Below are 72,089 nucleotides of genomic sequence, written 5' to 3'. Positions count from 1 at the left end.
TTCCTTATTAGGAGCCTTGAAGTCTTTCAAAAGCATACCAATCCATTCCACAGCTTCTTGATGTGGGATGGAAGTGTACAAATCCACTACCTCAATAGTAAGGAAATTGTACATGGTGTCAAAAGGAATGTCATTAATATTGCTGAGGAAAGACCAGGAATCCTTACACAATCCCGAAATAAACTGAAGGTATTTTGCTAAAATACTATCTATAAGGCGTGAACAAGGGTGTGTCATAGAGGACCTACCATCCACAAGTGCTCTCATAGGAGCATTAAATAAATCCTTGTGGATCTTAGGGATGCCAAACATTACCGGTATTTTAGGAAAAGTGATGTCAATAAAATGATAGGTATCAATATCTATCTTGGCAGCTAAAAATAGATCCCTAAGATACCCTCTAATTCTCTGGTAGGTCCCATTTACCTCATTGATAGACACTGCAGAGTAAGCTGGAGTTATACGAGATAATTAATTCTTTTAGAAATATATATATATTTTTTTAGGGATCCTTGTATGTTAGTTAGTTTATATTTAATTGTACATATTCAGGATTCCCTTTTTAAATTTAGCATAGTTATTTACATATATAAATTTTTTTTGGCGCTTTGCCCATTTAGAGTTTTTATATTTTCATATACTTATAATATCATTAGTATATGTTTTTAGTTTTCTGCCTTTGTGATGCCTTCGTGAGTTCTTATTTGAGCTCTTGTTGTTTATTACTGTCCCATTTATGTGTTAGTTCTTTTTACAATGTTTTCTAGAAGGAAAATGGACTTACTTGGTTTTGGTAAATATATGTATAAAACTAGTTTAATAATGTAGACATGCGCTGTGTTATTGGGGTGATTCGAGCATTTATTTTATTCTGTTTTTAAGTTTGCTGTTTTAAACAAGTATGACGTTCTTTGTTATGTCATTTCCTGTTATATTTTTGTATTTAGGCGGGGTAATTCTTGCCTTCTATTTGTTACATTGTTTCTCTGATGAAGCTACAAGTGGTTTTTTGGTGAAAATGCTTGCTGTTAATTAAATAAACTGGCATTCAGGTTAAAATTGGACTATTGGTACCAAGTTTGCTGTGGCGTTTTGTTTTCTCAACAGTTTTTTTTCGATTGGTAGCAGTTCATCTTTTTTATGGCCACTGGCAGTACTGTTAGCCCAACTAGTCCTAATTTGTTCGGAACAGGTGTTCCGAATGTCGGTAACAAATAATCTAGACTTACAAACTATTTTGGCTTCTTTGTCTCAAAGGCTCGATCAGCTTCATGCGTGATTTGATGCCTTGGACCATAGCGCTGCAAATAGGATTTTACATCCATCCCGTTCCCTTGGTTGTAGTGGAACACTTACGGGTAGTTCTGATATCCAGATACCACCAGGACAACCCTTGGCTTCTAATTCTTCGTCCGATGGTTCTTCAAACGTTAATGCTGTTCAGGTCCCTAACAGCGATTTGCGAGGCATGAATTCTTTCCTTGAAGGCGCTCCTGGATCTTTATCACCTCGTTTGGACTCTGGTAACATTATTAATAGGAGTAATGGCAGTGGTGGTCATTCCTCTACCGATGCAGGTGTTCATGTTCTAAATGAAACCTCTGATTCTGGTTTGTTACCATCTTTAACCGATTGGATAAAAAACGTTGATTCTTTTTCCTTTGTCCAAACAAATTCACTGGGTATTTTTTATAACACTCAAAGGCAGGAAACAAGGTGCGTTGAAAGCATTGCAGATAAACTTAAATTTTTGGACACTAAGCTATTGAAGCTAAAGAAAATGCAACTCGAGTCTTCATATTTCGAGCAATGCTTGTCTGAGAATTTAATCCCTAAGGGATTACGGAACAACTTCTCTCCTTCTGGCTTGCTCGTCGATGCAGTTTTTTTTGGTGATTTGAAAGCCCTTTTTCAGCAGCAAGGTGCGCAATTGTTACAATTAATTGTTAAACATTATACTCAACATATCAGTGTTCTTACGAATGAGATTAATGCCTTGGACAATGAGATCAAGTTTGCTGTTTTAAACAAGTATGACGTTCTTTGTTATGTCATTTCCTGTTATATTTTTGTATTTAGGCGGGGTAATTCTTGCCTTCTATTTGTTACATTGTTTCTCTGATGAAGCTACAAGCAGTTTTGTGGTGAAAACGCTTGCTGTTAATTAAATAAACTGGCGTTCAGGTTAAAATTGGACTATTGGTACCAACTCTGATGTGGAATCTGATGTGTCTCAGTATGGTAGCATATCCTTTGGTACACTAGACACAGATTTGGTGATACAGTCCAGCCCAGATGGTGACAGTCATGTGGATGAGGCTGTAGCCTTGAATGTGAAAGAATGTGGAAGAAAACATGTCCAGCCATTCTGACAATGTGGGGACATCAGAAGGTAGACAGGATGAGACCTGTGGACAACAGATCCCCTGTAGATCTAGGTATGTAGCTGGAGTGCATGGGTGCATTTATTTTCTTTATTTATTTTACATTTGTTTCCTGGGAAAAACCAACTGGGCAGGTACCCATTTTCAGCATAGATCTTGGGAGAAAAGCTCCACATACAGACAGTCAATAACAGTGTACATAGACATAGTCACAGCATGACTAAAATTATACAATGATAAAATACAAGACAAAGGTATCATAATTTGACTGGAATTGGGACAGAACAGAAGACACATGTAAAGGATGACTAGAAAGATAGGACAATGTTACACATCATGTCTTGCAGTTAAGGTCACCTATTTTACCAGTGTTGTCTTGTTTATAAAGTCAACATTTGCAAATAGTAATATTTCAAGCTACTTTTTATTTTGTTTTATACAGGGATGGCGGTATAGTAATTCTTAGTAGGAAGTCATTACAGAAAAGGTATTAATAACAGTTTGTTAGAGAAGGGGAATGTCTAGTAGGGCAGTATAGTGGATGGTTTGATGTGCTATTTTAATACTGGCTAAAGGGGTAATGCTGTAAATGGCTTAAAAGTTACCTGGACTATTTCAGGAGCAGAACCATGTACAGTATTTGATATGTGATTTTTGAGTAGCTTTTTAAAGTGTGCAGGGCGTATTGTGGATCTAATAGATAGTGAAGGTGTATTCCAGACTTTTACTTGTCAGGCGGTGTCTGCCTACTCCTACAAGCAAATAAATGTTCACAGCGTTGTCATGGCTCTGACATCCATACACTTGCCTGTAGCCCTGATCATGTTGCACACTAGGTGTGAGTACTGAATGAAGGGCAGGAGCACAGACATGGTTAGGTCATGGTGACACTGGCTGCACACCACTTGTGAGTACTGAATGAAGGGCAGGAGCACAGACTTGGTTAGGTCATGGTGACACTGGCTGCACACCAGTTGTGAGTATTGAATGAAGGGCAGGAGCACAGACATGGTTAGGTCATGGTGACACTAGATGCACACCAGTTGTGAGTACTGCAAGAAGGGTAGGAGCACAGACATGGTTAGGTCATGGTGACACTGGATGCACACCAGTTGCGACTACTGCAAGAAGGGCAGGAGCACAGACATGGTTAGGTCATGGTGACACTGGCTGCACACCACTTGTGAGTACTGAATGAAGGGCAGGAGCACAGACATGGTTAGGTCGTGGTGACACTGGCTGCACACCAGTTGTGAGTTTTGAATGAGGGGCAGGACCACAGACATGGTTAGGTCATGGTGACACTGGCTGCACACCACTTGTGAGTACTGAATGAAGGGCAGGAGCACATACTTGGTTAGGTCATGGTGACACTGGCTGCACACCAGTTGTGAGTATTGAATGAAGGGCAGGAACACAGACATGGTTAGGTCATGGTGACACTGGCTGCACACCACTTGTGAGTACTGAATGAAGGGCAGGACAACAGACATGGTTAGGTCATGGTAACACTGGCTGCACACCAGGTGTGAGTACTGAATGAAGGGCAGGAGAACAGACATGGCTAGGTCATGGTGGCACAGGCTGCACAGAATGAAAGCATGTTATCTATGGCATGGTTCATTAAATCCCTGGTTATGACAGTACTACAACAGTGCCGAAATATGAGCAGGGTTCTGCATACCATGACTGTGCACAGCTGAGTGCCACATGGGAGAGACAGATTTCCTCACAGTAGACCAACCCTTGTCCATCGGACATCAATGCCTATGCTGCAACATGCACACACATCTGCTGCTGGTCATTCCAGTGTGGGCTCAGTAGTCATGACCAGAAGGTCAACTCACACTCATTCACCTTCCTATAGTGGGTTTTCACATGCTGGCATCACTCCATCAGTCTCCTCTGTGAAACACCGTGGGCTGAGTGTTCCCATACCTGGAAGGGGCAGCCAGGACAGTGGTGTGATCCATCAGCATGTATGCTCTAGACTGCATTAGAGTAACACTGATCATTCATCAACTATGTCCTGTAGTATCAGTCTAACCCTGTGGCAGTGATAATTACTGTGTAGACTACTGGCAATGTCATCTGTCTGTATTGTGAAATCTGATGCCACAGGAGTCTGTCACTTTTACTAACCATAGTTGATTCCATTCAGCACATGATAATTTAGCCATATTTACATTACTATAGGCTTGAGCAGCATTCTACCCTCACTTAGGATGGTACTGCAATATAAACAAAAAATGACTGACTTCAACAATTGGCTTAGTTTCTGGTGTCATTCTGCAGGGATCCAGTTCCTGCCAGCCTGGGATGACATGGCTGATAGACCACGCTGCTTTGTCAGAGATGGTTTTCTCCTATCACCTCTAGGCTTTCAGTTAGTGGCTAAGGCACTTGTCTCCCTCATAGTGCCTATTTTAGGCAAGGTCTCAAGAACAAAATATGAAAATATCACTCACAGATAAATTAAAGGTTATGCTGCTAAAAGCTAAGAGTTTAAATCAGAAACTGCACTCTCTGGAAGCACTCCTCTCCATGGAGGATGTTGATGTCTGTGCACTCAGAGAAACTTGGTTTAGAGCCACAGAGAGTACCCCAGCATTGCAAGGCTGCAATGCCTTACACACATGCAGACCACATAACGAACATGTGAGAACTAAAGGAACAGGAGTATCTGTCTTCATCAAAGATAAATACACCTCTAGACTGGTTAGACAGGAAAACTCCATGGAGTTTCTCAGTTCAACTAATTGTGGGTAAAGCCCCCTTTCAAGTCATCATTAGCTATAGGCTCCCTTCAGTGAACCCATATACCCACACTGCTTATTTAGACCTACTTGACCCAATCAAATAACAACCAAACACTCTTGTCATGGATGATTTTAACTATCCCTCCATTGACTAGGGTAGTTATACCATAATGCCCTGAATCAAATAGTAGGAAACCCCAGATGGGGCTCCAGTATTCTTGGCTTGTTTCTCACCAAAACAGGTGACCATTGTACCACCACAAGTATAGGACCCTCACTAGTTAAATCTGATCACAAATCAGTCACATTTGAAATAGCTATAACACCTGAACCCCTCTTAGATGAAATCAGGCTACAAGGTTTCACCAATGCCAATTATTCCTACCTACATGATAGCATAAATAATTTTCAAGCTCCTGTTCCCAAAGATGACATTAACAACTATACTAAGATATACACAAATGCCCTGTACAAACACTTATACAAATATATTGACACAGCTGTACCTGATAGGATCAAAACAAGATCCTCAAGAAAAAACAAACCTCCCTGGTGGACATTTAGCATTAATACTTTATATAACAAGAGAAAGAAGTTGCTGTCTAAGAATAAAAAAGAGAGGTCCCAGCACTGGAAGAACACCCCCCTCTACTTGAACAAACAAATATGACAACTTGTAAAATCCTCTAAGGGCAACTTAGAAAACAAATTAGGAACTATAGCTAAGGTTAATATCCATAAGGCATTCTTCAGCTATATCTGTAACCTAAAAGGTAGGACCCAGACATGTGCAGAACTAGCTGTGGATGGCATCACCCCCACACTGATCCTGCAAAAATAGCTACCCATTAGCTGACAGATTTGGTGAACATTTCACCTCCGTGTCCCCTCCAAACATTCAACAAAGCATTTCCACTAAATCTAACCCACCTTGCATCTCCAAAGAGTACGTCATTAATGGTCTCTCCAAAGCCAAAAACCCAGCCTCTATGGGACCAGATAACATCCCAGGTTGAGTTTGAAATGGTTTAAAACATGAATTAGAACTCCATTAGGTAATCTCTTCAACCACAGCCTGAGTACTGGTTTTGTCCCTGCTGAATGGAAAACAGCAGCCTTCATCTCCCTTCATAAAGGAGGTACAGCAACAGACCCTGCAAAGTACAGAACCATAAGCTTAACCAGCCTTATCTGTTAGGCCATGGAACGAATTATCATGAACCTTATATGTAAGAATATTGGTGATCTCCAAAACCTTGATCCAAAAAAGTTTAGTTTTGCCAAAGGCAAGTCATGCCTCGTAAACCTGATAGACCTTTGTAAAAATGTCACCAGAACCATAGACAAAGGCAAATATGTGCATACAGCTTACCTTGACTTAGCCAAGGCCTTCAACACAATCCCAAATTTGTGAGTCATTGATAATCCCTCCAGTTGAATATCAACCTTTATGTCATCATGTGGATTCCTAACTGGCTCACCAACAGATCATACTCAGTCAAAGCTGGGGACTTTACCTCAACCAGCAGACCTGTCACCAGTTTGGTTCCACAGGGGTCAGTGTTGGGCTCTCTACTGTTTGGAATATACTTCTCAGAAATTTAGGCCAAAACAGAGGGGTTGTAGCTAAGTGTGCTGGCCATTGCAAATTAGGTGCAATAATTGAATCCCCAAATTAAGTCAATATATTTAAAGAGGGACTTACACAAATCATTGATTGCTGCCAAAGCCATGGACTCAAACTCAATGGTAAAAATGCATTATCATCCCCTTCGGTAAAAAAAAAATATCCTTGTAGACTATCATATAAATAATAATACCCTAAGTAACAACTCAATAGTGAGAGACTTGGGAATGCAAGTTGACTGTAGCCTAAACTGTGACCACCATGTGTCTACTGTGGTAAGAAAGGCATTGCCTCAAGAGTGAAAGAGGTCATAACACCCCTGTATTTGACCCTCATCAGGCCAATAATTGAGTACAATGCTCCCTTTGGTATGTACCTTACCAGGCACCTACAGTAACTGGAGAGACCTGAGATATTTCTAAGAAAATTCAGAGTCTCCAGCAGATGTCATACATTGACAGACTGAAGTCACTGCCCCTGTACTTAGTAGGATACAGACTACTTAGAGGAGACTGGTGCCTGGCCTACAGAGCAATCTCAGATCCAAACCTAATGGAAATGCTGCACATCTGCAAGTCAGATGAGGCAAGGGTCACCCACTCCAGGGACCTTAACCTAGTCTGCAACATAAGTAGGGCTTGCTGGAGAGACAGATATGCCTCTCAGAGGTTGTCACTCCTCTGGAATAGGCAACCAATTCACATCAAACAAAGCCCCTCTATGAACTTGTCTGAGTGTAACCTGGATGACTGGATGGAAAACCATAAATTCCTTTGGGGAATTTCACCTATGATCCTCCTAGATAGGGGCAGTCATTGCCAACTAAGATTTCGAGTTTAGACAAGATACTTTATATTGGGTTTCTCTAGTTTTATATTGAGTACATATGGGTAGGCTTATAAAGAACTTTAGGTTAATAGCCTATGAACCTATGCTACTTGTGATATTGACAGCAGTTGTACAGCACGTCCTGACTTGCTTTCCTGTTTGCATCATCTGATAGTGGAGAGATAGAGATGTGGTTCACAGAGGTATAGGTTCATAGCTTCATAGGTGTGTACTAGGCTAATGGCCCTGGAGCCTACATAAGCCTAGCCCAAGAAGATTCCCTGGCATTATGCTGCCCAAAGTTAGTTCCCAGTGCCTTTGTCAAGCAAGGCCACTAAAGTGATTCCCAGGATGAACTTTCTATTGCCCATCCACTCATCAAGATTTCTCTTAAAGATGGCCAGTGAAGTGCTCTGCTTGACATGAATGGGAAGTTTGTTCCAGAGTATGGGAAGTCTCTGGGTTAGGAACCTGTCCCTCCAGCATGTTCTGTTTATTGTGGTAATGAGGTTTAGGTCCCTGGAGCGTGTGGCACTGAGGGATTGGAATTTCTTTAGGTATAGCATATCTAACAGCCGTGGGTCAGACATGGCTTTGTAGGTCAAGCCTAGATCACCTCTAAGCAGGTGATAAGAGACAAAGTATAGGTGGAGTTTTTTTAGTCTGTCCATATAGGGCATGTATCTAAGGCCTAAGATCCTCTTAGTGAGGTATTTTTGTGGCCTTTCCAGTTGTAGGTGTCTAGTGAGGTACATACCAAATGGGGCGTTGTATTCTATAATAGGTCTAATGAGGGAAAAGTAGATGGGGCTTATGACCTCTTTCTTCCTGGATGAGAAACCTTTTGTAATGAGATGTGCCACATAGAAGGACTTTCTGACAACAGTGGCAATGTGGTTATCAAATGAGAGATTGCTGTCAACCTGTGTCCCCAGGTCTCTTATCACACCTTCAGTGTTTAGTGTACTACCACCTATGTGGTAGCTCATGGGCACCAAATTTTTCCCATAGGGAATGACATTGCACTTTTTGGCATTGAGCTTAAGGCCATGGTTCTGACACCAGTCATTGGTATCAGTGAGGCCTTTTTGTAGCATGTCTACATCAGTTGGAGAATCAATAATGGCCCCCAGTTTGCAATCATCTGAGAACATGGTCAGCCAGAGTCCCTTTGTGTTGGCTTGAACTTCAGAGACGTAGATGCCAAACAGGAGATGACCTAGGACCTATCCCTGTGAGACACCACTTGCAACTGGTCAATAGTCAGTGTTAGAGATTATAAATATAAAGCTGAAATTAATTCTGTTGTAAATATGCTGAAAGATAAAGCATAGAATAAAACGTTTTCTTGAATATATGTATAGAGTTTAGCAATGTGAAATGCGCATTCATACTATGTGTATAACAGGTAGGCTTGTCTTCACAGCATTAAAAAGAAAAAAAGCCTAACAAAGCAATATTGGAAAGCAAGTATCACATAATTTTCTCATGCTTGCAGAACAAATATCTATTAACAGACATCCTTTTTTATAAACTCAGCAATACATGATGTTTTTTTCAATAGGAACAGAACAGACGTTTCCTTTCATACTCTAATATTCTAATTGCATGCATTTGTGCATTTTCATGTCAGCAGAACTGCTGACAGGACAGTAGAAAAGTCTAAAAACAGACATTATGTGACTTCCCACAGAAGGCCAAAAAAGACACCAAGAGGAAATAACAAAATCTATGTGTGTGACTAGCACTCTATATAACAATTGTTGTAATTCAGGTATGTGAGAGAGGGACAGAGAGAGGGCTATTTTGTAGAAGTCATCATTCATATCTGTAATGAAGGAAAACTTTGTAAATATATGCTACAAACTAACAGAAAGAGTACATGTCATTTGTTATAAAAAAAGTTATCTGTAACTGTGCTTATAGCTGCAAAATATATTTCTTTATCAGTGTGCAATTTGAAAGGTTTAGTACTTTAAACAGACTACAGATGGAGTCATGCAAAGCTATGTGTCTCTCATTCAGCAGAAAACAGCCAGCAAGACTGTGTGTCTTAAGAAGACTTTGGATCCAGCACAGCATAGCAGAGAGCACAAATTAAAATACATTTTTCAGTCAGATTTGGAGTCCACTACTTTCACATTGTGAGTTCTATCAGTGAGCCAGTTGGCAACCCATCTTATGACATGGGGGTTTATGCCTAGTTTGGTGAGTCAATCTATGATTCCTGAGTGAAAGATGGTGTTGAAGGCCTTGGCAAGATCTAGGTAGGCTGTGTGAACTACCGTGCCCTCATCCACTGCTCTGGTGACAGACTTGAAGAAGTCTATCAGGTTGAGGAGGCATGATCTACCTTTCACAAACCCAAACTGCATGGGGTCCAGAGTTTGAAGATTCCCTGAGTCCTTATTTATAAGGTCCATGATGATGCACCCCATAGCCTTACATATAAAAACTCGCCAGGCTAATGGGGCAGTAGTTCCCAGGGTCTGTAGTTGCTCCCCCTTTGTGTAGTGGGATGACACAAGGCCTAAAATGAGGCTGTGATTGAACAGGGTACTCAGGTGTGGTTCCAACTCACTTTGTAATTCATGTAGAACACAGCCAGGGATGTTATCAGGTCCCATGGAAGCTGTATTCTTGGCTTTGGACAGTGTGGCGTTTACCTGTGCAGCCATTCTAATAGGGATTTGGCATTCCTCAGGTATTGTGATAGGCTCTTTAGAGGGTGAAAGGGGGGTAAAGTTTGGACTGAACCTGTCGGCCAATATGTTGACAATATCAGTTGGTTCTGTATACATATTGCCATTGTGCTGTATCTCAGAGCATATCTGACTATTGCCATGTGGATTCTTGACATAGCTATAGAATGCCTTGTGGTTGTCTTTAGAATCTGCAGGATTTTATTTTCATAGCTAGCTTTAGAGGATTCAATGATGGATCTCAGTTTTTTTGCTGAGGCTAACAAAGGAGTTTTTCCAGTCTTGGGACTTCACCCTTTTCTGCAACAGTTTTTCCTTCTGTTGTAGAGTTTGTTTATGGTGGGGGACCAACAGATTGGCTTCCTTTTTTTGGAGGAGAGCTCTTGGTTCTGTTTGGTATGGCCCGTTCCATGCAGTTGTGTATGTGCTCATACAGTGCATTGGTGTATGATTCAGCAGTCTTGCACCTATTTTCCATTTGGATGGGTATCATGAAGTTAGCCACCTCTGTTTTTAGAAGCCCAAAATTGGCTGTGGAAAAGTTTTTTATGGTGGTTTCCTTTGGGTGGGGTGAGAGTGGGATGTGGATATCCATGGTGATTAGCTTGTGGTCAGATTTGACCAGGGAGGAGTTGATTACTGGAGTTCAGCAATGGTCACCCATGTTAGTAATGACCAGGTCAAGGATGTTTCTACCCCTGGTAGGGTTAAGAATGAGTTGGTCCAGGGCATTGGAATTAATGAATTCCAGAAAATGTTGAGCAAGTGTGTTAGTACTTGAGTAATTTTCCCAGTCAATGGAGGGGTAGTTAAAGTCTCCCAATACAAGGCTATTGGGTTGTACCCTATTATTTTCCCCTGTGTTTAGGAATGTTGAGTGGGAGTCTTGGGACATGGTGGGGGATCTATAGCAGGCTACAACCTGGATTGCAGTTTTACCCAATGTTAGTTGTACCTGAAGTATCTCTGATGCGTTATGTTGGGCTACTAGTCTGGTGGTGTGCATATCCTTTATGAGTATGGAGACACCACCACCTTTAGTGCTTCGGTCCAGGTTTAGGGGCCAAAAGGTGTGGTATGAATTATAGCCTTGTAGTGCATGGCTGCTCTCCTGAGCTGTGAACCAGGTCACAGTCACTGCACAGATGTTGATGTTCTCCATTTTAAGGCATCCTTCGAGCGAGTGCATTTTGAGATTTAGACTTCTAGCTTTGAGTAGCATAACCCTCAGATTTTGTTTGCTTGTAGCTGCTATGGTGGTAATTTTGCCTTCAGGACATTGCCTAAAAAGGCACTATAGGGGTGACAAGAGCCTTGGCCGGTATCCGGAATCCCTGGGGTGACAGGTGCAGGGCATCTCTGGCGAAGCATCAAGGTCTGTCGATCATGTCATCCCAGGCAGATGTTCCTTGTTATCTGCCATACATACACACATACACCATGAATCTGTATGCATACCTGTGTCACTTGTGACCTGGGTTGATGGTCCCTCTCAACTTAGACTGGTATAGGTTCATACTGTTATATGTTGCATTTATGATGTTATGTCTAATGCTCAGGGCCTACATTTAAAGGGTAATTTCCATTACATGCAATCTGTACTGCTGTGGTGGAGCAACACCTGAATGTCAATGTTTAATATGGGTACTTCTGCACGTGTGTCTTGTCATGACTTAAAGGTGTGTGTCAGATGTTGCTGTATTGCCTGAGCCTGAATTTGTGGTCATATCCTCCATCACCCATACCTTTTTCTTCTGCCCCGTGTATTCTCCTACTTCTCCTCTGGTAGCTGCAGAATGTCATTTTCAGACATCTGGGGTTCTTGGGGTAGTTCACCTACATGCAGCAGTAAGACCATCATGTGCTGTTGTTAGCATATTGTGTAGCATGGCACACACAGTAATTATCTATGATGCCCTTTCAGATGTATACTGCAGTAAATCCCTGGATATGTCCAAACATCTGAACATGGCTTTCAGTACACCAAGCATATACTCTGATGTTTCATGTTGTGGTGTGTGCTCTATTGTAAGCCTCCTCTGCAGGTTCTGTGCACAGGGACATTAGCCAAAGCTCAAGTGGATAACCACATTCACCTGTTGTGGAGAGGGGAAACACATACATTGTCTTTATGAATAATGTTGACAGGGATGTATTTAGCTTACATCTTAGCTGTGTTCCTGTACTTACCCAGTAGCAGTCCCTCAGGTATTTCACCTTGTTGGGATGCAGCCATCAGATCACTTTCCCTCCATATGGTAGCATCATGGACATTCCCAGCATGTGTTTCCAAGATGTCTGTTATGCTGCCATCTGCTGCACACACAACCTGGCAGTTCAGGAATGGCCACCCCTTTCTATTGATGTATCTTTCTGCTTCTGGGTGCACAGGGATCTTAATATGGATATGGGTGCAGTGTATTGCACAAAAAACTTGGGGGTGGTTTGGGATGTTTTAGAACTGGTACATGACATTTCACTGCTCCATGGGTGCAGATGGAAAGTGTATATGTTTATCTACCGTATTGCACATTGCTGCCAGGAATTGTGAGAAGATATGACTGGCATCTGTCTGTGACACTCCTACAGCATCTTCCATATGCTGTTGGTATGTCCCAGATGCCAGTACACCTCAAACAGACTTTGGTTTTAAGAGGTTTGGGGTTGCCTCACAATGTACACACATACATGTGAGGCATGCATGCTGTACGCAGCCTGCAACAGCTATGTGGTACCCGTCAATGATGATGTGAGAGCTGGCTTAACTGTAGCCTGGTTCTTTGTCTCATCTGATGCCTTCTAGGGTTTATAGCCAGATCATCATCCATGGCTTGCAGTACCACAGCCTGCTGCAGTTCATTCACTACAGGTAGCATTTTTTGTTTTTATTGTCAGTATTGTTATGGATTCTGTAGGATTCAGTGGGTGATACCTTCCTTTCCTTGAATCTCAGTATGCTGAGGATTTCAGAAACAGAGTCGACATTACACTTTGTTACATTTAAGTTGCATGGGCATGTACGATGTGCTTTGGAATCTGATGGGCATGCACAGAACCTGTAATTATCCTGTTCTGAATAAATAAGTACATAGATCGATTGCAGTGTATCTTCTGAAACTGCATCAGTAGCTGGTATGCTGAAGTCTTCCTTTAGCATGGTGTGCTGTTCCATCTGACACACACACACACACACACACACACACACACACACACACACACACACACACACACACACACACACACACACACACACACACACACACACACACACACACACACACACACACACATAATTTCCAGTACAGGCTTTTAAGACTTTCCATTGCTGTAAGCCTTTGGTAGTTAATGTCACCAGCTTGACCTGGTACAGTGCATAGAATATTATATGTCCATACCAGTTTAAGAGATAAGACAACTGACAAAAATTGATAAAACTTTAACTCCATTATTCCTTTTCTCATCAGTACCTGAATAATCAGCCAGAAACTATTAAAAATGCAGTAAATATAATCTGGGATAACAGAAAACTGCCGAATATAATCAACAAGTTAGTTATATGGACGCATTACAGATGTGCACACCTAGCATATAACAAAATGTTTCATAGACGAGTGGCTTCCAGGAGAATACTGAGCAAAGAGCTAGCTATTGTCTAACTTATGTCTGGTTAAACAAATAATTATGTCCTGTCCGTTGCTACCCTACACCTGCTTGAGTGAAATCGGTTGGGTGCCAGTGGCCCCACAGTAAAAAAACATAAATGGCATAACAGTAAATGCTTTTTTCCGTAAGAAATCATTGCCAGTGTGATTTGTAACTGTGTGTCAAAAATTATTTATTTATTTTACATTTGTTTACCAGGAAGGTCCGACTGGACAGAGCTGTCCGTTTTCAGTTTAGGCCTGGGAAGAAAATCTCCCGAACAATTGCTAACTTACTATATAGAATACATTTACATGAGCATTGTGGTTTACACATTCACTTATAAAAATATAGGAGATAATAACATTCGATTGCATAAGATATTTACATAAGCATAGAGGTTTAGACATACAATTAAAAGTATAGCAGGTAGTAACATATGATGGTTGTTTATACAGTAGAGATAATCTTGAAGATGTACTGAAGATAAGACAAGAACGGAAAAACTCAAAAAGGAGGAGAATACAGACAAGTTCATATGAGATGCATTGACATTTTAATTTAGTCTATGGGAGAGTTAGTGGATATAGATGGAACAGTGGGGAGAAGGCGGCAGTGAGTTAGTAAATAATGTGTGATAGTACATAGTGCTTCTCTGGGAGTTTTAAAGAGGAGGATGGATAGTGCGTAGGAAAAAGAGTTAGAATATGTCAGCCAGGTGCTAGGCAGTTGCATGTCCAGGAGTTCTTTAGGTGTGAAATAAGTTGTTTTTTGAAGATGGTTTTGTTAGGTTGTACCTTGATTGTAGTGGTAGGGAGTTCCAAGTCTTGGTAATGTTGCTAGAATACAGGGATTCACCAAAACTGTAATGGCTTTTGATGATATATTTCTTTAGTAATATTTCTCTCTTCTTTAAGTTGGTGTGACTGTGGAATTCAAATATATATATATATATATATATATATATATATATATATATATATATATATATATATATATATATATATTTATTTTACATTTGTTGACCGGGCTAGTCTAGCTGGATACATGTCCATTTTCAGTAGAGCCCCGGGGAGAAAAGCTCCAAACAAAAGAATAGAAAATACATTCATACAAAAAATTAATAGCATTTAAAAAATTATATAGAACTAAAAAGCAGTTGTTGAAAAAAAAAAAAAAAATATATATATATATATATATATAAATATATATATATATATATATATATATATATATATATATATATATAAAATATATATATATATATATATATATATATATATATATAAATATATATATACAAGATTCATTAGTCTTTGAAAGGAATAAAAACTAGTGGTAAGAATCAATGTGTATTGTATATGAGACACTATATCTATGTATACATAAAATTATATCTATAGTAATAACATGGTATTTAGATTCTTAATGTGGAAATTATTAGATAATAAAGTTGTTATAATTTGAAATTATATAAGTTTGGGGGTGTGGGGGATTTCCCCCCAGCCACAATTGGGGGGGGGGTGCAAAAAAACAAGAAAAAAAAGTTGTTCACCCTTTTGTTTTTTGGGCATTTTGTTTGTTTGTTTTTTTTTGGGGGGGGGGTTAACTTCATAGCAGAACTCCTGTCTACAATTACTGAAAGGTGCACAAATATAACAGACAAAACCAATGACAATAATGAGATGCTGTTTTAGAAATGTGTACAGTCCTAGCACAAACATATACATGATACAACTTTACAATTTCTGGTGAAAATTGCTCCTATGAGTCAAGTTTTCAGGAAGCAGGTCACACCACCTGATCTATGATGGTATTATTTCAGGGTGAGTCATCACTGGGACACACAATTTGTATAGCAACACCAAAATGGATTCACCCTTTAAACTTTTATGATCCTTTCCTTGTTTCATTACGTAAAATTTATTTTAACTATGAAAAAAGACTTCAGATGAATGATGTAAAGCCTTAAGTAACCAGAAATAACTTCTTCAGATGTATCACATTATGCAGTCCATTGAGCATTGCTTGAATGTAGGTGGGCCTGTTTCCCTTCCTCTATCTGGAAAGAATAGTTACTATTTCTTTCAGAGTTTGTTGTTTGTAGCTGACCCAGCTCCATAATAAAAATGTCAGTTTATGCAGACAATTATGGTTATGACCTATTAACAAGATGCTTCTTGTAGTTGGGCTACGTTCTAAAATGTAAGGAAGGGAAGTAATGTTAATTTCTTTCTTTGTGTGTACACTTACCATTTTAGCCATTTAGATCTGCCTTCTGCAGTGTCTGTTCTGTGTTTGCTGTTTAGTTACTGCTTTCATTTCCTGTTTTGAGAAATCTGTTAAGTGTAAAGTTTTCTCCACCCTAGAAATTCCTGATGTTCATTGTGTTTCACTGTTGCAGTCATTACACTTGGGTTATCCTGCTGGCAAGCTACTCGCAGTCGGCCTGAATTCCAAAGTCTTGGTCTGGCGTCGGTTGCTGTCGCCTCTTCCCTGACATCAGTGCGCCAGGGGTATAAAAGATGCAGCTGATGCCATTTTCTTCAGTCTTTCTTGCCGCGCGGTGCCCGAAGCAAAAGCAGTTCACAAGTGCCGGTCAGCCGACTCCTGAGATTTTCAAAATCGAATTTCAGATCCGAAGTCTTCATTAAAGCTAAGTACCCCATTGGGGAAACTTTTTTCTTGTTCCAGACTGATGTCTGAAAAAGTTAACAATTGTATTTCTTGTGGGAAGCAAATACCTCATAGGGATTTTCACTCTTACTGTATTCCTTGCCTAGGCCCTGACCACAACGTTGCTTGTTGTCGGTTTTCTGCTAGATTTAACCAACACACTATAAAACGTCGGTACGATTTTGCCTTTCATTACTTCTGCCAAAGATTCAACTATACAATGCCGTCGGAACAACCGATGACCGTAGTTTCTAAAAAATGCAAGGATAAAGAGAAGGACAGGCATCTGAGGTCCAAAACCGATGATGAGGCTTCTGCTAAGCTAGTCGTCGGTTCGCCGGTTCTCAGTGAGGTGCTTTCGCAGCCCCTGATGCCCACTACCTCAGAGCCACAGGCTGCTTCCGACTCCCATGTGGAGCCAACTGGGCCTCTGGAAACTCAAGGTATTGGATCCTCGGAAAATATATCCTCAGATGGGTCTGTGGCCACTGTGCAGGCATCAGCTTCTGAGGGTGTTTTCAGACCAACACAGTTATATGTAAAGCCATCCTCAGCTTCTAAGCCAAAGACTAAAGCAGCTCTAAAGAGAAAGAAACAAGTACAGCATTCTCAAGGACAGGCTTCCACGCCTAAAAACAAATGCTCAAAATGGCCGAAGACCTTATTACTTTGATCAGGGGTTCCCATCCCCCTCCTGAGAAGAGGCCTAGGCAAGAGACATAATATGAATCTTCAGATCAGGTTTCCATTTCCTCTGATTCCTCCTCTGATCAGGAATACTCTCTTCCTCCCTGTGAGGATTCTGATGCTGAAGAATATATTCCTTCAGCCTCTCCTCCTGAAGATTTCTCCTTTGGGGAAACCCTGCATACCATGAGGGAGCACTTTCATTGGGAGAGCCAGGATTACTCAGAATCTAAGAAAAGGCTCAGAGATTTTCTTTTACCTCCTCAGCACAGGCCCCTTGTTATTCCCGCTGTTCTGGACATTGTAGATGATGTTTTTTCTGAGTCCAGCCTGTCTTCAGACTCTATACCCCCTGCACCAGTAAAGCCAGACAGGTACTACAGGGTCCCAGATTCCCATAAATTTCTATATAAAAACCCTACTGCTGACCCAGAAACCATATCTTAGGGTCCTAAGGGTGTCAAAGCTTCCACTGCTAAAAACCCTTTCCCTTCTGATAGAGATTCAAGAGCACTGGACAGATGGGGGAAAAAAAGTTTACACTTCTGCTACATTGGCTGTGAGGGCCTTAAATTGTCAATTTCATATGCTTAAATATCAGCAATACTTAATGTCTCTATTAAAACAGAAAATGTTGTCTAACTCTGAATATACAGAAAACAAGGAAATGCAGGATTTATTGCATGCAGCTGAACAAATGGGAAAACATACTTTGCAATGTGGTTTTGATTCTTTGGAGGCTTCTTGCAGGGCCGCTGTAACAGGTTCTGTGATTAGGAGGCATGCTTGGTTAAAGGAACAGAATCTGCCTGATCATATTAAAGCAAAATTATTTGATGCTCCATTACAGCATGATACTTTGTTTAGTGTTAAGGCAGAGGAGGTGTTGAACAAAATGGAGGATAAAGCGAAATTTATGCAGACAGTAAAAGATTTCTTACAGGTACAGCCACCCAGGTTTAGTAGGAACTGACCTTCAAAAATTGGTCCTTTCCAGTGTCAGACAGGCCACAAAGAGGTAGATACAGATGCCCCAGAGGCAGATCCCAGCCCCAAGGCTCATACATGCCTAAACAATGGGGTGCTTCTACCTCCAAAAGCGGAGAAGACAAATCTCAACCTTATAGGAAACAGTCCCTATGACTTTCCTCTACCAGTACCAAACACTTACCTTTTGGAAGCTCCCTTAGGGGGAAAACTAGCACTTTTTTCACAAAACTGGCACATGATCACCAGGACAAATGGGTCTTGAATATAGTGTCTCAGGGCTACAGGTTCCACTTTCACACCCTGCCAAAGGCAAGAGGCATGCCAGACCTGCCACACAATCAATGGGCAGAGGCACAAAAACAAGTTTCATCTTTCATGGACATGGGGGCCATTCAGCGAGTACCACTACAGGAGCAGGGACAAGGATTTTACTCATGACTTTTCTTGGTGCCCAAAAAGGACAAAGCCTGGAGACCAATACTGGACCTGTCTATTCTAAACAAGTTTCTGGATGTTCCAAAATTCTAAATGTTGACTCTGCAGCAACTTCTGCCCATGCTGGGCAAGAAGGCTTGGCTTGTAACTTTAGACCTAAAAGAGGCATACCTGCATGTCCCAATCAGACAATCTTGCAGACGATACCTCAGATTCATAGCTGGCTCAATGCACTACCAATTCTCTGCACTGCCCTTTGGCTTATCTACTGCACTCAGGGTCTTCACAAAATGCCTGGCACCAGTAATTGCTTTTTGCAGACAAAGAGGAATTCAAATATATCCCTACTTGGACGACTGCCTTATTCAAACAGAGAACGAGGACATTTTACTAAATCATCTGGCGTTTGTAAAAAAATTGCTAATTTGCCTAGGGTACACAGTAAACGAAAAGAAATCAAAGCTAGAACCCTCATAAGAGATCATATTCCTGGGTGCAGCTTAAATACAAATGCCCATATGGCTTATCTCATGCCAAACAAACAAAGGAAACTGACTTCTTACTTCGAAATGTTGGCAACAAAAACCCAGTTATCTGCAAGAAAAATTCTGCAGGCTTTGGGCTTCATGGCATCCTGCATTCTGTTAATTCCATATGCAAGACTGCATATGAGGAAACTACAATGGTATCTAAAAAGTGTTTGGACTCAACATTGCCACAGCCTGGAAAAATTAATTTCACTCATTCCCTGCCTGCAATAGGAGTTTCGATGGTGGGCACAGGCCTGTCACCTCAACAAGGGAAAGCCATTCACTTTACCCACAGCAAGGCAAACTCTAACAACAGATGCATCAGATTATGCCTGGGGGGCCCACATGGCAGGAAAATGTATTCAGGGTACATGGCCCACAAGCCAAATCCATCTTCACATCAATCAAAAAGAGATGCTGGCTGTTCAGAATGCCCTGACAGCCTTCAAGGATCTACTTCATCCAGGACAACTGCTAATAAAGACGGACAATACTACAGTCATGTGGTACATAAACAAGCAGGGAGGCACACATTCCTACCCCCTCCGCAGACAAGCCATGACTTTGTGGAACACAGTATTGACTTATCAAGTACACCTGCAAGAACAATTCCTGCCAGGAAAGACAAATCCTCTGGCAGACGAACTAAGCAGAAACCTCATGGATCCTCACGAGTGGAAACTAGATCCACAAATCTTCAGCATGATAACAAAGAAATGGGGATGCCCAGACATAGATCTATTTGCCTCCCCTCACAACTGCCAACTACAGAGATTCTGCACAAGGACTTATCACAAGCAAACATGGAAAGTGGACGCTTTATCATTCGTCTCGAAAACCCTTACAGTATATGCCTTTCCTCCACTGCCTCTCCCCCCCAAGGTACTCCTAAAGGTCAGACAAGAGAAGCCAAAAATGATACTGATTGCCCCAGACTGGCCCCACCAGTACTGGTACCCAATCCTAAAGAGCTTGTCTCAAGGCCCAGCCTGGATATTGCCTCAAATTCTTCATTTAATGACCCAACAAAACAATCAGATCCGGCAAAGCCATCTCAAAACCCTAAATCTGGCAGCATGGTGGATAATGTAACCATTTAGAACACACCTCTCTCTAAAGCAGTTATGGATGTTATTTTGGGGGCCAGGAGGCCCAGCACCAGAAAATCTTATGCAGCTAAATGGAAGAGATTCTGTGCTTGGAACCAGGCACAGGGAATTGATACGCTTGTACCAAATATTCCTCAGATTTTACAATACCTAACTGAGATGCTGGACAAAGGCCTATCCTTTTCATCAATTAAGATCCATGCCTCTGCCATTTCAGCTCATTACAATACAGACCCACCTATTTTTTCACATCTACTACTAAGGCAGTACCTCAGAGGAGCCAAAAACATAAGACCTCCAAGGAGAGCGTCAATACCTGCATGGGATCTCCATTTTGTTTTGGAAAAACTCACTCTGCCTCCTTTTGAGCCAGCCAATACAGCTGAGATAAAATCCTTATCATGGAAAACAGCTCTGCTCCTAGCAATAACTTTGGAAAGAAGAGACTCAGAGTTACAGGCACTAATGGCTGTGGAACCTTTTATTATTTTCCATCCAGACAGGGTTTCTCTAAGGACAAACCCAACATTTATGCCTAAGGTAGTGTCCAGCGTGGCTCTTAACCAAACCATTAATTTGCCTACCTTTTATCCAAACCCACAGAATAAGGGGGAGAGACTTCTGCATTCTTTGGACATACACAGACAGCTATGCTTTTACTTGGACAGAACTAAAGCTTTCAGAAAGAGTGAGCAACTCTTAGTGGCATATGCTGCAGGATCACAAGGAAAAGCTATCTCAAAGCAGACTGTTTCAAAATGGATAGGCCACTGCATTCATTTCTGCTATTCACAACATGGCAAATCAGTGCCTAAGGGCATTAGGCCACATTCAACCAGAGCAGCAGCCGTGTCAGCAGCCTTCCTCAGAGGAGTACCAACCAGGGACATTTTAGAGGCTGCAACTTGCACTTCAGTGCACACTTTCACAAAGCACTACCACTTACCTCTTTACTCCAAATCCAGAGCAGGCTTTGCCACTGCAGTTCTGCAGGGTCTCATAGCCACTCCTAAATCTATTTTGGCCCAGCCACCCAACCTCAGCTTTGGGATTCAACCTAAGTGTAATGACTGCAACAGTGAAACACGATGAACATAGTACAGTTGTGTACCTACCATAAATGTAGATGTCCGAGTGTGTTTACTCTTGCAGTCCAGGTTACCCTCCCACCATCCCCCTCTCATTGCTGGGACTAATCTGTACTTCTCTATTCTATACAAACTATGTGGTGTATTTGCTTGTAGATGAAGGTAATGTTTATGTTAGTGCATGCTTTTTTATTGGCATAATTTTTAGCCTACCCTTTTGGTGCACCTGACATCTGGGGCAAGAAAAACTAAAGAAAATTGTGTCGGCTGCATCTTTTATACCCCTGGTGCACTGACGTCAGGGAAGAGGTGACAGCAACTGATGCCGGACCAGGACTTTGGAATTCAGGCTGACTGCGAGTAGCCTGCCAGCAGGATAACCCAAGTGTAATGACTGCAACAGTCAATACACTCGAACATTTACATTTATGGTAGGTACACAACTGTACTTTGTACTTTTTAAACTTGGTGGTTTTTGAACTGCTCACACCTACACTGAGATTAGCTTTAGAAGCCCCTCTCCATTTTATCTCATGTACTCATTCTACTGGGCAAAGATCAAACTGGAAAGGCCCCACCCTTAGACTCAGTTTAGCTTTTCTTTCATATCGTCCCATACAATTAGTGCATAATGCAATATTCAGAGTATTAATCTTTTCTTTTTAGGTTATTTTTATTATGTGTAACATCTAGGATTATGCAACCAATAACAGCAATACCTAGGAACTTCAGGGATAATCTTGGGACTGGTGCTTTTAGTTTGCTTCTGGTGAGAGAAGGAGCAGAGGGACATATTATTTTTGAAGAATGCTGCCATATTTTCAAATTATTTATTGCCTTTTTTGCCCTTTATCAATATAAAGTGTGTTTGCTTTTCCCTGGTCTAGCTGCTCTTAGTGTGCTTTGATTTAGCCTTTGTTGTGTTAGATTTACTGCACATGTACTTCATTATTTAACTGATTGCTACTGTTTCATTGCATTTAAAGAGCATTAAAGTACATACTGAACAAGGAGAAGGTCACTATAAGCTGCCTGTCGGGTGCCAGGATCCGCCACATAATGCAAGCACTCAAGTCGCTCCAAAGCAAGTAGAAATATGACTCCGTCATTGTCCATGCTGGTGTGAATGACCTGAGACGTACCTCCCTGGACTACATGAAAAGACACATAGAGGAGCTCTCTGATCATGTAGCCCAGGCTGGTATGAACCTGACCTTGAGTAGCATCTTGCCCTCACCAAGAATGATGCCACAGTATAAAGATAAAATGATCAGTTTCAACAATTGGCTAAAGTATTGTTGTCATTCAAAGGGGATCCAGTGTCTGTCAGCCTGGGATGACATGCTCGACAAGCCACGTTGCTTCGCTAGGGACAGCTTGCACCTGTCACCCTTAGGCTTTCGTATACTGGCCAAGGCTCTTGCCAACCCCATAGTCCCTTTTTTAGGCAAGGCTCAAAGGACAAACCCACCTCCATAGACAACCAAAGGATATAAAAGTAAAAGTAATGCTATTCAATGCCAGAAGTCTAAACCTCAAGATGCATGCACTCAAGACTCTCCTCAGTATGGAGAAAATCGATGTCTGTGCAGTAACAGAAACCTGGTTCAAGGCTCCTGAGAGCACCCCAGCACTACCAGGTTATAACTCATACCATGCTTTTTGGCCCCAAAACTCGGACTGAAGCACAAAAGATGCGGGAGTATCTATATTCATCAAAGATACCTACACCTCCAGGTTAGTGACACTGCACGAAGCATCGGAGACCATCTATGTGCAACTAACAGAGGACAAAACTGCCTTTCAGTTTGTAGCCTGCTACAGATCATCCTCTCTTTTACAGGAACCCCACTTGGCATTCCTGAGAACACTGGAGAATATGAAGGTCTCTCCAAACACCATGATATTGGGTGACTTCAAGTACCCAAACATTGACTGGGAAGACTACTCAAGCCCAAACACCCTCACCCAACGGTTCCTTGAATTTGTAAACTCTAATGCTATGGAACAAATGGTCACCACTCCCACAAGAGGGGACAACATATTGGACCTGGTCATCACCAACATGGGGACTCTGTGTTCCACACCAGAGGTAAACCTCTCATTGGTAAGATCAGACCATAAACTAATTTCCCTGGACATCCATATCCCGTCCCCAACACCAGCCAAGGAAACCACTGTAAAAAATTTCTCAAAAGCTAACTTCACACATCTCAAGACTGAGGTGGAATCCTTCAAAGCCCCCGGGCCCAAGGATAATACTGCCCAATCTGCAGAATTCTTTACAGTTGCATTCTATGAGCAGCTGCAGGAATGCATGGATCATGCTATCCCAAATAAAATCAAGACTCACTCCTCCAAAAACAGGAGACCTGTCTGGTGGACCCAAGCCATAAATAAGCTATACAACAGAAGGAGGAAGCTACTACATGATAGAGCAAAATCCCAAAAAGGGAAAGCGTCTCTGGTCAGTATTAGCAAGAAACTACGATCCCTCATAAAATCATCAAAGGCCAGCTTCGAAAGAAAAATTGCCCTAGACACTAAAGATAATCACAAGGCCTTCTTTAGTTATGTCAGGAATATGGGTGGAAACTCCCAGATATGCTCTGAATTGATGCATAATGGTACAAAATATACCAAACATACAGACATAGCCAACATCCTGGCAGACAGGTTCAGTGCTAACTCCCCCCCCTTCCCCCCCAAAGGAGCAAATGCCTATCCCAACTGAATGTAACCTCCCTGACATCACAGATGCACAGGTGAAAGCTGCCCTCTCCAAAGCAAAAAACACAGCATCTATGGAACCGGACGGTGTCCCAGGCTGTGCCTTACACAAGCTCCAAGAAGAACTGAACTCTCACATTAAGTCACTGTTCAAACTTAGCCTTACTACAGGATATGCACCCAAAGAATGGCGTACAGCTACAGTGGTCCCACTCCACAAAGGTGGTGCTACAAAGGACCCCAGGAACTATCGCTCCATAAGCCTGACTAGTCTGATCTGGAAAGCTATGGAGCGTATTATCATGGAACTCATAAACAAAGACATTGGGAACCTCCAGGCACTGGACCCTACCCAATTCAGCTTTGTTAAGTGCAGATCTTGCCTCTTAAACATAGTTGATTTCTTTGAAACAGTTACCAAAGCCATAGATGAGGGCAAGGTAGTCCACATAGCCTACCTGGACCTCACAAAAGCCTTTGACACAATACCCCACTCGGGCATCATAAATAAGCTTACCAGCTTAAATATCAACCCCTATGTCACAAGATGGGTTGCAAACTGGCTCAGGGATAGAACCCACATGGTCAGAATTGCAGGTGCCACGTCCGAATCCAAACCAGTTACAAGTGGCATCCCACAAGGCTCAGTTCTGGGACCTCTCTTATTCGGTATGTACTTCTCTGAGGTACAGGCTAACATGGAGGGACTATGGCAGACAAAGTTCACAGATGACTGCAAACTGGGAGCCATAATCGACTCTCCAGCTGACACAAGCATCCTCCAAAAGGGCCTTACGGAGATGGATGCTTGGTGCCAGAGCCACAGCCTCAAGCTAAATGCTAAAAAGTGCATAGTCATCCCCTTTGGGAAAAACAAAGTGCCCACAGATTACCACATAGGTGGTAATCCATTAAGTACGGAAGAAGTAATTAGGGATTTGGGGACCCACGTAGATAGTAATCTCTCCTTTGATAATCACGTTGCCAAAGTGGTTAGAAAGGCCTTCTATATAGCCCACGTTATCATGAAAGGGTTCGCATCTAGATCAAGAGAGGTCATTGTGCCCCTCTACTCATCACTTATCAGGCCCATAATTGAATACAATGCCCCTTTTGGGATGTACCTTACCCAACACCTGCAGCAACTGGGGAGACCCCAAAAGTCCCTCACTTGAAAGAAAGTTACTGTTTGTCGTTTTTGCATTTAGGTTACCTGTAACACATAGCATTTAAGTTACCTGGCACTTGCTCACTAAAGCAATTATATAAGTCAGCACTAAAAAATTAAAAGCACTACACCTTCACGAACTCCCCTTGAGTACCTTGTTCCCCATTGGCCCTTTTTTCAATTATAAAGGAATTCTCAATACTATTCTAGCATGTCCAAAGGTCATTTGTCAATCGCCTCTCCAGTCCAGCTGGTGAATCTGGGAATCTTGAGGCAATAAAATAAAAAATCCAAGCCACTGGGAGGAAAACACCTGGTATTCATCCAGGCAAAAGCGCTTGATTTTATTTTCCTTCTATTTTTTATTTTCAAATAAAGAGGTTGCTAAATTATTACTGAGCTGCTTTGTTTTCCTCCCGGTGGCTTGGATTTTTTATTTTACTGGTCTTTTCTTTTTGGTTTTCAGAATCTTGAAGCAATGTTACAACTGCCTCTTGTACACAGACAACCCTCTCCTCCTTCCAACAAATTACAACACATGTGAAAGATGCAACGATGTAGCCAAACTGGAGGCTAAGCTCTCTCAACTCAGTACTGGCGTAACCAGTCAGGAGGAGAAGGAAACCACACTCACTACAATTCCAGTCTCACATAGACCTACCACAACAGCAAACCAAACACATAAACACACAAAAACCTACTCAGAGGCTCTAAATAAAAATATGCCCTAAGCAGCAGAGACCTCCAAAGCAGATACCCAAGCAACCGCTACCCCAAAACAAAAACGTGCAACACATAGCTCACAAACCCAGTGTACCAAACAGTCACAGCCCTTAAGGCTAAACAACACACCTGATACACTTGTAATAGGTGACTCTATCATCAGGCACACTGATGTCCTGCTCACCAGGCTGAGCAAGGAGAAGGTCACGGTGAGCTGCCTGTCGGGCGCTAGGATCCGCCACATAACACAAGCACTCAGGTCACTCCAAGGCAAGTACAAATATGACCTGGTCATTGTCCATGCTGGTGTGAATGACCTGAGACGTACCTCCCTGGACTACATGAAAAGAGACATAGAGGAGCGCTCTGAGTATGTAGCCCAGGCTGGTATGACCCTGACCTTGAGTAGCATCTTACCCTCACGAAGAATGATACCACAATATGAAGACAAGATGATCAATTTCAACAATTGGCCTAAGTATTGATGTCATTCAAAGGGGATCCAATGCCTGTCAGCCTTGGATGACATGCTCGACAAGCCACGATGCTTCGCTAGGGACGGCTTGCACCTGTCACCCCTGGGCTTTTGGATATTGGCAAAGGCTCTTGCTATCCCCATAGTACCTTTTTTAGGCAAGGCTCAAAAGACAAACCCACCTCCATAGATATCACAAGGGATAAGAAACTAAGAGTAATGCTACTCAACGCCAGAAGTCTAAACCTCAAGATGCACGCACTCGAAACTCTCCTTAGCAAGGAGAACATCGATATCTGTGCAGTAACAGAAACCTGGTTCAAGGCTCCTGAGAGCACCCCAGCCCTACCAGGCTATACATCGTACCATGCTTTTCGGCTCCAAAACTTGGACAGAACCACAAAAGGAGGGAGAGTATCAATATTCGTCAAAGATACCCACACCTCCAGGTTGGTGGCACAGCACAAAGCATCAGAGACTATCCATGTGCAACTAACAGTGGGTAAAACTGCCTTCCAGTTTATAGCCTGCTACAGACCACCCTCCCAAACCCAGGAACCCCACTCGGCCTTCCTGAGAACACTGGAAAATATGAAGGTCTCTCCAAACACCATTATATTGGGTGACTTCAATTACTCAAACATAGACTGGGAGCATTACTCTAGCTCCAACACCCTAGCCCAAAGGATCCTAGAATTTATAAACTCAAATGCTATGGAACAACTTGTTACCACTCCACAAGAGGGGAAAACATACTGGACATGATCATCACCAACATGGGGACTCTATGCTCCAGACCAGAAGTGTATCCCTCACTGGTAAGATCAGACCATAAACTAATTTCACTGGATATTCACATCTTGACCCCACCCCCTTCCCAGAAAACCACAGTGAAAAACTTCTCTAAAGCAAATTTCACACACCTCAAAACCGAGGTGGAATCTTTCAAAGTCCCCGGGCCTGTGGAAAATATGGCCCAGACTGCAGAATCCTTTATAAACGCATTCTATGAACACCTTCAGGAATGCATGGATCATGCAATCCCAAATAAAACCAAGACCCAATCCTCCAAAGGCAGAAGTCCTGTCTGGTGGACCCCAGCCATAAACAAACTATACAATTGAAGGAGGAAGCTACTACACGATAGAGCAAAATCCCAAAAAGGGAAGGCATCTCTGATCAGTATTAGCAAAAAACTACGGGCACTCATAAAATCGTCTAAGGCCAGCTTCGAGAGAAAAATTGCACAGGACACTAAGGATAATCACAAGGCTTTCTTTAGTTATGTTAGGAACCTGGGTGGGAATTCCCAGATATGCTCAGAATTAGGCCAAAATGACAAAAAATACATTGAACCCCCAGACATTGCCAACATCCTAGTTGACAGGTTCAGTGCAAACTTCTCCCCCCCTCCCCACCAAAAGGGCAAATATGTATCCCAGCAGAGTGCTGTCCCCCTGACATCTCAGATGCTCAGGTAAGAGCCGCCCTTTCCAAAGCAAAAAACACAGCATCAATGGGACCAGGTGGTGTCCTGGGCTGTGTCCTACATGAATTCCAAGAAGAGCTAAACCCAAACATAAAACTACTGTTCAATCTCAGCCTTACTACAGGATATGTACCCAAAGAGTGGCGTACAGCAACAGTGGTCCCTCTCCACAAAGGTGGTGCCTCAATGGATCCTGGAAACTATCACCCCATAAGCCTGACTAGCTTGGTCTGCAAAGCTATGGAAAGGATCATCATGGACCTCATAAATAAAGGTATTGGGGACATACAGACACTGGATCCTACCCAGTTCGGCTTTGTTAAGGGCAGATCCTGCCTCTTAAACCTGGTTGATTTCTTTGAAACAGTTACCAAGGCCATTGACGAGGGGAAGGTGGTCCACACAGCCTACCTGGACCTCACAAAAGCCTTCACTACAATACCCCACTCGGGCATTATAGATAAGCTCACCAGCTTAAATATAAACCCCTATGTCACTAGATGGGGTTGCAAACTGGCTCAAGGACAGAACCCACATGATTAGAATTGCTGGTGCCTTGTCAGACTCCAAACCAGTTACAAGTGGCGTACCACAAGGCTCAGTCCTGGGACCTCTTTTGTTCGGTATATATTTCTGGGAGGTACAGGCCAACATGGAAGGACTGTGGCTGACCAAGTTCACAGATGACTGCAAACTGGGCGCCATAATCGTCTCTCCAGCTGACACAAGCATCCTCCAAAAGGGCCTCATAGAAACAGACAACTGGTGCCAGAGCCATGGCCTCAAGCTAAATGCCAAAAAGTGTATAGTCATCCCCTTTGGCAAAAACAAAGTGCCCACAAATTACCACATAGGTGGTAATCCATTAAGTACAGAAGAAGTCATTAGGGACCTGGGGACCCAAGTTGATAGCAATCTCTCATTTCACAACCACGTGGCCAAAGTGGTTAGAAAAACATTTTATATAGCCCACCTAATCATGAAGGGATTCACATCTAGATCAGGGGAGGTCATCGTGCCTCTTTACTCATCCCTCATCAGGCCCATAATTGAGTACAATGCCCCTTTTGCGATGTACCTTACCAGACACCTGCAGCAACTGGAAAGACCCCAAAAGTACCTCACTAAGAGGATCAAAGGGCACAAACAGATGCCATATGCTGCCCGTTTAAGGAAACTCCAGCTCTACTCAGTGGCATACCACCTGCTCATAGGTGATCTGTGCCTGACATATAAAGCCATGTCCAACCCGGAATTAATGGACATGCTGCACCTCAGAAAATCCAAATCCCATCGAGCTACGTGCTCGAGAGACTTGAACCTCAGCACTGAAATAAATAGGACATGTTGGAGGGACAGATTCATAACCCAGAGGCTCCCTTCACTCTGGAATAAAATCCCAGTCCTGGTTAGGCAGAGTCCCTCATTGACTCTTCAAGAGGAATCTTGATGAGTGGATGGGAGATCATAGGTTTACCCTGGGTATCACTTCTGTGTCACTGTTAGACAGAGGCACAGTATACCAACCTCGAAAAAGGGCATTGCAAAACTCATTTAAAATGAGTGGCGAAAGCCAATCACACTCTGGCTAGGCTTATAAATGCCCTAGGGCAGATAGCCTAGTATGATCCTATGAACCTAAGAGGATCATGGGCCACAAACAGATGTCCTATGCAGCTCGACTAAAGAAACTCCAGCTCTACTCAGTTGCTTACCGCCTACTCAGAGGCGATCTATGCCTGACGTACAAAGCCATGTCTAACCCGGAATTAATGGACATGCTCCACCTCAAAAAATCCAAATCCCTTAGAGCTACACGCTCCAGGGACTTAAACCTTAGCTCAAAAATAAATCGGGCTTGCTGGAGGGACAGATTCATTTCCCAGAGTTTCCCCTCACTCTAGAATAGAATCCCAATTCATGTTAGACATAGCCCCTCGCTGACCGTCTTCAAGCAAAATCTGGACGCGTGGATGGGAAATCGCAAATTCACCCCTGGGATCTCTTCTGCGTCCCTGCTTGACAGAGGCACAGTAAACTAATCTTAAAGGGTGACCTTCTGTGACCTACTATACAGAGGCACAGTAGGCTAATCTAATAGGGAGGCAAAAGCCAAATACTCTCTGGCTAGGCTTATAAATGCCCTAGGGCAGATAGCCTAGTATCTACCTATGATCCTATGAGCCTATCTGGTGAAAAACAAATCTCCTGTCTTCTCTAAGTGTTACTTTGTAAACTGTTTGCATTTAAATTGCCTTTCTTAATAAGGAACCAGTTACATATTAATATGCAGGCCCATAACGTGTACGCTTCATATTATGCTATGAAAGTATTTCCTGATGATAATTTAAGGTGGTGGGTTTTGATTTCAGAGTGCTATGCAATGGACTGGTTTTACATATTCAGTTTAGTTCTGTTATTGAAGCATTTTATTCAGTCTGTATTTAGAAATAATAGCCTGATTAGGAGGGTCTTTCAGCTAGTTATTGTTTACTGTTAATTTCTGCTTGCTGGTTTATAATATTTATTATTACATCACTGTCTACATTAAGCTGTTTTATTTTACCATTTTAATTTCTTCATGTGTCATGATTCACTGCACATTTAGCTCTACTGCTGTAACTTTGAATTCTATGAATTCTGCTGGGCGTGTGGCGTACTCTTGTAATCCTAGCATCCTGTGAGGCAGAGGTTTTTGTATCAAATCAAACTATTCTTGAGAGATCACACTTCCTGGGAAAGGGAAGAAAAAGTAATCCCCAAGGAAATAATTGTAATTGTAATTGAAATAATTGTGAACTGCATTTAATGTATATTTATTCCTGTCTTTTGTATAGGTCATGACTGAAAAAGGTTTTGTGTCAAATCACTGATCCAGTTATATACAAAATAAAGAAATATGTGGGATGGGATCTAAGATTGTATGAAATGAAGGAAATGCAAGAGGATCCATTCATCTTCAACCCCTTTTTCCATTTTTGCACATGGGTTTGGGGTGTCACTTAACAGTGGTGATCATCTCAAGCCAAGGTTTAAACCACTGGATGGCTAACCCAGCTGCAGTAGTTCATCCATACCACACACTTACACCTATGGCCAATTTAGAGTGCCCAATCGACCTACTGCATGTTTTTGGAATTTGGGAGGAAACTAGAACACCACACAAAACAAAATACGAACATGCAAGAAATTAAGAGCTGAACTCACTTTACATAAGCATCTCGTATCTCAGCATTTCATCTTCAAGAGAACCAGAACAACCAGAGAAAACCAACACAAACACAGGGAGGACATGCAGACTCCACAAAGAAGGCACCTCACCCAAGAATCAAACCGGACAATTTCTTGTTGTGAGTCACCTTTGAAACAAAGGAAATGCAAGAAGATGAAGGAAAAATAATGGTAAAATGGACTCTGCCTTGAGAGTAAGTTAATACAAATGAGAAACTCAGTCTGGTGCATCAGTGCATGTGTGTGTGTCTGAGAGAGTGTGTGTGTGTGTGTGTGTGTGTGTGTGTGTGTGTGTGTGTGTGTGTGTATGCATGTGTATGCATGTGCGTGTGTGTGCATGTGTGTGCGTGTGTGTGTGTGTGTGTGTGTGTGTGTGTATGTACATGTGTGTGCACGTGTGTCCTCGTGTGTGTGTCTTGTGTGTGCATGTGTGGGGGGTGTGTGCATGTATGTATGTGTGGGTGGGAGTGTGACTATGTGTGCGCACGTGTGTGCGTGTGTGTGTGTGTGTGTGTGTGTGTGTGTGTGTGTGTATGTGTGTGTGTGCGCATATGTGTGTGTGCGTGTCTGTGTATGTATATGTGTGTGTGTGCATGTGGGCATGTGTGTGTGTGTGTGTGTGTGTGTGTGTGTGTGTGTGTGTGTGTGTGTGTGTGTGTGTGTGTGTGTGTGTGTGACCTGTAATCAAAATTGGAGAACTTTTGATGATTGCATAGGACCCCAGTAATGTCATCTGCATCAACCTTTGTTTTCCCATTTGGTAGACGGAGTCTGGGTGTCACATCAACAGTGACCATCACCTGGAGCCTAGAATCACCAATAATGGTTGTGTTTTAATGTTTATGCACACTCTGGCATGACTGACAGAGTCAGTAAACAGGTAGTACTTACCATTTAATGTAAATATGTTGTGCACAGCCGTGTGAACACATGGTTACAAGACTCGGAGAGCCTCACTGTTGTTGTTGTGTCTTTCTGCTTTTACCCAGTTTGGGGTCGCCACAGCGGAACTCCGGTCTGCTAATGATTGGCAGTAGATTTTTACGTGCTGAGTTGCCGGCCCTGATGCACAACCTTCAACCTCACTGTACAGCTAGCTATTTGTTAACTTGTTTGCATGCATGTTCATATAAATGTCTAACAAACTGTTTCAAAATAGGTAGCATAAATGATATTCTCAGAGGAGGACTTTTAATAAGTGCAGTAGTAACATTTTACAGCCTCAGTGAGTATGCCTTTTATGTCTTATGATAATCATAAAAATACATTCTCATAGATTTTCCCTGCAGCACATTAAGGAAAAAAGAGAAAATATAGTAACAAAAGTAATGAAGTAGTCAGTTATTATATGTAGACTATGAAGTTACCTGCCTCTTTACATTTTAGATAGTAAGATTAATATTTTTCTTAAATTGTTACTGGATATAGCCAAAAGGAAATTAGGTGCTTGAATGTGGTAGTATGTAAAATAGTCAAAACAACACAGGTAAAGTTAAGAAAAAGGATGAACTGTGAATGCCATCAGTGTTAAGTTAAAAAAAAAAAAAAAAACTTTCATTTAACAAAAATACAAATATATTTCAATGCTCTCAGTGTAAGTGACATACTTCACTGTAAAGCCTATTTATACACAGGCTTATAATGGGGACTCATTTTCAAAAGACTTGCTCGTAGTATTATTTATTTATTTGACATTTTTGTTAACCGGGTTAGTTCAACTGGGTTGAAAACCCATTTTCAGTGGAGACCCGAGGAGAAAAGCTCCAGTTCAGACAAGTTACAGAACAAATGATTAGAGGCATATACAGAGAAATTATATTATGTAAGTTCTTAATATGCAGAAGAGATAAAGTGCTATAACATGATAATTTTTTTAACATTCAGGTGGGTTTTTCCAAAAGATTAGAGAGAGAGGAGAGAATTAAATATAAGAGCTAGCATTGTGTGCATATGTACATGTGGAGGAGTAATAAACCCTAGGGGGTTACTCAGAGTAGAACAAAGGATGAGGGGGAAGGTTAGGAGGTTTTGCAGCACAAGTATAAGTGTTGCAAATAATACAAGGGCAATATTGTTACTTTCTTCACTCACTAAATGAGCATTTTCTTGGTACGATTTTGTAAGGAGAGACAGGTCATTTAATGTTAATGCTACTGTCTGTGTATTACGGTTACTTTTAACATGTGAAATAGTGACACGATTACAACAAATATACATGAAAGCATTTTAGTGCTCACCTGAGGTTCATACATCCAGTGCTTAGGATCGTCTTCTTTTTTCTGCTCTGGATTCGTTAGCTCTGGAATATATGCTGAATAGAGAGGAATCTTTAGAACAGGATCAAAAAGTGTTGCAAAATGGAAGTCCCGATTAGGATTATTAGTGTTTTTTGCATTGTTGCTTCTGTAGCTGCACTGACATATGTAAATTTTTCCATTTGTTTTTATTCCTTCGGGAGGTGTCCCTTTGTAAAAAAATTTATTACAGTTAGGTGAAAATGAATTTTTCGCAACTACATTTCCTGCTTTTCCCAGTACAATAGCAAAGTATAGGAATACTGAAAATGTACACATTTTAACTGGCTATAAAAGTTGTTTCTTAAGTGCTGCAAGATCTCTATAAACTGGATTATTTATACACAGTGAAAGCTGACTCTGACTCACTTAGAGATGTTGACTTCATTTTCATAATATTTACATTTTTTATGGTTTTCTGGTATAACTTAATATATGCAATGCAAACATGTCTACCACAATGCATGCCATCTACACGATAGACATGCATATGAGTTGGGGCGTAACAAAAACTGAAATAAATTCTTCTTCATATTCTATATATTTCTTCTGATAATCTCTGGTATTATAAATGTGGCTAGTGAAATACATCAACAGTTCTGCCATTACAAATATGAAAGGGCCAAATAAATGTATGTTCTGTTCAGTTCTTTTACCTTAGAAATCAGCTTGAAATAAAAATAGCCATGTGCAAGAAACACATCATAGTATCCTTTGGAAAGTCATCCATCCCTGGTAATTATCATATTTACAACACACCCCTTAGAGTTCACCCAGTAGTCAGGGACTTAGGGCCACACACAGAAAGTAATCTGGCCTTCGAGCATCACCTGTCTACAGTGGTAAGGAAATCATTCTATGCTGTGCAACTTATAAACAAAGGTATGGCATCTAGGTCCAAGGAAGTCATTGTTCACCTGTATTTGGCATTCATCAGACCTATCATTGAGTAAAATGTTCCCTTTGGTATGAGGGTTTTCACTAAATGAATACATTCAAATGAATACTAAATGAATAAATTCAATTAATTCTTAGAAACCTCCTGGTAAGTGTCAGAAGCTAGAATAGCCAACATCCTATCATTATAATCGTTCAAGTCCATAGCTACCAATACCCCTCCCTTGTCAGGTTGCACTCAGGTTTGCATCAGTTAGACTTATGCAACCTGACAAGGGAGGGGGATTGGTAGCTATGGACTTGAACGATTATAATGATAGGATGTTGGCTATTCTAGCTTCTGACACTTACCAGGAGGTTTCTAAGAATGAATTGAATCTAAGTTTGTGCTGTATCCAGTCTCTTTTTGAGGAGATGTTTATTAATGGCGTTATGGATGTGGATATATACAATTTTGTCTCTATGGTATCACCCAAAATCCCAGTTTTGTTTGGGAATCCCAAGATACATAAGAACGTTTACGATCCACCTATGCGACAACTGCTTAGTGCTTGAGGAAGCATTACATATGCGGCGGCCAAGGTGGTGGACAAGATTCTCAAGAAGTATGTGGATAGAGTTCCATACATCTCAAGAGATTCTTGAGAATTCTTGGAAAAAGTGGGTTCTGCCCCATTCAATGCTGAATGTATCCTTTTGACTATTGATGTTGTTGATCTATATTCATCTATCCCCCACTTGGAGGTAGTCGTGTGGATCCAATTAGAAATGTTTTTTCACCATGCATTGACAGAAGAAATCATGATGGTCAGCGAGTTATTGGAGGTTATTCTTACCAGTAACTTTTTCACATTTAACAACCGGTGGTTCCACCAATTGATTGGGGTCCACATGGGATCACCGTGGGGAGCCAGTGTGGCCAATTTAGTTATGGCCCATTGGGAGAAGGTGTTTGTTTTACCCAATTCTTTGGTCCAAGAAAAAGTAATGTTATATACTAGGTTTTTGGATGACATGTTTGTCATCCTCAATGGTTCCCATGATGATGTTAATAATTTGGTGACGTTTTTCAATGGCTCCACAGAATTTTTGAAATTTACATCTGAGTTTGCCATTGATAAGATTATCTACTTGGATGTGGAATTAGAGAAAGACAGGAGCTTGAATCGCTTCATGGCCAGCATACATTGGAAGCAGACCTTTTCAAATTCATATTTACATTTCGAAAGAAAACACACCCATTACACCAAAAGAGGGCTATCGTGAAGGGCCAATTTGTTCAAGCAGCCCGCATGATATCAGAAGATAAGAAATTTTATGAGGAGTGCAGGTTTATTTCTGGCATGTTTGTCAACAGAAGGTACCCTGCTGACTTCGTTGCAGAATTAAGTTTGGAAGTGCAGGGGAAGAGGGCAATGGCCACTTCGGCCCGATTTTGGGGAACTTGGAGTGTGGGTCTTCAGTTTTGTCTCACCTTGCCAGTGAGCCTGATACTTTTAACTGTAATTTCATAATTACATTCAATTTGGATGCAATGGATATTGTGTCCATTATCAAGAAAAATTGGTGCTTATTAACCACCGAGCTAACAGGAGCGCCCAGACTAACATTGCTCCCTAAGGTCACTTATAGGAGGGGTCTTAATATTAAAAATATCTTGGAGTCCAAAGGTTTTGGTGCCTCCCCTAGATCTGGGATGTTTAAATGTAACATGTGCAGGCACTGTAGATACATCAAAGGAAGTTCAGTCTTTTCCATCAGGGATAAGAAGTATTTCATAGAACGAAGATTCAATTGTGCCAGCATTTGGGTGGTATATTTAGCCCAGTGTTCTGTTTGTCCAGGCTTCTATATTGGCAAGACTGACAGGAAGTTACAGGAACAGGTATACGAACACTTATATGCCATCAAGAAGGGAAAGGTTGACAACGCTCTGGCTAAACACATATTAGACAATCCAGGTCACGAATTTTCATTTTGTGTGATTGACCAGCTAAGCCAAGAGAATATGGGGGGCCCGATTCTTTAAGACTTGAATGTAAGGAGTTGATGTGGCAACTCAGGTTGGATGCTTATCATTTTCCTGGACTTAACAGCATGCTTTCTATTAGTTGCTTCCTCAAATTGAAAAGTCTAGTGAGGTGAAGCCTTCTAGATTGACTAAATGCCATTTGGGAACATATTTTCGTGACTGTCACTTATTCCTTATAATTACATTTGTGGGAATAGCTTTCTCACTTTTATGTTTTATTTGCATTATATCATATGCATTGGTCTGTTTTAGTTTTTCGGTGGTTATTGATACCTTAGATTATTTGTATTTATATGTATTGGTGGCTTTATAATTTAACATTTGGTGTATTTTAGGTTTACCGGTTTTTATGGTTGGTAAAAGCAGTATATACTAAATTGCTGAACATTTGCTGCTCTTTAGTCAAAATTTTAAAGTGCAATAATGTGTAATTTTAATGAGGGGTTGTTAGGGGGCACACCTGTTTAGTGATGTATATATAGTGAGACAAATGCATGGTGCAGTTTGTTTTCTGAAGAAGTTGGTGCAGAGCGCCATCGAAAAGCTTGGTTTTAAGCTTAATAAAATCTTGATTTGTTTTTTTCGTCTATTGGCATTTTAGTTTTACAACATATCCTGTGGATTACAAAGAACTTTGCTCACATTATTTGGACTCTAGGAGTTTAAAGGTGCTGTGACCTGCAACGGTGTTTTTTCATAAGTTTGTATTAAGAGAACCCTGCTATAGACCCTTTATAGAACACCCCATTAATATAGACCATGTTTAGAGCATACATTTATACCACACCCCTCCATTTTCTCTCCTTACTGTGAAAACAGGATTTATCCTGGCATTCTGGATGGTCAGTTTCCCTCCATTTCTCCTACCAGCCTGATTGACATGGGTATCCTCAGGCAGTGTAGCAACTGCCTCACATACATTGACAGCCCTCTACTCCTAAATCACCCAAGTATAATTTGTGAGAGATGCATCTGCAATCCTTGGTCATTCATGTACAAAGCAGTAACACTGAACAGGTTGTCAGCTCACATACTATATGTCCCATGCAAACCATGCCTTCAACACATAAACCATTATATGTGGAGGTACTCAGGCACCTGCTTAAACACCAGAGACCTTCCAAACACAAACATGCTACACCTAATACAACACTTACAATACAATACATATAAAAACACAAGCTCCAGTGTCTCAGCAAATAAGCCCCTAAGGCAAAGCACATCTACATTTTTTAGCCATAGGTGTCTTTAATGTAAGTCACACAGATGTCCTTGTCATCAGGCTTGACAAGGAGAAGGTTATGTTTAGCTGTCTATCGGTGCCAGGATCCATGAGATTATACATGCACTCAAGTCTCTCAACAACAAGTACAGCTATGACTCTGTTATAGTTAATGTGGGTGTAAATGACTTGAGACATATCTTACTATACTATACGAAGAGAGACATGATTGAGCTCTATGAATATGTGTCTCAGGTAGGTATGTCCTTAGCCTTGAGCATCATTCCACCCTCACCTAGAATGATACCACAATACAAACAAAAATGATTGACTTCAACAACTGGCTTAGTTTCTGGTGTCATTCTAAGGGGATCCAGTTCCTGTCAGCCTGGGATGACATGGCTGATAGACCATGCTCTTTGTCAGAGATGGTCTTCACCTGTCACCTCTTGGCTTTTGGTTACTGGCTAAGGCACTTGTCTCCCCCATAGTGCCTTTTTTTAGGCAAGGTTGCAAGAACAAAACTTCTGACATGAAAATATCACTCATAAATAAATTAAAGGTTATGCTGCTAAATGCTAGCAGTTTAAATCAGAAACTGCACTAACTGGAAGTTTTCCTCTCCCTAGAGGATGTTGACATCTGTGCAGTCATAGAAACTAGGTTCTGAGCCACAGAGAGTGCCCTGCCTTTGCAAGGTTACAATGCCTTTCACACTTTCAGACCACAAAGTGAACGTGTGAGAACCAAAGGAGGAGGGGCGTATCTATCATCATCAAAGATAAATACACCTTTAGCCTGGTTAGACAGGAAAACTTCATGGAGTTACTCCAAGTTTAACCAACTGTGAATAAGACCCCCTTCAAGTAATCATTAGCTATAGGTCCCCTTCAATGAACCAAGATACCCACACTGCTTATTTAGACCTACTTGAGTCAATGAAATTACAACCAAACATTATAGTCATGGGCAATTTTAACTATTCCTCCACTGACTGAGAAACTTATACATATACCATCATGATCACATAAAGGTTCCTGGACTTTGTTAACTCATGCACCCAGGTCATACCACTACCCCACCTCCTTCAGTCTCTACTGATAAATCTCCAGAGGAGGTCGCTAACACCTTCAATAGTTTCTTTACCAAGACTATCCAAACCCTAGCTAGCAATAGCCCCTAAACTCCTCTAGCACACAGGTAACTATTCCCAAAATTCAGTCATCCTTTAGCTTCCATCCAGTACCTACAGCCTTCATTTGTTCTCTAATCAAAAAGTTAAAACCCACTATCCTAGCTGCTGATCTACTCCCTGCTGAATACTTGCAAAAAGCTGCAGAAGCTATAGCATACCCCATCTCTATTCTAATAAACCACTCTATATCAAAAGCAAAAGTCCCCTCTATCTGAAAAATATCACAGGTCATACCCCTCCATAAAGGTGGAAGCTTTACTGAGTTGTCCAATTTTAGGCACATAGCTATCTTATCCCCACTTGCTAAAATTATGGAAAAATGCATCCAAAAACTACTTCTGTCCAATCTAATTCAGAATAATCTACCGGCCAACTCACAGCATGGCTTAGGCCACACCATAGCCCTACTCTCCTTCTCTAATACTATCAACCACAACAGGAACAATAGCAAATTATCCTCTGCCCTCTTCTTGGATATGTCAAATGCTTTTGATATGGTCAACCACCATCTGCTTATCAAGACCCTGAAAACAATGTCACTGGGTGAACACTCTCTCCAAAGGTTTCAATCATACTTGCATAATATAAATCACTAACAAACCACAAAGCACACAGCCAATAGCGTTTTATGCTTGGACTTATTATACTTGCATAATAGGCAACCAGATGTCCTATGGCATAACAAACTATCTAATCTCCTGCTCAACATACTGGGTGTTCCCTAGGATTCTATTCTGGGACCTCTTCTGTTTTCAGTATTTATTAATGACCTTCACACTGTTATTCCAAAGGTAAATTGCATCCAATACGCGGATGACTCTACGTTTGTCTGCACTGCTACCTCCCCATTAGAGCTGCGGGAAATCACCCAAAGTTCCTTTAACCAAGTAGAAAACTTGTTTGCTGACCACTGTCTTATTCTAAATCCCAGCAAAACAAAGCTCCTACTCTTCTCCCCCACCCAAAGGTCCACACTATTATTGTTTACCATCATGTCCAAAAGTGGAACCACAATCTCCTGAGACCCTCATACTAAACTCTGAGGAGTTATTATCAACAACAATCTTAAATTTGATGTGCACATCAATAAACCTGTCAAAACCATTAACAAAAAACTTGGGTCCCTATATAAAATAAAGCCTTTCCTAACCCCATCTATCAGAACTGCCATTGCCTGCTCTAATCTACTTTCTACCCTACTCTATGTCTCTGCTATACTTATCAACTTAAATAAATAAAACAGAATTTAACAAGCTGCTACAATCACATAGCCATATTTGCCATTGGCCTGCCCTATAGAACACGTCACTGTATAAACCTAAGTAATCTTGGATGTCTAGAGCTACCCAGACTGTTTCAGTATAACCAACTTATATTGGTTGATAAAGCATTCAAAGAACCTGATAATACTCCAGCATTAAAAGATATTATCTATCCCCACCTTAATCTTAGAACACTATGTTCTTCTAATAGACTAGTAGTTCAAACTATCAAATCCAATAACTCTGCCGGAGACTCCCTGTTTGCCAATTATGTTGGCAACATTTGGAACTCTTAATGAAGCTTTCAGGTTTACACCCTTCATCAGCATACAAAATCACAACACATTAACACATTTAAATAGAGGACCATTATAATCACATGATCAAGCCAGCCATTCAAAGGACCACTATAATTAAATATGCAAATTCAATTTAAAAACATCTAATAAAATTAATACAGTTACTTGTTAAAAGCATAATACATAAGTATAAAAAGTACAAAAACCTGTTACATATATATATATATATATATATATATATATATATATATATATATATATATATATATCTAGACAAATAATTACATCTACACATTTAGAAATACTATACACTTAATACTATACATTTTCTGTCTGCCTCTTGGTCAAAACTGGTTTTAAACTGACTGTCCCATTAAGGCCTGGATACTTATCAGCCTGTAGTCGCACTATCCACTCATACTCTTTTAGCAACAAAAGATTATCAATATCACCCCCTCTAATGCCCAACTGCAGAATAGATATACACCTAAACTTAAATGCATGTGTCTGAAAATCATGCAGATGCCTGTATAGCCCATTTGTCTCAAGCTTTCTTTTTATTTCAGATCTATGTTCTATTATCCTATCCTTCAGCTTCCTAGCTGTTTTCCCTACGTAAAATGCACTACATAGGGTGTAGGTAGCAAGGTAAACTAATCTAGTAGAATTACAGTCTGCTCCACAAAAAAAGTCAAACCGTTCACCTGTTGTAGGATGCTGAAAGCTACTATTAGTGTCGTATATGTCAGGGCAACAGACACAATTATAACATTTAGATGTATTCATCTTCGTTCGTACAGGTGATATTTCACTTTGAAAGTCTTTGTAACATAGCATCTGTTTAAGCGTCCGACCATTTCTGAACGCATACTTGGGTGTCGGACCTAACAGATCTTTCAAATCTGGTTGGGCCATTAATATAATCCAGTTTTTTTCAATAATCTTACAGACATCATATGTATTGGCATTATAGGTAGTAATGAATCTTAAGACACTACTATCTTTTGTCCTATTCATTTCAACATGCACTGTCTATTCTCCTTGCTGGTATGTCTGCTGTGTTTGTAATGTAGTTAAAGAGCCAAAAACTGGTTTGTATAGACTACTTCTACCTTGTACAACCTGTTTATAGGTCATATTAACATCCCTTAATAGATATCCATTATTAATAAATTCTTCCATCATTTTCTTAACCTCATACTCAAAGACATCATTCTCACTAGTTAACCTGCTTACCCTTACTAGCTGTGACTTTAGTATACTTTTATAGACATGTCCCGGATGCATACTAGCTGTATTCAAATATCTAGCTGCATGCACATCTTTTCTATGTATCATTGTCTGTAACTCATCACATTTCCTATACAACTTAACATCTAAGAATACAACATTATCCTTAGAAAAATTCATTTTAACTTGAGAAAATTCGTCGTAGAATTCAAATACAGCAAAAAACTTTCCAATTCACTTATTGTACCTGTCCATACAAAGAAGCAATCATCAACAAATCTACAATAACAGTCCAGTAGATGTTTAAATTGATTCCTTTCATTCAATATGTACTGCTTTTCCCACATATATAGAACCAAGTTCGCAAACGTGTTCGCTACTGATGTGCCCATAGCTACTCCTGTTAGTTGTTGATATGGTGCATTATCAAATATAAAGATATTTTTAGTTAAAACTAAATCTAACAGGAGACAAATATTTTCTATTTCACGTATTTGTTGGGTTGATTGCATTATTAACAAGCTTCTTATTGCTTCTATTCCATAATCAATTGGAATCACAGTAAATCTACTACAAGATAGAGCAAAATCCTTAAAAGGTAAGACACCGCTGATCACTATAAGTAAAAAGCTAAGAGCCCTCATAAAATCATCCAAAGCTAATTTTAAGAAAAAAATAGCTAAGGACTCTAAAGACAACCATAAGGCATTCTTCAGCTATGTCAGAATCCTAGGAAGAAACTCCCAGATATGCTCAGAATTAGTTCAAAATGATGTGAAGATTACTGATCCTACAGACATTGCCAACATACTGGCTGACAGGTTCAGTGCAAACTCCCCAAAGGAGAGATATCTATACCAAATGATTGTAGCCCCCCAAACATCTCTAATGCCCAGGTGAGAACTGCTCTCTCCAAGGCAAAGAACACAGCATCCATGGGACCTGTTGGTGTCCCCGGCTGTGTGCTCCCTGAACTCAATGAGGAATTAAACCCACAGTTAGGACAGCTGTTTAATCTTAGTCTCACCTCTGGATACGTACCTAGGGAGTGGCGCACAGCGACTGTGGTCCCACTACACAAAGGCGGTGCCTCCACCAACCCTGAAAATTACCGTCCCATTAGCTTGACAAGCCTTATCTGCAAAGCCATGGAGAGGATCATAATGGATCTCATAAATAAAGACATAGGGAATTTGCAGACTTTGGATCCAACCCAGTTTGGCTTTGTCAAAGGCAGATCATGCCTCTTAAACTTGGTTGACTTTTTCGAAACAGTCACCAAGGCCATTGACGAAGGAAAGGCAGTCCATACAGCCTACCTAGACCTGGCGAAGGCTTTCGATACAATACCCCACTCGGGCATCATTGATAAACTCATCAACTTAAATGTAAACCCATACATCACAAGATGGGTTGCAAACTGGCTGAGTGACAGAACCCACAGGGTCAGAGTTGCTGGCACCATGTCAGACTCAAATCCTGTCACAAGTGATGTACCACAGGGCTCAGTCCTGGGCCCACTCTTGTTTGGCATCTACTTTTCTGAAGTACAAGCAAACATAGGAGGGTTATGGCTGACAAAGTTTGCAGATGACTGCAAACTGGGTGCCGTAGTTGAAAACACATCCGACACAGATATCCTTCAGAAGGGTCTCACAGAAACGGATAACTGGTGCCAGAGCCATGGCCTAAAGTTAAATGCCAAGAAATGCATAGTCATACCCTTCGGGAAAAATAAGGTCACCCCTAGCTACCATATAGGAGGCAATCCCCTGATCACAGAAGAAGCTATCAGGGACCTGGGAACCCAGGTGGACAGTAGCCTTTCATTCGACACCCATATTGCTAAAGTAGTTAGGAAGACCTTCTACATTGCCCACCTTATCATGAAGGGATTCACATCTAGATCAAGGGAAGTCATAGTCTCCCTATACTCATCACTCATCAGACCAATGATCGAGTACAATGCCCCATTCGGAATGTATCTGACCCGACACTTGCAGCAGCTGGAGAGGCCACAAAAGTTCCTCACCAAAAGGATAAAGGGTCTCAAAAATCTGTCTTATGCTGCCCGACTGAAAGAACTCCAGTTATACTCAGTTGCTTACCACTTGCTCAGAGGTGACCTATGCCTGACATACAAGGCCATGTCAAACCCAGATTTGATGAACATGCTTCATCTCAAAAAATCTAGATCCCTCAGAGCCACAAGGGCGGGAAACTTAAACCTTGACACGGTTATTAATAGGACGTGCTGGAGGGATAGATTCATCACCCAAAGACTCCCTATGCTGTGGAACAAAATCCCGGTCTATGTGAGGCAGAGCACCTCGCTGGCCTTGTTCAAGAGGAATCTTGACCAATGGATGGGGGATCGCAGATACACCCCAGGGGTTACCTCAGTGTCACTGCTAGACAGAGGCACAGCAAAATAAAGGGCATAGTTTCTCCAAACTAAAGGGGTGGCGTAAGCCACAAAACTATGGGCTAGGCTTATAAATGCCCTCGGGCAGATAGCCTAGTATGAACCTATGAACCTATAAACAGAGATTCAATATCTAATGTGACCAATACATATTCAGTTTTAACTCTCATTCTATACCAAGAATCAGGCTTTTCTAGGAAATGTGTTGTATCCTTAAGTATCGTCTCACAACCTGGTACATATCTAGCAAGAACATTCTGCAAGTATCTAGAGATGGGTTCAGTCACCCATCCTTTGCCCGACACAATAGGTCTTAAAGGGGGGTCATCTATGGATTTATGAATTTTGGGTATTCCATAGATCTGCAGGATCTTTGGACAGGTAACAGTAAAATAAGTCAGTAAATCAATGGTTATATCTTGGTTCAATTGCATGTCATATAATGTTAAGTTAATCTGAGAAATATGTTTTTTTACATCCATAAATGTAATCTTCCTAAAAGTATGGGTATCTGATAAAAAATCCTGGAATTTATTCATGTACCATAGCTTATCCATTAAAACAGTAGCTCCTCCCTTGTCAGCTTGCTTAATTACAACACTTCTATCATTCTTCATCTGCTGCAAGGTCTTATACTCACTAAAAGTTAAATTATAACTAATGCTTCTGTTTCTATTCTTATTTTTATTTTTATTCTTATTAATATACAGGGCTCTAATTTCCATCTCTACAATATTTAAAAAGGCCAGTATTACAGGAGATAACTGGGGCATAAAAACACTTAATCTTTTAAAGGTTGAATTCAACTCATTTGTTTGCTTAAACATTGATTTCAACATAATATTCCTCATGAATAGCTTCACATCTGTTATAATGTCCACAATACTGTCTTTAAACGAAGGAATAAATTTCATACCATGTTCAAGCACCTTGTAATGTTCATCAGATAGCATGATGTTTGATAAATTTACAGTACCTTTTAGTAAACAGCATGTTCTCTGCGTCTTGGTGCTTTGTTGGCCAATTTTGGGCTGTCGTTCTTCCTTTTCTGCACCTGTACTGAGCGTTGCGGGGTTTTTTGTTCCAGAGGTTCCTGAAGCCTTTTTTGTTGCAAAACAACCTTCTCCGGTTGTTTTAAGCGAAAGGGCAAAAAAGAGGCGATCTCAGTTTGTTTCCGCTTCTCTCTTCCTTCAATCACAGATACTACTGGTTCTTTTTGTGGGGCTAAAACATTATCGCTAGTCTCAACAAGGGAAGCGCTAGTAAGAGACTGCTCCATTTCGCTGTCCTTCCTCCCCGACTGGCCATGCTCGCACTGATGCACCAAAACAGAAGTGGATTTTAACGCTTCAAATGTACGCGTTTGTTGGTTGGCTCCGGGACATGTCTATAAAAGTATACTAAAGTCACAGCTAGTAAGGGTAAGCAGGTTAACTAGTGAGAATGATGTCTTTGAGTATGAGGTTAAGAAAATGATGGAAGAATTTATTAATAATGGATATCTATTAAGGGATGTTAATATGACCTATAAACAGGTTGTACAAGGTAGAAGTAGTTTATACAAACCAGTTTTTGGCTCTTTAACCACATTACAAACAGAGCAGACATACCAGCAAGGAGAACAGACAGTGCATGTTGAAATGAATAGGACAAAAGATAGTAGTGTCTTAAGATTCATTACTACCTATAATGCCAATACATATGATGTCTGTAAGATTATTGAAAAAAACTGGATTATATTAATGGCCCAACCAGATTTGAAAGATCTGTTAGGTCTGACACCAAAGTATGCGTTCAGAAATGGTCAGATGCTTAAACAGATGCTATTTTACAAACACTTTCAAAGTGAAATATCACCTGTACGAACGAAGATGAATACATCTAAATGTTATAATTGTGTCTGTTGCCCTGACATATACGACACTAATAGTAGCTTTCAGCATCCTACAACAGGTGAACGGTTTGACTTTTTTTGTGGAGCAGACTGTAATTCTACTAGATTAGTTTACCTTGCTACCTGCACCCTATGTAGTGCATTTTACGTAAGGAAAACAGCTAGGAAGCTGAAGGATAGGATAATAGAACATAGATCTGAAATAAAAAGAAAGCTTGAGACATATGGGCTATACAGGCATCTGCATGATTTTCAGACAAATGCATTTAAGTTTAGGTGTATATCTGTTCTGCAGTTGGGCATTAGAGGGGGTGATATTGATAATCTTTTGTTGCTAAAAGAGTATGAGTGGATAGTGCGACTACAGGCTGATAAGTATCCAGGCCTTAATGGGACAGTCAGTTTAAAACCAGTTTTGACCAAGAGGCAGAGAGAAAATTTATAGTATTAAGTGTATAGTATTTCTAAATGTGTAGATGTAATTATTTGTCTCTCTCTCTCTCTCTCTCTATATATATATATATATATATATATATATATATATATATATATATATATGTAACAGCTTTTTGTACTTTTTTATACTTATGTATTATGCTTTTAACAAGTAACTGCATGAAAATTAATTTTATTAGATGTTTTTAAATTGAATTTGCATATTTAATTATAGTGGTCCTTTGAATGGCTGGCTTGATCATGTGATTATAATGGTCCTCTATTTAAATGTGTTAATGTGTTGTGATTTTGTATGCTGATGACGGGTGTAAACCTGAAAGCTTCAATAAAAGTTTCTTGTTTGTGACTATCGTGTGCTGTGGATGTTTATGGTATATAGTACTTCTGGAGTATTTCAAAATTTGGAACTCTACCTGCTGACATTACCCTTATCATTAATGTAATGACATCCTTTATCCATTATCCATTATCATGACGTTACATTACCTCATTATCCTTATCTCACTTCAAGAAATGTCGCCAGCAGCATTTCAAGTCTCAGTGGTTATGTCCAGGCTCCAAGCCTGACTGATTGTTAGGCTTCAATTGTATACTTGTACTATTTTTGGAACCCCTTTGTTTTGTTGTTCTTTAATAAGTGTTCATGTATGACCTATACATATCTACAGACTTTGTAAACTGAGTTAATGTGTACTTTGTAAAGATGTTTGTGTAACTTCCTTTGGACCTTTTCTCCCCTGGCCTCCGCTGAATATGGACTTGTATCCAGTCGGGCATTCCCTGTCAACAAATGTAAAATAAAAATAAATAAACACTAATGCCCTCAACCAAATAGTATGGATCCCCACAAAGGGCTCAAATATTCTCAACCTGGTCCTAGCCAACATGGGTGACCATTGCACCACTACAAATATAGGACTCTCTCTGGTTAAATCTGATCACAAATCAGTCATATTTGAAATAGCTATAACAGCTGAACCCCTCTTAGGTGAAATCAGGCTAAAACATTTCATCAAAGCTAATTATACCCTCTTATGAGATGGCATAAATAATTGTCAAGCTCCTGTTCCAACAAATGGCATTGACAACTATACTAAGGTATACAAAATGCCCTGTACAAACACTTTTATGCAAATATATTCACACAGCTGTACCTGATAAGATCAAAACAAGATCCTCAAGAAAAAAAACAAGCCTCCCTGGTGGACATTTAGCATTAATAAGTTATACAAAAAAGGAAGAAGTTGCTGTTAAAATAAAAAGAGAGGTCCCAGCAGTAGAAGAACACCCTCCTCTGCTTGAACAAACAAATAAGGCAACTTGTAAAATCCTCTAAGGGCAATTTAAAAAAAAATTTAGCAACTATAGCTAAGGATAACTATAAGGCCTTTTTCAGCTATATGCGTAACCTAAGTGGTAGGACATTGACGTATGCTGCAGTAGCTGTGGATGGCATCACACCCACAATGATCTTGCGAAATAGCTAAATCACAACAAAAGGCAGGAGTTAGAGCTGGATGTAGCAGAGTTAAAGATGTTAAGATTTGCACTGGGTGTGACAAGGATGGACAGGATTAGGAATTGTATATTAGAGGGTCAGCTCAGGTTGGAGGGTTTGGAGACAAAGCCAGAGAGGTGAGATTGCATTGGTTTGGACATGTGTTGAGGAAGGATGCTCGGTATATTGGGAAAAGGATGCTAAGGATGGAGCTGCCAGGTAAGATGAAAAGAGGAAGGCCTAAGATAAGGTTTAGGGATGTAGTGAGAGAGGACATGCATGTGGTTGGTGTGACAGAGCAAGATGCAGAGGACAGGAAGAAATGGAAATAGATGATCCACTGTGGCGACCCCTAATGGGAGCAGCCGAAAGAAGAAGAAGAAGATTAGCTGACAGATTTGGAGAAAGTTTCACCCCCCTGTCCCCTCCAAATATTCCACAAAGCATTCCCTATAAATATCCTCCCAACTTGCAGCTCCTATGATCAAGTTATTAATGCTTTTCCAGTGCAAAAATCACAGCCTTGATGGGACCAGAGAGCATCATGGGGTGCGTATTAAATGGTCTAAAACATGAGTTAGGAACTTCATTAGATACAATCTTCAACCAAAGCCTGCATACTAGTTTTGTCCCTGCTGAATGGAAAATAGCAGACTTCATCCCTCTTCATAAAGGGGGTACAACAGACCCTGGGAACTACAGACCGATTTGCTTAACCAGCCTCATCTGTAAGGCCATGGAATGAATCGTTATGAACCTTATAAATAAGAATATAGGTGATCTCCAAACCCTTTATCCAACACAGTTTAGTTTTGTCAGATCATGCCTGTTAAACCTGATAGACTTACCCATGAACCTCAACTTTAAATGGTATAGTGATTTTTTAACAAAATGTCATTTCAAGAATGCGGATTAATTCATAAACCATAGTGTTGGAATATATTTTGCTTTGTGTTGCTATAATGTTCTAACCCCCTGTATGAGAAATATTTATTTAGCTGTGTTGACTGGGAAAGTCTGACTGGGATAAATACACTTTTTCAGTGGAAGTCCCAAGGAGAAAAGCTCCAGTATTCATATGCATTGATGTTATACAGCATACTTTCATTTTCCACATTGTGTATATTTTCATCTTGGTTAAATAAACATTTTTGCATGCCTAATTAAGTGTAACAAATGAATAATGCTAACCTTGCATCATACAATGTGTGAGTATAGGAAGAGAAGAAACACTAAGAGATTACCTGTTCATCTGTATAAGTTGTAGCAAACAGAAATACAAAGAAACACAAGACAAGGCCAAGACTGGCATTTGGGGTGAAATTAGTAAGTGCTGGTACAATAAGGGAGAATGAGGATTAAACAGGACTAGGTAGTTAAGGGCTGAAGTTAGTTAAATTAGTAAGTTGTGGTATGATGAGGGAGAACAAGAATTAAGTAGAAGTAGGTAGTTAAAGGATATAACCAGTTAAATTAGTAAGTGGGTGCACAAAAACTGAAAATGAGGATTAAGTAGGTGAAGGTAGTTAATGAATATAATCAGTTAATGAAGGTAGTTAATGAATTATAATCAGTCCTGAGTCTCCACTGAAAAAGGGCTGCTGCCCAGCTGGACAAACCCATTCAACAAATGTCAAATAAATACATTATTATGTAGTGGTATGAAAAGGGAGAATGAGGATTAAGTAGGTGTAGGTTAAGTAATGTATTCAGTTAACTGAGTAAGTCATGGTATGGTGAGGGAAAATGAGGATGAAGTAGGACTAGGTAGTTAAGGGATATAACCAATTAAATTTGTAAGTGGTGGCACAATGAGGGAGAGTAAGGATTAAGTAGGAGTAGGTAGTTAAGAAATATAATCAGTTAAACGTTTGGAGTAGCAGATAGAGGGAAAGTGTACTCAGCATATAGGAAATTTAGTACAGAACAGGTATCATTTTATCAGAGGCAGTGCAACTTGTATTTTCTTCTGGGTCATAATTATGTGAGTGTAGAGCAAGAGCAGAGCCAAGTGCCTTGCAGAGGCTGTTTTTATCAGACTTTTAAAGTAACAAACCTCATAAAAGCCCACAGTTTGTTTAGGTTTAGGGAGGGGAGGCAGATTTTAGGTTTAGGCAGTGATCAGGAGTTTGGATTTAGGGAAGGGAGGACTTTAGAGTCAGAATCAGGGTTTTGGTAGGGCTGCATTATCTAGTTCATCGTGGGGTGGTACAAGAGTTAACTATAGCGTCACTGTACAGTTTACCAAGTACATCACAAAATTATTTAATTTTCCTGTTTGCCCTTCATAACAATGGCCTGCCTCCTGAATAGACTGCAATGTCTCCATGTGAAAACTAGAGCCCCAGTTCTGCAGTATTCAGCCTTTCCAGTTGTCTAGAATGAAAACTCTTTTCAGAATCATCCTCCCTGCTTCACAATATGGGACTCTGCAGTGTATGCACAATGTAAAAAATAATTTGTTTTCTGAAAGTGATTAATATGCAAAGACAGGCAAGACTTTTTTTTACAATGTGAAAACATTAAACATAATTATATGATTAACTTAGCATATAATGTTCAGTGAAGCATAACATATTTAAATGGTCAAATATTGCAGAATATGTGTTGAAAATTATTTGAGAAAATTATTGTAGTTGCAACCCAATACTGAAAGAGTCTATACAAAAAGATTCTTGAAACTCATTTAACACCTGACATGCTTATAACACATGTGTGACTTGCATTACTGAAAACCTTTATCACCCAAGTTTATGTTGGTTATAGTGGAAATACCAGCAATATGTAGCAAATGTTATAAAAAATCTCTGCATATTATTGGAAATAGAACAGCTTTGACAAACTCACCTACAGCCTTAAAATCACTGCAGCACTGATACGAAGTGCATCATGAAATCCCATGTCAGGAGTAAATCTGAACTCTGTTAAGGAAGTGGGGGGTATCTAGCTAGGATAAGGGGTGGTGGTACCGTGGTGTAAAACTCAAAAAAGAGAAAACCATTCATCTTTCATTGCATGCAATGGTTTTCTCTTTTTTGAGTTTTACACCACGGTACCACAACCCCTTATCCTAGCTAGATACCCCCCACTTCCTTAACAGAGTTCAGATTTACTCCTGACATGGGATTTCATGATGCACTTCATATCAGTGCTGCAGTGATTTTAATGCTGTTTACCAATCACTCCATACATGTAGGTGAGTTTGTCAAAGCTGTTCTATTTCCACTATCTGCTCAATTCCAGCATCCCAAAGGATCACCTGAGTCCTTCTACCTGCACACCCAGGCTGTGGACACTTATGAAGTCCATTTTATAAAGCTAACATTTCCTAAGCCCATAGTTCTCTTAGCCCATCTCACTAATCCTGTATTTAGTATGCCATCATGGTGCTTTCCTATGTTTAGCTTTCTGTACACCATCAATAACTATGAGGCATCTTCTGCTTCAAACTTTGTCTCAGAACCATTGTGTCTGTGTTCTTTTCCTTCCCAGTGTCTTTTGTGGTGGGTTTCATTTTATCCCAGCTACCTCACTGCCAACATACCTTGTTTCATTCTGGGACTCGCATTATATTCAATGCTTTTTCTACTTTTCTTATTTACATATTGTCTATGATCACTGTATTTAGCCATTATGCAATGTCCATGTTGCATTTTGCAATTCAGGCATTGAACACAGTTACTTTGCCATCCAACCTTGTAGCATTTTTCAGCTTCACCTTCTACTTTCAACTTCCTCACTTAGTCACATTATTGCTTCATATTTTATTTTTCCCTTTAACTCCATTTGTTCTTGTGTAGTTTTACTTGCATTGTTCTGACTCCCATGTTTAATTGAAATATATTATTAGTGTAATATATTTTGGAGATCTCCTTTCAAGACCTCCTAGTTGACCACAGTTGCATGCATTCAGTCCCTTTTGTGAACTCCCTTCACCCATGTCCTACCCAATCCCATGCACTTTTCTGTTTCATATCTCTGCTCAGGAGCAGACTCAATTCCTATTATTCTACCATTCCATGCCATTTCACATGGCAATGAGACCAGCTACCAGAATGACACTCTGTTCTGCATCTTCTTACAGAACCATTTTAATTCAATTCTTCTGCTTGTCCCTACAAAGACCAGGCCAACAGCTTCCATTTCCTAATTTCTTATAATGCAACTTAGCTCTTATTTAGTCCAGCTCATGGTACATTCTGCACTTGTTGTGAGCTATTCTTCTTCCCCTTCTGTCTACTCCCCACACCTTCTATAGCAAAAACACTCTGTATAATTTTACCAGCTATTTCACTAGTACATGCATTTCACTTTTCCCATATCTTTGCCATTTCTTCCAGATTTATCCAGCTGCTTCACCAGTACCTGCAGTTTCACTTTTGCTTTACGCTGACCATTTCCTGCAGATTTCGCCTTTATGCCCGTGTTCTGGTTGGTTTCCATGTTAGAAGATCTGGTAGGTGTTTTACCTTCTGCCTTGCACTCCTTATTATGCACTGTCATGGCCACAGTTGCTGGTTTCATTCTTGCAGAAGGCTCTTCTCACACTTTGGGGTGCTCAGCCTTATCTCCCATTCCTCTCTCATTTTGGAGTGCTCAGCCCTATCTCCAATTCGTTCACACTTTGGGGTGCTCAGCCCTATATCCCATTCCTCACACACTTTGGGATGCTCAGCCCTATATCCCATTCCTCTAACACTTTGAGGTGCTCAGCCCTATATCCCATTCCTCTAACACTTTGAGGTGCTCAGCCCTAAATCCCATTCCTCTCACACTTTGGGGTGCTCAGCCCTATATTCCATTCCTCTCACACTTTGGGGTGCTCAGTCCTATATCCCATTCCTCTCACACTTTGGGGTGCTCAGCCCTATATCCCATTCCTCTCACACTTTGGGATGCTCAGTCCTATATCCCATTCCTCTCACACTTTGGGGTGCTCAGCCCTATATCCCATTCCTCTCACACTTTGGGATGCTCAGTCCTATATCCCATTCCTCTCACACTTTGGGGTGCTCAGCCCTATATCCCATTCCTCTCACACTTTGGGATGCTCAGCCCTATATCCCATTCCTCTCACACTTTGGGATGCTCAGCCCTATATCCCATTCCTCTCACACTTTGGGATGCTCAGCCCTATACCCCATTACTCTCACACTTTGGGATGCTCAGCCCTATACCCCATTCCTCTCACACTTTGGGGTGCTCAGCCCTATATCCCATTCCTCTCACACTTTGGGGTGCTCAGCCCTGTCTCCCATTCCCTTGTATTTCTACTCTTTTTTTGCCGCTCCTCAGTATTCTGTATGAAGGTTAGTTGCATAACCTTCCTGTCTGTGTCACTTTGAATGTGCTCTGGTTTCATTCCACTATCAAAAGACATGTAGATAAATTTGCTAACGTGTGTATGTATCTGAGAGTGTGTGTGTGTGTGTGTGTGTGTGTGTGTGTGTGTGTGTGTGTGTGTGTGTGTGTGTGTCTGAGAGTGTGTGTGTGTTTGTCTGAGAGAGTGTGTGTGTGTGTGTGTGTGCGTGTATGTGTCTGAGTGTGTGTGTGTGTGTGTGTGTGTGTGTGTGTGTGTGTGTGTGTGTGTGTGTTGGGGGTTTGGCAGTGTAACAGTAACAAGGTGGGTATAATTTTCTTTCTCCATAGCTTCATCGTTCCACTAAGTGTCCATTTTCAGTGGTTTGAAGACGTCACTGATCATTATGCATAGATTTGGTAACTCTCTGGCTGCAGCTTATAATGTTGAACATTTGCATGAAATGCCTGTGTCTGTGATCTGCTGCCCATGTTTCCTTGTTTTTCCTCCTACCAACTTTATTTCAGTAAGAGTTGAGGGAGCAAAATTATTTATTTAACTATTATTTTTTACAATAAGAGTTTTATATCTGACAGGTGACAAAACAATTTTAGTAATTGAAGCAACAGAAGAGTTGAAACAAAGTAAATTGAATAAAACAAAATCCACGTCAGCACAACCAGCAGCAAAAAATCCAATGTAATACATTGGATTTTTTGCTGCTGGTTCTGCTGACGTGAATTTTAGTAATTGCTAGGACTGCTTGTGTTGGAAGAGCACCAATTACTGTTTGGTGGGTATTCTGGTTTTGCAGGATTACTGTGGCCTCTGCAACATGTATAGCTTTTAATATGTGCAACTCTGCTGGAATTATTTCCTGGGCATTGTTTGTTCTCAGCTGTATGTCAGAAGTGTGTATAATTCTTGCAAGGTCACCTCAGAATAACCAGTAGGCTACTGAATCTAAGGAGAGGTGTGCTAATGTACTGGGGTACTCGATTCATAAGGCTTTCAATTTTCTTTCTTAAAAATCTTTGTGGCATTTCCAATTGAGCAATATGCTTGGATTTGTACATAGCAAAGTGGGCATAGTATTTAGTGATGGGTCGGATAAGGGAAGAATCAAGTGGTAGAATAACTTATTTGGATCTTGAAGAAATTCGCTTGGAAATGAACTGGGCCACATACAAGGATTTCCTGACTAGGGTGGAAACATGATAATTGAAGGAGACTTATGCTTGCATCCTTTGAGAATATGAGGAATGTTTTATGATTTGTTTCATCTTGTAAGGAGAAATCTGGTTTGTGCATTTTGTGCATCCTGATGTTTTGGTGTCCTAAATCACTACTCACTGTTTGAACTATGCTTATGAGTCTGTTAATGCCATCTCCAGTGCTGATGCTGCTGGAGCTGCTATGAGGATGTTAGCCTGGCCTCATTCTGAAAAAAATCCTAGAGGATGTAAAAAATGAGACTAAATTCTAGTTTGAGCAGAGAAATAATTTATGAACCCTCTGCTGCAGAGATTGATAAAAAGTGCTAGGAAAGAGGAAAGCTGGGATGTTTCAGATTTTTCATCCGTCCTTCTCTAAGTTTTCCATTGGATTCAGCGCTCCTTCCACCACTTTAAGAAATAAAATAAACAGTTCTGACAACCTCCTAAAATCAAGTGTCTAAAAAAGCAATGACAGGGAGGTTCCATAAAGAAAGCACAATCCCCTCATCTGAATAAAGGGGAGTCTAATAAGTCTGAATGACTATATAAATGTTTATCAGTCTCTCCCAACCACCACCACCATGGCAGTCCTTTAATCTTTTTTGAAAGTCTGAACCTCTATTTTTGTCTTTGGCAACAAATCAGAAAGAATATGGCAGTAGAAGTCTCTCTCTCCCTTTCAGGGGATTTCTAGACAACTACCAGATTTATCTTTTCAGCATATGCTTGCTAAGTGTGTGGGGGGATAGTAGCTGTCCTCCCCCTCAGTTTGTGAGGGGGTAAGCATTTAATTCTAAGATGTTACTGCTGCCAAAGAATGAGGATTCTTGGATATCAGTTCTTGATCTTTTGTTGCTAAATTAGTTTATGGTTCTCCCCAAATTCAAAATTATGTGTTTTCACAATTACCCCTTATTATTCCCCATTTTAGTTTTCTACTGATCTTAGATTTAAAAGATGCATACCATCACATTCCCATAGATTGATATTTCACATGTTTATTGTTTTTGTGTTTGGATCACATTACCAGTTCCCTGCATTACCCTTTGGTCTCCCTACTGTTCGAATGGTGTTCACAAAGTGTCTAGATCTAGTGATAGCCTACTGCAGAGAGCAAGGGTTTCACATTGTTAACTATATTTAGATGACTGGCTTATCTTTGTAGAATGTATTAAAAGTGTTAAAAATCTGACACTTGGATAAGGGATCTGTTATACTGACTGGAAGTCCAAGAGAACTTACAGAAGTCTTGACTAAGTCCTCCTCACAGGAGTGTTTTCCCTTGGGTGTCTGTGTGGATAAAAATCCAGGGTATTTCAAAATGACAAACCAAAACACATAAACATACAAGAGATATTAGCTGCTTTAAATTCTCACAATTCTGTGGTCTCTTGGACCTTTTCAAATGTTTGCAGACAATGCCATAGTAATGTCATACATAAAGAAGAGAGGGGTATCCAGATCTTACCCTCTTTTCAGAGTAGCCAAGGTAGCCTGAGATATAACTTTTCAGGGCACTGTCTCTTTACAGACATCTTACATATTGTCAGAGCTAAATTGTGAGACAGACAAGCTGAGCAGGACCATGGCTAACCTTCATAAATGCAAAATTAATGAAAGAGTTTTTTAAGATTAAAGACATCTACAATCATTTAAGATTTGATCTATCTGTGAGAGCACCTCCAATTCATCTTCAACTCATTGTCTCTCCAAAGAGGCCAAACAAATAATGCACCAAAGGGACAAACTGTGGAAACTTCACCAAAAAAAAAATAACCAATACCTTGCTTCAATATAAACAGCTCCATAACCTCTCAAAAAGCTAATCAACAAGGACAAAAAAAACTACTACACTAAGCTCCAGTCTAATAACTATAATAATCCAAGACAATACACTCACTTCTCCATCCAGGCTCAAAAACTAATCCATCTCCCAACCCAAGTAAAACTGGCCATCAACTAGGTTCTAAATTCAATTCCTTTTTCATCAAAACCATTTCTTCCCTCACAAAATATTTTCCCAACAATAACCCAGCTAACCTTTCACCCTCCAATCTTCGAAATAACCTTCCTCCTCTATTTGAGCTTAAATCCGTCTCCACAACTCTCATAAAAAAAACTCCTATCCAAACTTAAGCCCTGCTCTAACTCACCCGACAACATTCCCTCATCTTACCTAAAACATGCTGCAGATGGCATTGCTCTCCCACAAAAAACCTCCTATCCAAACTTAAGACCTGCTCTAACTCACCCGACAACATTCCCTCATCCTACCTAAACATGCCGCAGATGGCATTGCTCTCCCAATCAGTATCATTATAAACAGGCCAATAAAAGAATCCTATGTCCCCAAACTCTGGTGCTCAGCCTTCATTCTCCCACTCCATTATGGAGGAAATATACTAGTATCTCAAATTTCCGTCCTGTTGCCTTACTATCCCCTATTTCTAAAATCCTTGAAAAGTGCATCCACCTCCAACATATGCCATTCCTGACCCAAAATAATCTCCTCACACCTACTCAGCATGGTTTCCGCCCTGGCCACAGCACCATAACTGCTCTAATTTCTTTCTTAGATACTGTCAACCAAGCCCGTGATTCAGGACAGCTAGTTTCTACTGTTCTTCTTGATCTGTCCAAGGCATTTGACACTATCTCCTATAACCATCAGCTCTGACATCTCTCAAATCTTTACATCAACCCTAAAACTCTATCCTGGTTCTCCAGCTGTCTATCAGACAGATGTCAAGCTGTCAAATGGAAAAACTCCATCTTTACCTTCTTACCCACCCCCACTGGTGTCCCACAGGGATCCATCCTTGGACCTATGCTATTCAACATCTTCATAAATAACTTTCACACTGCTATTCCTGACACCAAAATCATTCAATACGCAGATGACTCAAACCTAGTCTGCTCTGCCTCTAACCTCTCTGAATTGCTGTCTAAAACCCAAACTGCCTTCTCAAAAACTGAAAACTGGTTGCACCAAAGCCACCTCTCTCTTAATGCAAGCAAATCCAAAATTCTACTATTCCCACCCACTAAGAACTATTCCTTCAATAAAAATGACTTCAGAATCCTTAGCCAAACCAACACACCTATAGAAGTAGTCCCTTCTGCTAAACTGCTAGGCATAATAGTTGATGAACACCTAAAGTTCGATATACATGCACAACATAACATTAAAAAGACCCACCAAAAGATAGGTATGTTGTATAGAAACAATCACTTTCTCCCCAACTCCACAAGATACGCTCTAGCCTCTACTTTTCTCCTTCCTTACTTCCTTCCTTACTATATGGTGCTCCTCTCCTAACCAACCTGTCCTCCTCCATTACATCAAACCCTTCCTTATTATATGGTGCTCCTCTCCTAGCCAACATGTCCTCCTCCATTACCTCAAATCCATCCTTACTATATGGTAATCCTCTCCTAACCAACCTGTCCTCCTCCATTACCTCAAATCCTTCCATACTATATGGTGCTCCTCTCCTAACCAACCTGTCCTCCGCCATTACCTCAAATCCATCCTTACTATATGGTGCTCCTCTCCTAACCAATCTGTCCTCCTCTACTACCTCAAATACTTTCTTACTATATGGTGCTCCTCTCCTAACCAATCTGTCCTCCTCTACTACCTCAAATCCTTCCTTACTATATGGTGCTCCTCTCCTAACCAACCTGTTTCCTCTACTACCTAAAATCATTCCGTACTATATGGTGCTCCTCTCCTAACCAACCTGCCTTCCTCTACTACCTCAAATCCTTCCTTACTATATGGTGCTCTTCTCCTAACCAACCTGTCCTCCTACATTCCCTCAAATCCTTCATTACTATATGGTGCTCCTCTCCTAACCAACCTGTCCTCCTCCATTACCTCAAATCCTTCCTTACTGTATGGTGCTCCTCTACTAACCAACCTGTCCTCCTCCATTACCTCAAATCCTTCCTTACTATATGGTGCACATCTCCTAACCAACCTGTCCTTCTCCATTACCTCAAACCCTTCCTTACTATATGGTGCTCCTCTCCTAATCAACCTGTCCTCCTCCATTACCTCAAATCCTTCCTTACTATATGGTGCTCCTCTCCTAACCAACATGTCATCCTCCATTACCTCAAATCCTTCCTTACTATATGGTGCACCTATCCTAACCAACCTGTCCTACCATATTACCTCAAATCTTTCCTTACTATATGGTGCTCCTCTCCTAACCAACCTGTCCTCCTCCATTACCTCAAATCCTTCCTTACTATATGGTGCTCCTCTCCTAACCAACCTGTCCTCTTCCATTACCTCAAATCTTTCCTTACTATATGGTGCTCCTCTTCTAACCAACCTGTCCTCCTCCATTACCTCAAATCCATCCTTACTATATGGTGCTCCTCTCCTAACCAACCTGTCCTCCATTACCTCAAATCCTTCCTTACTATATGGTGCTCCTCTCCTAACCAACCTGTCCTCCTCCATTACCTCAAATCCTTCCTTACTGTATGATGCTCCTCTCCTAACCAACCTGTCTTCCTCTACTAGCTAAAATCCTTCCTTACTATATGGTGCTCCTCTCCTAACCAACCGGTCCTCCTCCATTACCTCAAATCCTTCCTTACTATATGGTGCTCCTCTCCTAACCAACCTGTCTTCCTCTACTACCTCAAATCCTTCCTTACTATATGGTGCTCCTGTGCTAACCAACCTGTGCTCCTCCATTACCTCAAATCCTTCCTTACTATATGATGCTCCTCTCCTAACCAACCTGTTTTCCTCCATTACCTCAAATCCTTCCGTACTATATGGGTCTCCTCTCCTAACCAACCTGTCCTCCTCCATTACCTCATATCCATCCTTACTATATGGTGCTCCTCTCCTAACCAACCTTTCTTCCTCTACTACCTCAAATCCTTCCTTACTATATGGTGCTCCTCTCCTAACCAACCTGTCTTCCATGGTGCTCCTCTCCTAACCAACCTGTCTTCCTCTACTACCTCAAATCCTTCCTTACTATATGGTGCTCCTGTCCTAACCAACCTGTCCTCCTCCATTACCTCAAATCCTTCCTTACTATATGGTGCTCCTCTCCAACCAACCTGTCCTCCTCCATTACCTCAACTCCTTCCTGACTATATGGTGCGCCTCTCCTAACCAACCTGTCTACCTCCATTACCTCAAATCCTTCCTTACTATATGGTGCTCCTCTCCTAACCAACCTGTCTTCCATGGTGCTCCTCTCCTAACCAACCTGTCTTCCTCTACTACCTCAAATCCTTCCTTACTATATGGTGCTCCTGTCCTAACCAACCTGTCCTCCTCCATTACCTCAAATCCTTCCTTACTATATGGTGCTCCTCTCCAACCAACCTGTCCTCCTCCATTACCTCAACTCCTTCCTGACTATATGGTGCGCCTCTCCTAACCAACCTGTCCTCCTCCATTACCTGAAATCCTTCCTTACTATATGGTGAACCTCTCCTAACCAACCTGTCCTCCTCCATTACCTCAAATCCTTCCTTACTATATGGTACTCCTCTCCTAATTAACCTGTCCTCCTCCATTACCTCAAATCCTTACTTACTATATGGTGCTCCTCTCCTAACCAACCTGTCTTCCTCTACTACCTCAAATCCTACCTTGCTATATGGTGCTCCTCTCCTAACCAACATGTCATCCTCCATTACCTCAAATCCTTCCTTACTATATGGTGCACCTCTCCTAACCAACCTGTCCTCCTCCATTACCTGAAATCCTTCCTTAATATATGGTGCTTCTCTCCTAACCAACCTGTCTTCCTCTACTACCTCAAATCCTTCCTTACTGTATCGTGCTCCTCTCCTAACCAACATGTCATCCTCCATTACCTCAAATCCTCCCTTACTATATGGTGCTCTTCTCCTAACCAACCTGTCCTCCTCCATTACCTAAAATCCTTCCTTACTATATGGTGCTCCTCTCCTAACCAACCTGTCCACCTCCATTACCTAAAATCCTTCCTTACTATATGGTGCTCCTCTCCTAACCAAACTGTCCTCCTCCATTACCTCAAATCAGAAAGCTGCTTCAATAAATCTGTAAATTTGCCTCCAAATCCAAAAGTTCCACTCACAACTGCCTCACCCTACAAGCCCTGAACTGACTAGAACTACCAAACCACCTAGATTTCTTACAACTCTCTATAGCACATACACTCATATTTCAGCCTACAAAATGCCCCACTCTAAATAATATCCTTCCCCCCTATATTCCCAACAGAACCCTTAGATCTGAACATCGGAACTTAATAGCTATCCATGAACCCAAACATCCTGCTGGCCAACTGCTCATCTCCTATGCTCTAGGCAGAAAATGGAATTTCCTTCCTCAATCACTAAGAAGCATCCGAAACTGAAAATTTCAAAGCCCAGCTTTTCATACACCTGTCTACTAAACTGAAATGTCCCTGCCGCCTCCCTACTTAAGCTCTGATTACCTTAAGCGTCTCCCCCTTTCAGCACATAATCCCTCCTTACTTAAGCTTCGATTATTTCAAGCCACTACTGACACATAATCCCTACACACCTCCCTCACACATATTCTTTCATCTCTATCAAATCTCCCTGCACTCTCCTGCTGTTTTATTCCTCTCCTTACTTCTTCCACCACTACAGCTATTTTTGCTCAACAAAACTTGTAAATATGAAGTACTCATTTCTACTCTAATATATGCATGTAAAGCATATCGACAATTTCTCAAATTCCTGTAATTTCTCAATTCTTATCAAATACCTATACAACCTTAACACTCAGTTTCAATAAATGTCTAAGGTTTACTCAATGAAAAACTTGACTTAATCAGTTCTACAGAACTGTTTCTGGTACTAGGTTGTACCTCTTGTAGTCATATTTATAAACTACTAATGCATTTTCAGACCTTGCTTGTATTTCTTGTAAATCCTGTATGTAAATTGTTTCTTTTTAATGCGTTCTCAGAGCTTTACTCCCCAGGCCTCCACTGAAAATGGGCCATGTTGACCTAGTGGACTTCCCCGGTAATCAAACTGGAAATAAATAAATAAATCTATTTTCCCCCATTGTCAGCAATCCACTGACAACATTCTGCTGCAGAACTTCATTCAAGAAGGCTTGGAAAACAGATGTATTTTCTTTGTCTAAGACAGGAATATTCCTGTATGATTTTCTACCTTTTCTACTAATATCCAGGATTGCTATTAAGATAAAGAAGGACTTCAAAATGATAACTGTGGCAACTCCCTTCTGGCCCATGTGAGAGAAATTCTCCCTTCATTTGAAAATGACCAGGAACAGTTACCACAAGCATCTTCACAGACTGAATTTAATCACTCAACATCAGGGGGTTTTGATACATCCCAACTCAAAACAACTACAACTGACTGCCTGGATGACAGCATTTTAATACCTTTAAAGCACCTTTTAAGATGAAGTACGTCTGATGATAAAAGGAGGCAAGAAAGTCTTCTACTTCAAATCATATATTAGCAAGATAAATACTCCTGCCTTTAACATTCTTCAACAATTTCATGGATACATGTTAAACCATTTTCTAGATATTGGCTGGGGTTCACAAAATGGTAGCACTAGTGTTGATCATTAATGTAGCCCACTACATCTTGAGGTGAATTGCTATGACTCAAGAGACTGCAACACCACAATGATTCCAGACTCTTGGTAGGATCACTGTGGTGTGCCATCATGGCAGGCAAGTTGCATCCTAATGAGGCATTCAAGGGATCATCCCTTGATCAGTAACTGTGTTCTCCACCATGGAAATGCCTACAATAAGTGATTTATGCAAGTCAGATTTCAAAAAATCACTCAGCTCTGTAAATTCACATGGCCAAAAAGATGTGTTCTCCTGCTATAATTAAAGGAGATGAGAACGTAAGTGGTAACATTATGTAAGTGTCTAGAGAGTGGTAGTAATGGTGTGTATCTGTGTGTGTGTGTGTGTGTGTGTGTGTGTGTGTGTGTGTGTGTGTGTGTGTGTGTTCGAACCTTGTTGATACCTGAAGTGATAGTGTTGTCTACTGAGTCTGTGTTTGTGCATGTGACTGTGTGGTCACTGTAGAGGGATTAGTTAGGGGATAGTTTGGATAGATAGGTTAGGCAGAGGATAGGTAGAGTGTGTGTGTACTTGTGGATGTGTATGGAGGTGAATGGATGTCTGGCAGCAAGTGCAATCAGATAATGGTGTGTTTGATCTATGGTGAGTTACTGTCTGTGTGCGTGTTTATATGTGTGTGTGTGTGTGTGTGTGTGTGTGTGTGTGTGTGTGTGTGTGTGTGTGTGTGTGTGTGTGTGTGTGTGAACATGTTTATATATATATATGTGTGTGCATGCGTGCATGTGTATGCTTGTTTATAGGTTCATAGGTAAGTACTAGACAATCTGCAGACCATTACAAGGCTAGCCAAAAAAAAATCTATTCAAAAGTTCCATCTAGCTTCAAGGAGAGTAAGACAACACATACCAATGGAGCAGCTGAGGCTGCCATTCAGTCATATATAAGTTTACCTTGAAGATTACTAGGGTGTGGTTATTGTTGCTCCAGTCATTGTGTCTTATTTATCTGCTGATGAAGGTTACATTCCTTTACCTGGGTATTTGAGATACCATTAGTTTTGTGACTGAATTGGTGATCAAATAGGGATGGATTTTTTTTCTTAGCTTGTAAGGCTTGACACAGATTTCCACAGAAGAGTCTGTAAGAGACTGAGAAGAGAGAAAGGGCTGTCAGTTTCGCATGATAACATCTTGAGGCCACTGATGTTTTTGATTATGGGTCACTGTGGTCTCTCAAGATGTGAGATGTGTTTAGATAAATGTATGCTAACAAGTACATTATATATAATAATGGGTCTGATAAGAAATGAGTAAACAGTAACAAAGGTATCTTTGGGTGCAGTAGAGATGCTCTTGGAAATCAGATGAACCAGATAAAGGGCTTTATTTTCTACTGTGGAGACATGATGGTTAAATAATGAGGAATTACAAATAAGAGTGCCTAGACCCCTTACAACAGTGCCTTATTGAAGGGATGTGTCATCTGTATGGTAAATGAAACTGTTTTGTTTACCCATATGAACTCTGCTATATTTGCAGACCATTTAACTTGCAGCAGTTGTTAACATGGTCTAACCCATGAGTACTGAATAAAAACACCCAGTTTGCAGTCATCTGCAAGCACATTTAAACATGGGCTAGGGTCTGAAAAATAGATGACAAATCAGAGGGGGACCACAAATGAGCCCTGTGGTACACCAATGTTAATATGTGTTTACAGAAGTGTCACCTGTGATTATAACCACATGGGTTTTGTCAGACAAATAGTTAGCTTTCCAGCCCATAATAATAATAAATCCCTTCTTGATGTAACCAAACCCCTCGATTCAGCAGGAGAATCTCTCTTCTCTAATTGTGTATCCAAACTATGGAACTCTTTACCTACACACATATCATCTATCGTACCACTAACAATTCAAAAAGACACTGAGAACTCACTATACTACTAATTGGCTATGCTCCTGTACTTGTCCAGGTTAACTCCAAGCTACTGTTATGACTCCTTTCAAGTTTTAACCCCACAATACTATGTAAAGCATACCTAACACCTATTGGCTGTTGTACCTAGAAACATATTCTATATGTATTATACAACCTAATTAGCTCTGTTGTAATCTACATAATCTGAGTGCATCTACTTATGTCTATTCTAAAGGTAGATTGAAATAGGAATATAAAGAACAAACTAAATCTTGTATGCATTCTACTTAAATAAGGTTTTATTACTCTATTAAAGTCAAAATATTTTAATAGTACATGTCTTAGACATTATTTCTTGTATTTTATTCTCTTTTTAAAACTGTTCTTGTATATTATCTACTGCAGTTCACTCCTACTGTTTTTTTTATTAATGAAGCTTTTCTCCTAGGGCCTCCACTGAAAAAGGACATGTCCAGTGGGCTTTTCCGGTTAAAGAATGTAAAATAAATAAATAAAAATAAAATATTTATATTCAGATTTACATTGGATATATAAAAGTTTACACACTCCTGTTAAAATGCCAGGCTTTTGTGATATAAAAAAATGAGACCACAATAAATAATTTCAAAACTTTTCCCACCTTTAATTTGACTTATAACCTGTACAATTCTTTTGAAAAACAAACAAATCTGTTAGGGGAAAAATATAAAAAATGTACAATAAGCTGGCTGCATAAATGTGCATACCATTAAACTAATACTTTGTTGAAGCACCTTTTGGGAACAAATAACAATGTTTAAATAATGCATTATTTTTGTCTTTGGTCTTAATACTATACTAGTCTTCCTTATTACGTTTTTCTAAATTATGAGTGCTCATATCAACATAAAAGCTAGGACATCCAGAACACAAAGCAATGTAAACCAACCCTATAGTTTTACAAGTATATCTTTCCTTTAAATATATGTTAAAACTAAGATTTTCAATAAAAATATGTTTAGTAACTAAAAAAATACACAGTTTAGATGTACCACACTTGTACATACCAAATTTATCTACCTGTATGTACTATGGCTGTATCTATATCTGATTTTTCCAGCATGCTTTTAAAACTTTTATAAAACACAAAGTTAGGATGCTCACTTAATACCTTTTTTAAATCTGGATTGCCTAGTAATATTTTCCAGTTGTTGCCAATAATTCTTTGTATCATTTTTGAATCAACTGACATATCTAGTTTAAAAATTGACTTCCTTTGTTTTCCTTATTTTTATCATATTTCATGGTATTTGGAGTATAACCTCTTTTTAAAATATATAATTTATAGTGGGACTCTCTTTTTCATAAATTTATATAGCTGCTTCATATAGTAAATGTTACTCAAAGCCTCTTTCTTTTGGGTCTATATTAGAAGATTGAATGTTTAGGTGATCGAGCACCTAAACATCAATCTTCTAATATTGAAAGCAAAAAATGGTGAATGGCCGATTTAACGCAGGGAAAGGTTTCTCTTGGCCGTTCACCAGATTTTGTTATTTCCCTACTGTTGAGCGATCTCAGAGTTGATATATTTAGTTAGGGTGGGTGTGGGGGCTGAAGCCCCCCCCCCCCCACTTAATTTAGATGTAAGGTAATGTTTTATGTGTTGTGGCTGAGCATGTTTCTCTGGGATATTTGACATTGTGTTGTTTGATATTAGAAGATCGATGTTTAGGTGTTTGATCACCTAAACATTTCATCTTCTAATATTGACCATTTCTTTCAACATGTCAATTACTGTTGCAGTTTTTAAAAAAAATCACTTTCTCGTGTGGTCATCCTAGATGCTCATATAAATTAACCTCTAGGAATGTTATCTTTCATAAAATTAGGATGTCCACTCCTAAAGTGTAAATAATTGTTGGAAAATGTTTGTTTCCTATATATTTTGCTATTGATATTTTTACTTATAATGTCCCACTCAAGATTTAATTCAAGGAAGTGTATTTGCCACCCAAAACCACTGATATTAAATTTTAGAAAGTTTAATGTCTTATTTCAGTCAGTAATAAATCTTGTTAAATCATCCTTCTTTATTTCAACAATAAAAAACAAGTCACTGACAAAACGTTTATACATTATTACATATTTCATAATGTGACTCTTAGCTAATATCTCATGTTCCCATCATCCTAAGACTAAGTTAACAAATGAAGGGTCTACACTAGCACCCATAGTGGTGCCCCTAATTTGCTTATAGTATTGCTTGTCAAATATAAAATAATTGTGTTCTAAGACAATTTACATTAAAAACAATAAGTATATATTCAGTCTAATGAAAATAGGGTTACCACCTGTCCTACTTTGCATGGGCCAGTCCCTCTTTGGGCAGTTGTGTCTTGCAAAAAAATTGAAAAAAATGGCAAATGTCCTGAGATTTTAGGACAGAAATATTTTCGATATTTTATGTGATAGTTGCATAAAACAGTTATTCTATATGTGAAACACCTAAATGTTATAATAAACAGAATAAGCCACTAAAATGCTACAAGAATAAGCTTTTATTTAGGAAAAAAGTGAAGTTCTGTCCTTTGTACTGGCCATGGGTATGTTTTGCCCTGCAAAATTTGACGTGTGTACCAAAAATGTCCCACTTTGGGCATTTGAAAAGGTGGCAACCCTAAATGAAAAGAAAGAAAAAGTGGACAGATATTTTCTCATGGCTTCAATGCTCTCAAAATGAGATATGCAAGTGAAAAGAGAATTAATATTGTTATAGTTATAGTCATAGCTTAATTCAAATTCTCTTAACTTGTTTAAGAAATGCCAAGAGTCCTTCAAATAGGACAATAATTGTTACACTATAGGATTTAAAATACTATCTAAAAAAATAGCAATTCCATCACAGATGTCATTTGGTGCAGATACTATGGGGCGAAAAGGAGAGTTGTTAACATTTTTGTGTAGTTTGGGTATACCAAACAAGGTACCTATTTTTGATGTTCAATATTCATAAATAGTTTCATAGATTAGTACTAAGCTAACTGCCCTTGCTAGCCATTTTAAGCCTAGCCAATTATCTTTTGTGAGATTCAAACCCTGCACCTTGTGCTTGTAAGGCAAATACCTTAACCATTAGGGCACCCTTCCAATCCCCTTAAAATTCACCCATCACAGTTTTTTCCTCCATAGTTGACATTATTCCCTTTTTAAAACTTACTCTTTTTACTATTTGTACTGTCAAACTTAATTTTTCTGTTTTTTCCCTCTCTCCCCTTATGACTTTGTTGTATTTTCGACATAGCATTGTTGGTATCCCCTCCTTCTCTGTGGAACTTACGGGTTGTAATCTTCATTTACTTTTCTTCACTCTCCCTCTTCTTATGACCTGCTCATAGTTCTCGTTACCAGCTAGTATTCCTTCGCCTTCCTTCTTTAGCCTGTTAAAAAAAGTTACTGGCTTTTTTCTTTATATTCTTACATTAAATCTTTTTTTCTTTAGTCATTGTAGAAACAATTAGTGACAAACCTGAAGGATTAAAAAAATGTTCCAAATGCGGGCATATGTTGCCTATCTCAGATGTACACCCCCTTTGCATAAACTGCCTGAGTCCATTACACCTACAAGAGGATTGCTCAGTTTGTCATGGATTCAATCTGCAAGCATTGACAGAACATACAAACAATCTAATATTAAAATTTAGAAAAAAACAATATTAAAAGGTTTCCTTCCTTCTTTCTTTGGAGAAGACATATCCCAATTTCCAAAGTTGAAACTCTCCACATTGTCAAAATCCTCCTCTAACTCCTCAAGGAAGAGGACTGCCAAACTTCCAGTCTCAACCCCAGAACAGAAAAAGGCAAACAATATTAAATATCTTGTTAGAGATTACTTCCAAATTGGTAGTTATATGGAAGGATTTAAAGTGTTTATAATACTAAACAAAGATATGATTGGCTATGCTATCATTTGCAGAGCAAGAGTGTCTGGTTTACAATTCCCTTAGTTTCCTGTAAGTGCAGTGAACTAGTGTTTATCTTTGAGGCTGTGAACAAGGAAGTAAACAGAATGATAGTGCAAGAAGCCTCTTAACGTGAGAAAAGCTTCACCTTGGTCCCTGGAATGGGTAGTCCTAGTCCCGTTTGATTTATGGATCTGCAGCAAGTTCATTAGGTTTGGATTTTGGATTGCTCTGTAGGCCAGGCTTACGTCTCCCCATGAAGTCTACATGATACGGAGTATAGTGACAGGAACTTTAGTCAGTCTGTGTAAAGCACATGCTGGAGCCCCTCTATCTTCTTTCTTAGAAACCTCTGAGGTGTCTCTAATTGCTGCAGGTGCTCAAGATGGTACATGCCGAATGCGGTGCTATACTCAATTATGGGCCTTATAAGTGCTGTGTATAGGGGGTTATAACTTCTTTTGCTTTTGAGATGCTGCCTTTACTAATCAAGTATGCTATGTAGAAAGCATTCCTTACTACAGTGCACACATGGTGGGCAAAGTTAAGGTCACAGTCAACTTGTGATCTCAGGTCCCTTACCACTTTATGGGTACTTAGGATATTGTTGTTAATTTGATAGTGTGAAGGGACATTATTTGTGCTGAAGGGAATGATGATGCATTTCTTTCTATTCAGTTTATGATTGTGACTAATACACCAATATATCTATATATATATATATATATATATATATATATATATATATATATATATGAGATGTAGAGACAGATTTTAAGTTGAAAATGGCATTCTTAGAACTTTGAAGTTTGTCAGGGGTAGCAAGATACTGTAGGACGTTTTGTGTGAGGGTAGTTATTGAGTCTATAAAGTACGAGTTAAATTTATAGGTTCATAGGGAGGTACTAGGCTATTGGCCCTAGGGCCTATATAAGACTAGCCAGAAAAGTACCCTGGCTTTCGCCACCCAAGAAAATAATTATCCTGTGCCCCTGTCGAGCAGAGCCACAGACGTGATCCCTAGGGTGAATGTCCTCTCCCGGCGTCTAATCATCAAGATTGTTCTTGAAGAGAGTTAATGAGGAGCATTGTTTGATATAGATAGGTAGCTTATTCCAGAGTATGGGACATCTTTGGGACAGGAATCTATCCCTCCAGCATGTTCTGTTTAATGTGGTGACAAGGTTTAGGTCCCTAGAGCATGTAACTCGGAGGGATTGAGATTTCTTTAAGTGGAGCATGTCCAACAGCTCTGGGTTTGACATAGCTTTGTATGTTAGGCAGAGTCCGCCTCTGAGTAGGTGATATGCAATGGAGTAAAGTTGGTGGTTTTTGAGATGGTCTGCATAGGGCATCTGTTTGAGGCCAGTAATCCTCTTTATGAGGTATTTCTGCGGCCTTTCCAGTTGTTGTAAATGTCTTGTGATGTACATACCAAAAGGGACGCTGCACTCTAGAATGGGTCTAATGATTGATGAGTAGAGGGGAACAATGACCTCTTTTTTCCTGGATGAGAAACCTTTTGTGATGAGGTGTGCCATGTAGAAGGACTTCCTGACCACTGTGGCAATGTGATTATCAAAGGAGAGACTAAAGTCCACCTGTGTCTCCGGGTCTCTTATCACACTTTCAGTGTTAAGTAGACTACCGCCTATGTAGTAGTTCATGGGTACAGAGTTTTTATCAAAAGAGATGACAGTGCACTTTTTGGATTTGAGCTTGAGGCCATGGCTTTGACATCAGGCATCTGTCTCAGTGAGGCCCTTTTGTAGGATGTCCATGTTGTTAGGAGTTTCTGTTATGGCTCCTAGTTTGCAGTCATCTGTGAACTTCATTAGCCAAAGACCCTCTGTCTTAGCCTGTACTTCAGAGAAGTAGATACCAAACAGGAGAGGATCCAGGACTGAACCCTGTGGTACTCCATTTGTCACTGGTCTGAAGCTGGATTTAGAGTCTGCTACTTTCACAGTGTGGGTTCTGTCAGTGAGCCAGTTGGCAGCCCATCTTGTGACATAGGGATCTACACCTAGTTTAGTGAGTTTATCTATAATTCCAGAGTGGGGGATGGTGTTGAAGACCTTGGCGAGATCTAGATAGGCTGTGTGAACCACCTTACCCTCATCTATGGCTTTGGTGACCACTTCAAAGAAGTCTATCAGGTTTAGCAGACATGATCTGCCTTTTACAAACCTGAACAGGGTGGGGTCCAGAGTTTGGAGATTAACAATGTCATTGTTGATAAGTTCCATGATGATACGTTCCATAGCCTTGCAGTCCTGGCTAATGGGGTGGTAGTTCCCAGGGTCCATGGTGGCTCCCCCATTGCTGAGTGGGATAACCATCACTGTGCACCATTCAGTGGGCACAAAGCCTGAGGTGAGGCTATGATTGAACATGGTAAATAGCTGGGGTGCCATTTCATTCGGTAGTTCATGTAGAACGCAGCCTAGGATGTTGTCAGGTCCCATGGATGCTGTGTTCTTGGCTTTGGAGAATGTGTTTTTTACCTGTGTAGCCATGATTACAGGAACTTTGCATTCTTCTGGTATCGCGATGGTCCCTTTAGGGGATGAGAGGAGAGTAAAGTTAGCACTGAACCTATCTGCCAGGATGTAAGCAATATCAGTTGGTTCTGTATATTTAGTGTCATTGTGCTGTAATTCAGAGCAGATCTGAGTGTTGCCATTGAGATTCTTGACATAGCTATAGAATGCTTTGTGGTTGTCTTTAGAATCAGTGGCAGTTTTGTTTTCATAACTAGCTTTGGAGGATTTTATGAAGGATCTCAGCTTCTTACTGCTGCTGACCAGGGAGTTCCTCCAATCATGGCATTTTACTCTTTTTTGCAACAGTTTCTTTCTTCTGTTTTAGAGTTTGTTTATGGCAGGGAACCACTAGATTGGCTTCCTTTTTTTGGAGGATAGCATCTTGGTTCTGTTAGGGATTGCATGATCCATGCACTCATGTAAGTGCTTATAAAGTGAATTTGTGTAGGATTCAGCAGTCATACCTCTATGGTCCATCTGCATGGGTGGCGTGAGGTTTGCCACTTCTGTCTTAAGAAGTGTGAAGATGGCTTTGGAGAACTTTTTTATGGTGGTTTCCCTAATGGGGGGCGGGGGCAGAATGTGGATGTCTAGGGTGATTAGCTTGTGGTTGGATCTGACCAACGAGGAATTGACCTCTGGTGTGGAACACCGGTTGCCCATGTTGGTAATGATCAGGTCTAGAAGCAGTTTCTAAGGGCAAGATGTCTGAACAAGAGTTATGGTTACTAGGAGTTCCAGGGTCTGATATTTTCTTGATAGTGGACCAAAATTTTGGGGGCTTGTGTTTTTGATTATCCTTTGGGTTGAAGTAATATTTCTTATCACCAGTAACTTTTTTTGTTATGTCTTGAAGTTGTTTGTAAGTCTGTAAGTAAGCTTGTGTTCTGTATTTTTTGCCAGTTTCTCCAACTTTGTCTCTCTTATACAATAATTGTCTACTAGAAGGAGATAGCCAGGGTGATTGGGTGAATTAACTCTCTTGGACAACACAGTGGTGCAGCAATTAGCATTGTCACCTCACAGCAAGAGGTTCTCCGGTTCACTTCTTGACTGGGGTGCTTTCTGTATGGAGTTGGCATATCCTCCCTGCACTTGCGTAGGTTTCCTCTGGGTGCTCTGGTTTCCTCCCACATTCCAAAGGCATGCATATGGATCATTTCTGCATAGGCCTCTGCTGAAAATGGGCTCTTTCCCAGTTGGGATTTCCCAGTAAACAAATGTTAAATAAATAAATAAATGCATAAATAAATTCCTCGTATAGTAGAGAGGCTATTGAAAATACCAAGAAATATTGTACTCGGTTTTAGAACAGCATTATCAAGTGGTAGGAAATAGTGGATAGACCAATTCATGTTATTAAGGATGTCATTAAAGATCTTGGAATTGAAATTTGAGAGGTTATGGCAGTCTATACAGGTGCTGTTTGATATGGTAAGTTATTAGTCTCTAAATATAGGTGGGATGGTAATCACTGAGGGAGTCTGGGACAGTTTTTAAAATGTCTTAAAGGCTTTGAATTGAGACTAGGATCCAGTCCAGTGTAGTCGTAGTGTTATTAGCTTTGTTGAAGTGAGTATGGGAAGTTATAAGTTGTTTGAAACCATATA

Source organism: Protopterus annectens, chromosome 3.part1, assembly GCF_019279795.1.
Source record: "Protopterus annectens isolate FY-2018-M chromosome 3.part1, PAN1.0, whole genome shotgun sequence".
NCBI classification, from domain to species: domain Eukaryota; kingdom Metazoa; phylum Chordata; order Ceratodontiformes; family Protopteridae; genus Protopterus; species Protopterus annectens.
The sequence above is the reverse complement of the archived record's forward strand: the minus strand, read 5'-3'. Positions refer to the sequence as shown.